This window comes from Seriola dumerili, unplaced genomic scaffold (genome assembly GCF_002260705.1).
Source record: "Seriola dumerili isolate Sdu_G_001 unplaced genomic scaffold, Sdu_1.0 BDQW01000200.1, whole genome shotgun sequence".
In the NCBI taxonomy this organism is placed as follows: Eukaryota; Metazoa; Chordata; class Actinopteri; order Carangiformes; family Carangidae; genus Seriola; species Seriola dumerili.
The window spans coordinates 2,568,951-2,640,772 of record NW_019174455.1 but is presented as its reverse complement, the minus strand read 5'-3'; the positions used below and the strand labels follow the sequence as shown (position 1 = coordinate 2,640,772).

General features: G+C 41.0%; 4 protein-coding genes across 7 annotated transcripts; all 4 read right to left on the bottom strand.

The window, feature by feature from the left end:
• Window positions 1-19,365: 19,365 nt before the first annotated feature.
• On the bottom strand, window positions 19,366-26,084 carry LOC111228116 (inhibin beta B chain-like). The gene is made up of 2 exons (XM_022753934.1): window positions 25,691-26,084; window positions 19,366-20,225 (listed from the first exon to the last, which is right to left on the bottom strand). Exons 1-2 carry the CDS (start codon window positions 26,082-26,084, stop codon window positions 19,402-19,404), a joined length of 1,218 nt encoding a protein of 405 aa, XP_022609655.1. The 3' UTR covers window positions 19,366-19,401.
• A 3,024-nt stretch (window positions 26,085-29,108) lies between these two features.
• On the bottom strand, window positions 29,109-43,771 carry LOC111228110 (ras guanine nucleotide exchange factor F-like). 3 transcript variants are annotated; one of them, XM_022753924.1, is made up of 8 exons: window positions 43,688-43,771; window positions 39,535-39,727; window positions 39,263-39,345; window positions 39,047-39,125; window positions 36,630-36,676; window positions 35,248-35,368; window positions 34,391-34,580; window positions 29,109-30,832 (listed from the first exon to the last, which is right to left on the bottom strand). In XM_022753924.1, the coding sequence occupies exons 2-8, from the start codon at window positions 39,701-39,703 to the stop codon at window positions 30,211-30,213; spliced, it is 1,311 nt and encodes a 436-aa protein (XP_022609645.1). In that variant the 5' UTR covers window positions 39,704-39,727; window positions 43,688-43,771; the 3' UTR covers window positions 29,109-30,210. The 3 variants fall into 3 exon arrangements, with proteins under 3 accessions (XP_022609645.1, XP_022609646.1, XP_022609647.1); XM_022753925.1 differs by lacking the exon at window positions 43,688-43,771 and having other exon boundaries at window positions 39,539-39,625; XM_022753926.1 differs by lacking the exon at window positions 43,688-43,771 and having other exon boundaries at window positions 39,546-39,589.
• A 2,878-nt stretch (window positions 43,772-46,649) lies between these two features.
• Window positions 46,650-51,957, bottom strand: slc10a2 (solute carrier family 10 member 2). Its single transcript, XM_022753933.1, has 6 exons — window positions 51,444-51,957; window positions 50,567-50,685; window positions 50,248-50,336; window positions 49,954-50,129; window positions 49,687-49,844; window positions 46,650-47,950 (listed from the first exon to the last, which is right to left on the bottom strand). The coding sequence occupies exons 1-6, from the start codon at window positions 51,839-51,841 to the stop codon at window positions 47,760-47,762; spliced, it is 1,131 nt and encodes a 376-aa protein (XP_022609654.1). The 5' UTR covers window positions 51,842-51,957; the 3' UTR covers window positions 46,650-47,759.
• An 8,867-nt stretch (window positions 51,958-60,824) lies between these two features.
• On the bottom strand, window positions 60,825-70,945 carry gtpbp8 (GTP binding protein 8 (putative)). Of its 2 annotated transcripts, XM_022753937.1 has the most exons (8): window positions 70,842-70,945; window positions 70,156-70,350; window positions 69,889-70,042; window positions 66,996-67,094; window positions 65,998-66,128; window positions 64,502-64,601; window positions 61,642-61,760; window positions 60,825-61,095 (listed from the first exon to the last, which is right to left on the bottom strand). In XM_022753937.1, exons 2-8 carry the CDS (start codon window positions 70,323-70,325, stop codon window positions 61,005-61,007), a joined length of 864 nt encoding a protein of 287 aa, XP_022609658.1. In that variant the 5' UTR covers window positions 70,326-70,350; window positions 70,842-70,945; the 3' UTR covers window positions 60,825-61,004. The 2 variants fall into 2 exon arrangements, with proteins under 2 accessions (XP_022609658.1, XP_022609659.1); XM_022753938.1 differs by lacking the exon at window positions 61,642-61,760.
• Window positions 70,946-71,822: the final 877 nt, after the last annotated feature.

The window sequence follows — 71,822 nt, the reverse complement described above, 5'->3', positions numbered from 1 at the left end:
ACCCCCACCTCCACCTTCTCCATATATCCCACTCTTCCCCTCTCTCTTTCACCCTTCCTCTCTCAGACCTCTGTCTCTGTCTCCCCTTCCTTTCTGCTGAGTGTCCCGCTCAGCTGGCCAGCGCCTTTTCACTCTTTGCCGAGGGAATTGTCCCCTGCATGTCAAGTGTAGCCATTAGAAGGAAGGGTTTGGATGAGAGGTGCTTTTCAGGTCCCCGTCCCCCTCACCTTTGAATGGAGACAATAGAGCTGTTGTTTAGGTCCAGATGACCACACACATATACACCCACTGCCAGGAAACTTTCTAGTGTCCTTCAGCAGTAAGGGCCTGTACGTTAAACTCACATTTCAAGGAATGGGTATACTAAGTCAAAAAGCAATGATTGCTGTTTTTGACTGTATTAACCACTGTTTTAGCCAAGGCAACAATACTTGAGTTCATTTCATGACAAGGTTTATGGAAGTTGAGTTTGAATCAGGGCTGAGGTTAGATTTTGTCAAGTCAAACCAAACTAAGGAAGAATGGGGATGCAAAAAGACCAGAGTTGGGTTTCTCTTCAAAATCCTAAAATGACAAATCAGCCAAATTACAAGACAAACTCAAGCATCAACCTCCAAGGCTGAAAAATGAAGCCAATGCTTAAGTGACAAAAACAAATCTGCAGTTCCTCTAATGACCACTAGAGTCAGGCTCCAACAGTGAGCAGCAGAAATAAACATGTTTACAGCCTGGTACAAAAACAGTTTCGGTCTCTACAGCTAACTTCCTCCTTCATGACAACTGTTTAAATAACCCACCTGTTTACATTTTATTAAGGCTTAAATTTAAGTGTAATTGAGGGTGTGGTCTCTTTTGAGTGACAGGTGGGCGAGCATATGCTTGCCACAAACCAGTATTCACCAAAGTCTCAGCTCCACACATGCCCCACCTTTGTGAGCATTTTTGGATTAGCTGGGACTTAGGGGTGGAGTCAGGCACTTCCAAGATGGCAAAGGTGGAGCAGTTCACTCTGAGCTTCAAAACCCCTCTTCAGAAACCTGTGGGTGACATCGCAGAGGCTACGTCCATCTTTATTTACAGTCTATGGACCAACTACATTGTTTCTCCGTGCATAGAAGTTTTTTTGTGATCTGACTCAGCAATCACAAGAACATTGTTTGTCTGTGCCGTCTAAAAGCACTATAAATTCACTACTGAAAATACCAGTTTTATGATGTGAGGTTTAACTAGGTTCAGACACAAAAGGAAGCTGGTCAAGTATCATGGTTTGGATGAAAATAAAAACTTTGCAAAGGTTATAGGGAAGCTTTGTCGTCATGGAAACAATAAACGGGTCGGGTCAGCAGTCAGTCGTGGTTCTACAAAAGCAGAAAGAGTGTGTCATTGTTCTAGCACTGCAAATCCTCTTGGGGAGGAAGTTGGGTTTGTGGATCAGTAACCTTTGTCACTTTGACATAGAAGCTGGTTGTTCATATGCAGTATCCTACGGACTATCTACATTGGTTCCTCTGTGTTCCACTGTGACCAAAAGAAATCTGAAATCTGAAACTATGCTAGGTAGTTCTTCTTTGAACCATGAATGCAAAGGTCTGTCAACTTTAACTAAACAATTACTTCAACCCAAACCACAATCTTTTCATGAGCTTCATCAAATAGTTTTTCTGCCTCAACCGGGCCAGACTTTAACGATAGTGGTGTCAGAAGCATCAGAAAGCAATTATATAGGTCACTTTGAAGGCACTGACCAACAATTTTGTAAATAGTTTGGAGGCACTTGGTTATTGGCTATATACATTTCTTTGATTTTTATAATAATGATACCTTTCTGTTCGTTTTTTAAGGTATATTTTTGTCCATTTTTGCCTTTATTTTTGATAGTACAGTGAGAGACAGGAAAGTCAGGCAGAGAAACTGACAGCAGCAAAGGGCAATGGTTTGGATTCGTACCCATGGTGAGCCACCAAGGCGCCCCAAAACTAAACATTTCTGAAGGGTGAACAGATTGACATCAATCCCCAGATGTTGGATTGTACAACACTTCAACATTCAATGTGTAGGAATTGATTCATCAGTGCACGGAAGTGTAAAGACCATGGCCATGACCGTCTGAGCTTATTCCAGGAGATTAACACTTTCTCAGTTGCACTTGACTGTTACAAATCAACTGAAAATCATTGGTCTCTCTGTCCAAGGACTAAATTGCCATTTTGTTTCAACACATTATTCAGTCCCTCCAGGATTTTGCGGGCTTTATTTGGGATTGCTGCGGGATACCATACCTAATTTCGCAGTAGCTTTTCTTAAACATTATGATGAAAGTTGCAATGTTTTCAGATGTTTTTTTGCAATGAAACTGTGGAAGAAAATAAAAATTGCCACTATCTTCACTAAAAATAATAATTATAATAATAATAATTCATTAAAAATCAAAGGTAACTTGTACCAGTGAGAATAAATACAGTGCAGTCACAAATGTTACAGGGAAAAAGAACAAGCAATCACGCTCCTCTGCTCTGTCTTAGTCACAGGTAGAGCTGATCTTTGTAATAACCTCATGAATTTATGAGTTTATAACATACAGGTATAAAACAATTTAAACCTGTTTTCATGCAAATTGGTTCAACTTGCGGGAAACTATAATGATTTTTGATCAAATTTGCAGAGAAGTTGTGATGATTGGACAAAAATGCAAGGTTGCGCAGAATTCACAGGGATGGGTTGAATTTGCGTTAATTATTAAGATTGCAACATCGCGACTTTGTGGAGGGACTGATTATCTCTACAACCAGCAAACATTGTGTTACCTTTGTTTTTTTTGAGAAGGACACACACAGACTTACATACAACAGGTTTCATGGAACCAGACATTATCAAAATCTACAGGAATAAAAATCGTTCAGTTTATGTAAAATAAAATAAAAAAATTAAAGTTTTTCACAGTTGAATGTGTTTCTTTACTTATTCTATTCATTTTTTGCTCTTATACCATAGCATTATATATATCACATCCAGTGTGACAGGCCAGTGTGAAAGGATAATAGGATCAGGTCTCAGACATCATGTTTGGCAATCTTAAGCCCAGAAACTATGAGAAAGCTTCTGGCTTCTGGAAACTTAAAGCACACTCTCTTTAAGGATGCAACGCAAACTTGGCATTCACCGCATTCTCCACCAGCTCCTTTTAAGCCACGGGTGTCAGGACATGTTAGTCTGTCTGCTAACTTTTTACAAGATGTGGCAGCATGCTTTTCTGAGGAGCGGACCTTAACAGCCTTATCTAAAAAGGTTTCTTAAGTGGCTGGCTTTAGAGAGTGACTTACAGGAAGTTTTCAAAACATACATTAAAACAAACTGGAGGGGGATCAGAGAATGGAGGGCGGTCATTGTAACCGTTACGACGGCATTCCCGTTCCCACCACCACGGGTTTGCATAAGCCCCTTAATGATAATGCGCCGTACAGTCTGGCTCCCATGCTTGCCTCCTTGCCTGACAAAGTCACTCATAGCAGTGGATTAGCAGGCTGCGCAGGGGCCCTCCTCCTCTAAATGGTTAACGGTAATGTGCCCGTGATGGACGTGCTGCAGCATGCAGTGGCTAACTCCAGCTCTCGCCTGCCCTCCGCCACATGTCCCCTACCATCCTTTCCTCCATCCATTCTCCACCTCCTCCCCTACCTTGCTGCTACATCTGCACTGACTAGTATGAATCAGGCCCCCCCCCCCCCGTCTAGCAATACAAATGTCAAGATTCAGGTTGCTGGTACACACACCAACTCATTCTCAGGGCTGGTTGCTGACCTCTCCGGCTAATACATGCAAGGTTAAGAAAACACAGCTCCCGAGGAAACATAATGCAACCTTAGAAAAACTCTCAGGCTTTTTAGTGGACCCCACTGTGAAGGCACAAACAAGCCCTGCTGCTTACACGCATTCCAACTGCATATAAACACAGAACTTAGGCTTTGCCCAGTTAACTCTTCTCCTTGTTTTGGAGGCAGTCTTTTATCCTTGCTGAAATGATTTTTCATTGGAGTTTGTAAAGACCAAACCAGAGCTAAGAGGTGAGTGAATATTAGACTTACATTTGAAACATGAGTCCAAGTGAATGCTGCCTGGCTGAATTGAAAATATTTTCTGGATGTAACATGTTAGTCAAAGTACCAAAGCCACAGTCATAGTTAAAGGAGCGTTTGTGAACTAACTTTCTGATTAATAATGTAAGAGTTACTTAATCCAAGGTGAACATATTTTCACCATTTTCTCACAGGTCCAAGCAATCAGTGAACTACCCAGCAGTCCCCCAGGAGATAACGGTCATTGCTGCCTTGGTCAAGGTCACTCATGGCTTCAATCCCGGTCTTTCAATGAAGGATTAGTCCCTCTAACCTTATGACCCTCCCTGCTTATCCATTCTTTATCATCTGTAAGGTAAGGATATACTGTAAGGTACGGAAAATTACATCAGACAATATACAGTCACTGCAATGGTAAATCCATTGATGAAGCTGTATCCTACAACTGTGATTAAGCCTGGTGTCTGGGTTAAACAGCCTGCTAATGCCAAACAGGGCACACCTGTGCCTTGTGTCAGGCGTGTGTCAGTCCTGTGTGTGCTTCACAGTACAACCTTATAAGGACTGCTTCCCTTGTGGCCTTGCCGGTATGAGACAGGTCCAATCGACCTCCCGCACGTATGAGTTATGAAATGACTGTCTGTGAGTTGTCAGCGTGGTTTTAATTGTTTCAAACCCCTCCTTTTCCCCTCTGGTGACTTTTTGCTAAAGTAGTAGTTTCCACATTACAGCCTCATCTGCTGTGTGTGCCTCGGTGTGTGTGTGTGTGTGTGTGTGTGTGTGTGCAGCCAGACAAATGTCTGAGGACTTGCCTCAGCCAGCTGATGAGGTGGAGCACCTGTACACTGACTCACTCATTCAAACACACAAAGACTTACACATATATACACATACTAGATTGTCTGGGTTTGGGATTACAACTGGCTGTCTTTGTCAGATCATAAGAAGCATCAGAGTCACACCGTGGGTGTTGAGCATTCATCAAAATAAATAAATCACTGTTCTTTTGTTAATTCAACTTGCCTGATTGATTGCTGCATTACTTAATTAAACCCGGAAAAATACAGGAATATTCTGGGTTAGAACCTTCTCTCTGTGCCCTGCTTGGGTCATGTCCAGGTGCTCCAGTTTCCTCCCACAGCCCAAAGGCATGAAGGGTAGGTTAACTGGCCAAATTGCCTGTAGGTATGGATGTGAGTGTGAATGGGGGTCTCTCTCTGTGTGTCAGCCCTGTGACTGACTGACTACCTCGCCTCTCACCAAATGTCAGCTGATGTCGGCTCCAGCCCTCCCACGATCTGCCAGGATAAGCAGGTACAGCTAATCCAGGAAATATTAAGACAGTGACGGACAGGCCTTGGAGATATAAATATCAGGCCTATTCATTGAAAGCGCTCAGCTTAACCTGTGTAAAAATTACTATAAACACTGCTTCGACCAGACAATCTTCAAATGTCAAGTCATTTTCATGGTCAGCATTCAGACACCTGAGTGAGATCTGTGAAAAATTACCCTTTAGGAGACATGGTATATGGAACAGACAAAGTCCTTGTTAGGAGGAGGTTGAGGCAGATCACTCTAAAAAAACGGCTGTGTTAAAAGTTTGGGTTATTTTGATAATCCAGTGCTGGGACAAAAAGGGACCGACCCAGCCATGGATTGTTTTAAACCCCGCATGGCTGGGTTATTGGTTTGACCCAGCTTGACGTTCTCTACCCAAAAATGGGTAAAAATGACTGTTGTTGAATTAAAGCTACCAAAAAGTGGGTTGAAAAAACAACCCAAATTCTGCGTTATCACCATCGCTGGGATATAAATGACTTATTTTATGTCAGTCAAATTCTGCTGTTACTGTTAAAATGAAATTTGAATTGTAGTAAAATGATGAAAGTGTTATGAAAATAACTTTTTTTAGTGTGATGGATCAGCCGACAAAACACAGGATTTCCTCATGGACGAGTGCTGTTCATTTCCCGTGAAACTTATTGTTGTCATTGCTTTTTTCATTGCATTGTCTTTTACCTATGATCATTTCACAACCTTAACCACATATTTGTATGTATTACTGTAACCATGATGATGATGGTCCTCTAATCTTTATGAAGTACTTATTTATTATTATAACAATGTTCCCCTAAACCTAACCTAGTAGCTTTTGTGCCTTTTTAAATCTCACCAACCCATGACTGTCGCTCAAACATAACCACATGTTTATTATTGTTACCATGATGATGGAAGTCCAGTACACCTGCCTGTGGGACTCTCCTACCCAAGGGTACAAACAACCTATATGGTTATTTAAATTGGAGGATTATGGGTATCTTAACTTGCTCTGAAGAGTTGACATGGAAAACTTGAAAATCAGCTTTGGTCACTTGCAAGTCAAATGACTGCAGATTAATTTGGATGACCTAAAACTTAAATGACAGCTTGACCTGTGACTCAGAAGACCTGACACTTCTCTAGGCCTGGGAAACTTGAAACTTTAATTATGGGTAATTGCCTTAGACTTGCCCTCAAAGACTTCATTGCTGACTTGAAACTTCTGATAGCTTTAGGACTTGACTTGGACTTGTCTTGAATGCCAGATTCGACTTGGAGGACTTTTAATTTCAATCACTGGACTTGAGATGATTTGGACTTGTTCCAATTACTTAAGCGTTCACATGACCTGAACTTGTTTTGAATGACTTCAGACATAACTTGGATGACTTGTGACTTACATGCTTTGAGACTTGTATCTCAAGTAACTCAAAACTTGACTTGGATTGACCTGGTTTAGGACTTGACTTTGAAGTACCTTTTAATGACTTCAGATTCTAGTTGAGACCTGATCTGACACACTTTAAACTTGGAGTTAATTAGTCTCAAAGTACTGGATGACTTACCACTCACATGACTTGGATGACATGTGACTTGATTTGTTGTGACATGAAGCTCAAATGACTTGACACTCAACTATGATGATTTGAGATTCAAATTGGTTGACACGACTTAATTTGGACAATTGAAACTCTAAACACTCAGGACTTGATTTGATTTGTTCTTGCCCTCAATGACTTCAGATGTGATTTGATGACTTGAGACTTGACTTGGCGATGCCTTAAAAGACTTTAAAACAGCTCCTCATTATGCTGCAAGCTTGTTTGAAATTGGTATCAGTCCATTTGTGATTAGCTGGACATGTTCTCGGTGGTGAAAGGAAAACCATCAGTACCAAACAGGTCCACTTTGTGATCTGGAAAGGAGAGGGTGTTCACTTACTACTGCTGCTTAATATGTTGATGATACCCCTTGTGTGGATTTTCTGTTAAATCCCTTTGGCTTTACTACCGCTTGGTTAGACTTAAACACAACCCTTCCCTGTTATTGTAAGGGATTCTCAATGAAGCCAACCCAGCTTGAGCTACAGTTACCACTGATCCCGCTGGTGTTGGGAAAGCATGCAAAGCATCTGGGTCTGTCCCAGCGGGAGCCCTATTACTCATGGTCAATAATCCTGCTGGTCCTATAAGAAACATTCGGACGAAACACACCCAGAAAACAGAAGAGGGGAAACGTGTGGAAAAGAGCAGATGGGACAGGGAAGGACACGAAAGGAAACGAGGACGGAGTGAGAAAGGGAAGGCCAGAGAGGGCAAAAGGTGAGGGAGATGACAGTCAAGAGAAGTCAGGAGTAATGAGAAAGTAAAAAGGAATGGAGGTGAGTTCTGGGAGTTTTAGTAATGCGATTTCTGAGTCAACACTCAAGAGAAAAGTGTTTAAACTTGGTCATGAACCAATTGAGAAAAGATGTAGAGTGGAGATGTGTGTTGTTAAACTGAATGATGAGAGACAGGCCCTGCAGCATAAGCAAAAGGAACACCAGAGAACTCACAAATGACAGGGCATCACTGCACTGTCCTAACCTTTCCCATCTTATATAAGGTCTTCACGATAAGGACCAAATGAGCATATTACTATTAAAATAGAATGTCGACTCTGCACATGTGATCCACTTTAGCCTCTGCGCCACCTGACTCTTGAGCCCCAATCTAATCAGGTCACTACAGCCAGCCCGCCACGCCAGGACCCAGGCCACACCATCCTTACCTCAGCTGATATGCATGTGGTCAAGAGAAGGAAGTGGCTGAGATAACTGAGGCGTTTTCAGTCAGACAGGCATGAGGTAAGGCATCAGGAATCTCTTCCAGGGCATTACCTCAGTCTGCAGGCCTACAAATGGCTGTTGTGGTGGCCGTGTAGAAAAAAAAACCTCACACACACACACACACACTCTCACACACACACACACACACACACACACACACTCTGGAGGTGGTACCTATTTTAGGCACCGGGTCCTGGTTCATCATTATTATGAATGTCTGCTCTTGTAGAAGAAAATAACTTGAGTCATAATTTCACATTATGAGTTTGGCTAGGTTTGTGTGTAATTAAAGGCCATGTCTGCTCTTGTTCAAGCACAGAGGGTGTCGGTTTGTTAAGTGATTTCATACATAGTTTTCTTAGAAGCTGAGATAGGTCACAGATTTGTTTTGGGACGTGTGTTGCAGGCTGAGGTAAATGTGATGTAGGCAGGGTTAGTTTCTTTTTGAGGCCTTGTCTCATCTTGTTATATCTTCAAGTGCAGTGATCTTGTTGTTCTTCAACAGTAACCTGTAACCTCTGCAGCTTCCTGGCACGGCCACAAGGAATGTTCAGAATGTACCTGAAAAAGTCAACAATAAAAGTATTTAGGGAGACATTAAATTGCACACAATGACTGCCGAGTACAACAGATGCCTTTGTTGTGTGTACTACACGGACAGGGATCTTATTCCACCGTTGTAATCTGAGATTAAAAAAACAGAATCGTAGGGGGGAAAAAAGACTTTACAGGGTGGGTAACTTCAGATGGTATCTCCCCCTTCTGCATAACCGAGCCATCAGAGACAATCAAAGACTGTGTGTGGCACACTCACTCACCCTGATCCTGAGCCAAGGCGCCGCAAAATTAATTCTGATCTAAGAGATATGCGCAAGCAAAGCCATGTGTCCACGCCCAGGGAGGACCCCACACCCCAAGCCATCTATATCCATTTACCTCTCATGCTTTGACTCTGTGCCCTCTGCAGTGCCTCACTCACAAGGCAGCAAAATCAACAACAATATCTCAAGCTGTCCCTCTCATGTGCTGTGAAGCTATGTGAACTTGTCCGATCTGATAACGAGCGAAAAGTAAACGTTCCTCTGTCACTGTTCATCACTCAGAGATACCACGATTTGCTGTTTTCATCTTTGTTTCCTCTGCTCGCCATGTGTTTGGAGGAGTGGAGCATTGTTTTCCTTCACACTGTCAGGGAGGCTGTTTACACCTGAAGTCTGTCAGATTTACATATGGAGGTGGTGTACACCGACTCTCTCACACATGCACACATGCAAATACATTTGTTTTGCATACTTACTTTTAAGAACTTTTGAAAACTCAGTTTCATTCCTGTCAGAGTCATGTTGTTCCCAATTAGTGCTATCAACCTTAACCCCAATAAAGAATAAACATTTCTGTGCTGGATGCTTCAAAATAAATTCATAATATTTTGATAAAAAACATTGTGTTCTTGAGATAAACCATCATTTTTCCTTATACTTTTATAATACTTTTTCATAGTATCATGACTTCATTTATTATAACATTTTTTCGTGAATAATTCCAACTTTCTTCTCAACACTTTATCATTTAATGCTCAATTCTTTCCAACTTTTCTTTTTTTTGTTTTTTCCCTCAAAATATGACTTAATTCTCTATAATAATATATTTTATAATAATGATAATATTTTTTCTCTAAAAATCCAACTGAATTTTCATATCATGATTTTTTTTTACAACTTTTTTCATAAAATACAACTTTTCCTTCAAAATAGTACAACTTATATAGTGAGACAACGTTTTTTGTCAAAATGTCACACCTTTTTTTCTCAAAATTAATTTATACAATGGAACTTTTTTTTCTCAAAGGATTATTTTTCTCTTAAAATTGGGATTTATTCTTGTAACGACTTTTTTTCGCCAAATATCAAAACTTTTGTCTCAAACTTGGAAACGTTATTCTCATACAAAACAAACTTCCTCTCAAAATAATAATAGATTTCAATTTTTTTTTTTCTTTTTTCAGTTTTGATGAAAACAGACTGGGGACTCTTATTTAGTCCCAAATTAGACAAAATGTCTATAATCCACTGGTGCATATTCCCATGTGTGCCACACACACTGTGTGTATATATCTTTTAAGATGTTGGCGAGACACAACTAAGACTCACCAACACTCACACACTGAATTGGCAGATTAAAACACAACAGCATCAGTTGTTTTTCTATTATAGAAACATCTGTCATCGGCTCCTTTGTTGTATTTATGCCAGACCAAAAGGACTTTCCCATGAGGTCATACAAAGACACACACAGTCTCTCACACACAGCAGGGGTTGTTAGTGCCTTGACAACATTGTCATTTCTTCAACCGCAACCCACTGACAACACAGGATAAAATTCATCAGTAATTACCCAGAGAGACAACAAAAACAGTCAAGTTGAGGGCAACTGGGGCACATGAACTACAGTAGTTTGTCCCAACATGTTTTCACTCACAGCAACTCTTCTTCACATCACTGTCTCTGATTTGCTCTCCTTTGTAGTGGCCACTATCACCACATCCCACTGCTCTAACCCCCAAACATCTAAACCTATTCTTATTCAGCTGTTTCTCTCTCAACAAAGGTTCCTCTCTTCTTTTGATGCCACTGAGTCTTCTTCACTTTGACTCAGGCCACCACCACCACCACTGCCCCCCTCCTCCCTCCTCCCTCCTCCCTCCTCCTCCCTGCATATTTTGGTGTTGTGTTTTTGGTATGCTCATGAAAAGGCCCGCAAAGACGGTACAATAGGGCACCTGCCAGAATAATGAGCCCTCAGAGAGAAATGCAGCTGGGGCTGAGAGTCATACAGGAACACTGATGATGGCCCCGCTTTAAAGTGGTCAGAGATGATCCTCAGCCACACCTTATATTCCAACCCCCCCCCCTGGCTGGAATTTCCCCTCTGACACACACACAAACTCACAAGGTGACAACAATACCAGCCCTGCTGTCGTGGCTGGTAATAAAACCAACTGCTGTTTGCACAAATGAACTTCAGAGAACATTTCAAGAAAATGCCTCCAACATGGTTTAGTGTGAAGAAACCATGTGGCTCTATAATCAGCACCCCCTCCCCTGCTATGCAGCCTCCATCTCCCCACGTCCTCCTCCCCTTCTCCACTTTACTCATGCCTTCAGACATTTTGCCATTGTTTGCCCCCCTGGACGAGCTAAATTTAGCTCCCTGATGGTATTTTGGACTGATAGAGGAATTTTTTTACAAGCTTTAAAAGGGAAAGGAATCCTGGTGACTAATGTCCCGTGTGCTCTTGGGTAGAACCAGTATGTAAACAGTCTGGCTTTTGTCTCTGAGGAGCATAGTTTCTGCTCACATTCAAGTGACATAGTGTATTTGATAGTCAGCCCACTGATAGGCTGGGCCAGTGGTGTGTGAATGAACCTGGTCACACACTCGGAAGGAAAGACAAACACTAATGTTCATTTGTAACAAACATGACACAAGGGGAAAATAATCCCTCTGCATTTTTATCCCCACCATTTTCTCCTTGTGCAGGGAGTGTGTGTACCTTGTGTGTGTGTGTGTGTGTGTGTGTGTGTGTGTGTGTGTGTGTGTGTGTTTGTGTGTGTGTCATCTATGTGTATGTGTGTGTGTATGAGATCATGCCAAAATGTGGTGTTGGAGACACGTACTGTAGCAGGTGTTTATGTGTCTGTGACAGTGTCAGCGATAGCGTCACAAACGTACAGTCATGAAACTGTACAGGTGTAGCTGAGATCACAGTGAGGCTGAGTTCAAGGATGGGTGTGGTCCGACCCATGAGTACTGAGTACTCGTGATATAATGCAGAAATAATTCAGTGATAACTAAAGTACTCATGGGCATAATGTCAACATGTTGACAGGTGTTGGTGTGATCCCATTACCCTCTAGTTTTAGTTATTATTTATACAGTTAGATGATATTAGTACATCAATTTCTTTACAGTGATTGAACAGAAATTTTAATATTTTTGATAACTGACTGTTTAACCCCTCACCCTAATTTACACAAACAAGAGTATTTGCTGCTTTTCTGTTTATTTTTACTCTGTAAAAATCCCCTGCTATGATGAATATTTTGTTGAACATGGTTTTCACACATAAAAGGTGAGAAAAAAAGGAAAACTGCATCTGAAACTCATCTCCTTATACTTCCTGTTTGAAAAATCTTCATCAGGCCTTGTGCCCCGCCCACCACCTGCTCCCTCCAGGTGGACAGGTGAAAGAGCAGAGAGTGTCAAGATGGTGAGAGGAGGAAACATCACAGAGACTCAGCCACATGATTGAGCCTCAGTCAGACCCAGACTCAGATGAGGAGACTGTTGAGACCAGAACCAGAGACTAGCAGACTGATCAGAATGGTTAGCACAGTTAGCATCTTTTATTTGTTTATATTGTTTGTTAGATTGTAACTGCCAGTGACTGAAACTGTCTTAGTGGATGTGCTAATGCTAACTCTGGCTCTCTGTACCGACAAGTTATCTTTGTATCGTCCTGTTGGTTGGATGAAACGAGCAACCGAAGACATCAGCTGGGCTCCATCACAGCTCCGAACGTCTCTGATTGTGTCAGCAGTTCAAACAGGTCTGGTGTTGTGCTCTGCGCCAGTCAAAAGTGTATTTTGTAGGTATGGAATGAATGAATGAATGAACGAAACCACCATCATATTTTCTAACACTTTAGAAAATTTGGACACATTCAGATTGTCCTTAGATTCCTCTTTGATCTGGCAAATTCATTTATGGATGACACAATCGTACATTTAACCTTCCTCTATAACTTTTGTTTAGTCATTGATTCCATCTGAGACATGGGCAGAGTTACAGAACTTTGGAACTATTTCTCAGAGCCAGAGCTGATGTCTTCAGTTGCTTGTTTTGTCCAACCAACAGGGCTATACAAAGATATTCAATCTTAAAGGTCATAATCAGAGAAAAGCAGCAAATACTCCTCTATAATTTTTGTTAAATTATAGAGGAAGGAACTTTTTTTTGACAACCTTTTGGGACTTTGTGTAGAATGCTAAAGAGCAACCTTTACATTATAGTTCAGAGCAAAGAAAACAAACTGTAGATAAGATGAATCTGCACCATTACTCACTTCCTCCATCCATTCCCGGTGTCTGGCTCTCACACAGCCGGGACCCTGTTGCTTTACCTCAGTACTAAAGCTGAGTGGAGGCGATTCTTAGACTAGCACTAGCCACCAGAGACAACACAAAATGAGGGCTTTGTGGCCCCTGAGTGTGCCTTCTGTACTCTGGGAGTCGGGAGGTCAGGATGGTGGAAGGTGGAGGTGAGGAGGTGAGAAGGTTTACAGGCTGACGGGGAGATATAGGTTTGGGGGGGGGGGGGGTTGGGGGTGGGGGCGGGGGAGGCTGATTTTGGTGACAAGGCTTCAGTTGTTTTTCTAAACTGGGGAGGAACAACCCTGACATTATGACATTGTGGACTCACAAAAACACACACGTATAACACACGCGCTGTGCTGCTTTGACCCTGTCACCTCCCTCACTGAGGCATTCAGGAGAGAGAAAATATAATTACTGATCTGGTAACGAGCCTCAGCGGCAGCGTTAATGCTGTTAGAAAACCAAAAGTCAGTGTCATTCAACTTGAATCTATCATCTCTGCCAGCTCCCAGCACACTGCCTCCCAGTTCCTTTGACTCAATCTGAATGAAGGATTATTCCCATGTTGAGAAGTCAATAACAAAGCCACTGGTTCACTGTGATGTTGGTAAACTGATTAGGGAAGCTGCAGAGTGAAATCCAGCTCTCTCTGTTTCACTTGTCTTTATTTATAACCTGACAGAGTGAGGAAAAAGGAGAAAACATTAAGGCAGCGATACAGAGTGTAGCTATAAAGAATGTTTGGATTAATGAAGTTTTCTGCTCATTAGTGTTCAAAAATATGCTTTCAAGTTGTAAAGCCCTTTTTTTCTCCTCCAGTAATCCGCCTGAGAGAGAGGGCTTGCAGGGACCGCAGTCCATGTTGCTCCAAAGGTCAAAATGTCACTTTGGCTTGTAGGAAGGAGTAAACAGGGGTGGAATAAGCCTCCTGTCTTAGGGGGCCCACATCATAAATCCTCAGAATAAAGAGTGCCTTTACATGATCTCTAGAAGCTAAAACAAAGGGTCAGGCTTTAATCGCCGGTAATAGAAATCATGTTGTGTTAGCTCAGTGAACAGCTGTCAGTATTGTGTACAGGGCAAGTATTAAAAACAACTTTAAAGGTCTCATGTTGTATAAAGTGAGATTTCCATGTCTTTTTGGATTTAAAGCACCTCTAAGTTCTATATCACAGCTCCATCTTTTCCTCGTCTCCTGTGTTTTATTTGAAGTGTTGATCCATAAGAAGAAAGACTCGTGGTTTTAAGAACCAAAAATCATCTCAGTGTAGTTTTACATCTCTCTCAGGCTTCTCTCTTGAGTTCTAGTAACAAGGAGGAGGCTCTGAGCCTCTCCTCTGATTGGCTGACTGTATTATGAGTGATCCAATAAAATATAGCAGATTTCAGGTAAACATTCAGAGAAACCAAATCCTGCAAAGTTGGATGGCGCGTCCAGGTGGGCGGGGCTTGGGACATGGCTGAGGGCAGTGACTGCTTTGTTGTGACGTCACAAAGTTCAAGAAGTCCTGACGGCTGGTTTTAAGGCTCAGTTTCTGGATACAGACTGTGTGCATTTGCCTCTGTAACTTTCTGATGTCACAACAGTCACCACTCTCAGCCACGCCACAAGGCCTGCCCAACTGGACCCACCATCCAACCTTGCAGGATTTGGTTTCTTTGCATGAAATCTGCCACATCTTTATTTGATAACTCAGAAAACAGTCAGCCAATCAGGAGAGGCTCAGAGCCACCTCTCTTCTGATTGGCTCGCCAACCTGTTGTTACTTGAGTCTGAGAAATGTAAAACTACACTGAGGTGGTTTCTGGCTCTATATCTTCTTATGGATCAACACTTCAAATTAAAAACTGGAAATGTGTAAAATACGGAGCTTTAAATGAGACGGATACTACTGAGAAATTGAAAATATCTGTAGAACACTAGTGGTGGAGTGATCAGAAAATCCATTATCAACACCTCCAGGCCACAGAGCCCAAACACAAGCTGCGTGCAGCAGAGGAATGCCTGGCCCCGGGCGATGAATAGTCATAAATTAATTACAGAGTGCCGTCCAGGCTGATTTGGAAGAATGAACGCTATTGCGGCGATAAACCAGTTGACCCCGTCAACTTGGCAGCTGCCATGACCTCAACCTGTGGCGGTATTAGATGTGGAAGGGCAGAGGGACAATATTTGTTTAAGCTGATAACGAGGGGTTGCAGAGGTTGCGTGTGTGTGCGTGTGTGTGCGTGTGTGTGTGTGTGTGTGTGTGTGTGCATACATATTTGTGTTTAGTGTCTTGTTTATAGTGCATGTGTGCGAGCGTGACTTTCTGGGGAAAGAGCACATGTGTGGTTATGTATACAAGTCAGCACGAGAGCGCGCTAAGCAACAGATTTGTACCTACGCCTGAGTGATTATTGACACAAAGAGTGTGGATGCACGAGCAAACACACACACACACACACACACACACACACACACACACACACCTATGATGTGATTCTGTATGAGTGAGTGAGTGTGTGGCCCTGGCTAGCAGCAAGCTTAATGGCCTACAGCTCTCGCTCTGCGCCATTAACATTCCAGCTGTGGAGATTCTGGCATGCATTGGGAAGCATGACAAGACAGCTACACATCTCTCTCCCTGCTGTCAGCACAGAGCGTGGTTTGTCTGCAGAGGTTCAGGCTCCACTGAGAGGGGATTAAAAACAGCCTCAGATCAATTGTGACAGATCATTTCTCTTCCCATTCGCCTGCTTGTCTGTCACACGCACCGTAATATTGATTTGTTTTCACCCTTTTTCTTCCTCCTGCTTCTGCTGCTGACTCATCCATCCAGCAACAGGTAAAGGAGTTATTTATACTGAGCCCTCCCTAACATGCTATTTGCCCAGCAGGCAAACAAATCTCATTGCGCTCCTTGGCAGATCCTATTAGATACATTTAAAGCAATTATCTAGCCAATATTTTACAGGGAGGCGTCATGTGTTTTGATGGAGAAACACTACATGAGATGTAGCTGTTGGTAGGTGTTGGCACAGGCAGACAGTCAGTCGGTCTGGCGAGCCTTGTGCAGTTTCACAGTGTTGACATGCTGGCATTATGGCAACTGAGGTGTTGCAGGGGGGGAAAACCGCTCTGATGTAACAGATAAAACGCCTCAGGAACACTATTAGCTTCCTTGAAAGATACAAACTAATACACAATTATCTGCGTGCACATGCAAACATACATCAACAGCTCTAAAAAGGAATCAGGCAGGTATGTGAAGCTCTGTGTGCTGGCAGACTATCGATGCCAGTGAAGCTGTTAATCATGGTTGTAATTACTGCTCTACAGCTGCAGCTTATGAGATACACTCGGTCGTGGCAGACAACAGGAGAGAGGAGGTGTATGTTTCAACCAGTATTAGACGGAGACTCAAGTGTATGTGTGTTTTTTCTTTACGTCAGCCCCACTTTTTTTGTTTAGGGACACATCAGGTCAGAACAGCTTCTCATCAGAAGGAAAAGGCTGAAAGGAGAATCACAAGTTTCTCTCCCCGTGCTGCAGAGGAGCCGTAGCTTTGAGCAGGAAAACTGTATCTCCCTTAAGTCTCAAGTATGACTCCTGTTGCTAATTGTTAATCTCCCCTATTTCTCCTGGTGAATTTTAGGAGAAACATATGAGAAACATTTCAGACAAAATAGAAACTAAAATGAAGCTGAAATGAGAATCACAATTTTGTCTCCTGAGCTGTAGAAGAGCTTTGAGTGGTAAAGATTTTCCTCTGGGAACACACAAAAGCTGTGTCCCAACTCAGGAGCCGGGTACTTTCGGAACACTGCATTTGAAGACTGATTGTGTCACAGTGAAGCAACTAGACTGTCCCATTTCGAAGGCTCCTTCTTTTCCTGGGCTCGTGGCCCAAACTATCCCAAGATGCATTGCGCGTTGGTAATGAAAAATAATATGGCAGCAAACAACACTGACAGAGCGCCCGGGGATTACCCTGTCAAATGTAAGCATTGGGTTTCAGCTCAGGTCAACAGCTAACGATACAACTGATAAAAAAAAAAAGTGACATATTGTCACGGTTGCTAGGTGACAGGAGCCGTGCGACACAACCGGGGGGGGGCGGGCACAGCTGGTGACGCAAAGCACAAATACTCTGTCTCATACCGGTTGGGCCCTCGCGGTCTATGACGGCCACAAAGGGCCACGCCTTCTTCTTAGACCACGTCCTCTGGAAGGATGCAGCTCCCGAATCATGACGCCGCTAAAGTCTCAACAACATGACGCTTGGAAAAGAATTTAAAGTTGCAAAAATATTTAAGAAAACATTTTATTTCACATAAACTGTACAGATGAAATTTATTTGACTAAATGATTCTTATACAGGAACTAAAAATAACTTTCTTATTAAATAGAAAACTGAAACAAAAATAGAATTAAAGATGAAAAATGAAAAGTGTTGCTTATTGTACAAAACAGAGAATGAAAATAGAGCTAAGAAAATGAAAATCATATATCGTACCCTGATACAGTGGTAGGCCTTTCGCAAATCATCAGAAAAAAGACAGTATTGTACACAGTAACTCGACAGCCTTTGCCATCTTAGTACAACAGCTCAAATCTTGGCCTCTTTGGTTCCATTAATTAAAATACATTTGAAACAAAATTCAATTTACTTCTATAAAAATAACATTTCAATGGCAGTTTTTGTTTCACTAATCCTGCAACTTTTCAGTGCAAACGTCACAATAATCATTCGCTTTGGAAAGGAAGCGAAAGATCACATTTCAAGTATTGATAAAGAGTTGAGGACTGAAGAGAGAGAGAGGAGGAGGAGGAGAGAGAGAAAGAGAAAGAATTCAGTCTAATAGACAATGTTGAGTATGGGTATAGATTACTATACATTGCATAGCTCATGTGGCACTTATTTAGCGATAGGACAGGACACTCAGTACCCCTTAGAAGGCATTTCTTTATACAAGTGCTATTCAGGGTGTGCATTTCAGTTTCTGCAAGTGCTGCACTGCACTGTGGCGACGCACTGGGCCCAGGCTAAAGAGTCTCCGTGTCCGTGGGCCCCCCCACTTCCACTGAGCCCCAGGGCCCGGGGACGAAGCAGTTCTCTCTCTCTCTGACGCTCCCAGCGCACAAGTGAAGTGCACTTATGAGATCTATCTTCACCTGGTTGTCATGGTAGCAGGGTCTGCAGCACTCTCGACAGGCAGGAAGTCGTGGGTTGAGGGCCGTAGTCAACAGCAAGGATGACGATGATGACAACAGTGGCGGCGGCGGCGGCCTCTGTTGAGGACTTTTCTTTTGCAATTGTGCTGCTGCCGAGTGTTTAATCCTGCAAGGCATTAAGCGCTGCTGGTCTAATTCCACCAGAGAGGACAGTCAGACTGAGTCTGTCGGCATAGTAGCGAAGTGCTGGTGTTCTGAATTGTATAAGCTGATGAATTGTCAGTGCTTTATAAAAACAAAAGTCTGTCATGTGCTTAAAGTACTTAACAGGGTTGGAGGAGCAGGGTGGGGAGTGTGTGTGTGTGTGTGTGTGTGGGGGGGGGGGGGGGGGGGTGAAGCCAATCATGTCGCTGGCTGATCCTGTCACTTAAGCGCTTTTTTATCTTCATTCAAGAGGAGATGATAGGCCATTATTTTTTGACTAGAAATGGCAAAACTAGAGCAAAGTATCATTTGGTGATAATCATTCCCTTCTCATCCCACTGCTGACCGGACACCACTCCAGCAGCGAGCGCGTCACTCAGTCTGATAAATACACACACTCGCACAAGCACGTGCAAACACAGCATGCACACCTAGACACGACACGACACTGACACTTGCGTTTGCTAGATTGCACCAGTGTGTGTGTGTGTGTGTGTGTGTGTGTGTGTGTGTGTGTGTGTGTGGGTGTGTGTGTTTGTTGCTTGCACATACAGTAGGTATAGATATATTGTATATGTGTTCCGTACAATTACGTCCTGTTTGTACAAAAGGCCTTTCTGACTGTTCTGAGTTCAGATAATGAAGCGAGTCAGCGAGGACTCAAGCACAGCCGCACTCCTCCACGATCATGTTGGGCACGTCCCTCTTGACGATGTTGTACTCATCGTCAAAGTAGAGCATGGACATAGTACTGAGCTTGGTGGGGATGCAGCAGGAGTTGACTGAGCCCGGGCTCATCCCTCTCATGCGGTACTGGTTTACTACTGCGGTGTGGAAGGACGACGCCGACCCCGGCACTCCTGCCATGTAGGCGGGGCAGCTGCCCTCGCAGTAGTTACCGTAATAACCAGCTGGTGCGATGATCCAGTCGTTCCAGCCGATAAGACGGAAGTCTATGTAAAACTGCTGCCGACAACACAAGCCCCCGCTGGTGCCGTCACACTCCAGCCCCCGCTTGCGAATGCGGTGCTTCCCGTCCACCTGCCGCGCACGCACCACCAGGAAGGGCCGGTGGGACGGATCGCCCGGGTCCACCAGCACCGGAACAACGCCGGACGCCTCACAGCCCTCACAGTGGACCTCCAGGTCCTGCCTCCGGCTGCCTTTCCCAAACACGGCCCGCACCGCCTCCGAGAGGGGGAAGGTGTGCCAGCCGCTGCGTTTCAGATCCACCCGCTTCTCCACCAACGCCCAGCGGCCCGTTCCCCCTCCACCGCCGCCTCCCGGGCCTCCCTCTGCGCTGCTCGCAGTCCCGGCCTCCTGGTAGTGGATCTTCACCGTCACCTTCCTCCGGAGGCCCTTCTCGGGACCGGCCGGCAGCACGCGGAAGTACAGCCACAGGTTGGCCTGGGACACGTACAGGTTCTGGTTGCCCTCGTTGGAGATGAGGAAGTACAGACCAGACTTGGGGGACATGTGCCCATCTGTTGGAGACAGGAAAAACTGTTTATTCTCCATCTGCCGTTTATACAACATAACTTCAGATGTTATCACATGCCAAAATGAAATCTCAGTATCGTGATATCACATCAGATGCCAGAGACATAAGAGTTTATCACAGGTCATGTGACAATTTTAACTACATCCACGACATCAGCTGCTGGAGACCATGAAATACGACTCAAAGCACGGGGAAATGTCCAGTAAGTGGACCTTGTGTTTAATATCAAACACATTTCTGTTATTTTAAGAGAAGGGGTGTGCCTTTTTCACACACACACACGCACATGCACACACACACGCACACACACACACACACACACACACACACACACAGCATATGCTCAAATAGAAAGCAGAAAGCCCCCCCTCACCACCACCACCCACCCGCCCACCCCCCTCCAAGAAGGGCACAGCTTTGTCTTTAAAGATCTGTTTTCCCCCTTGTTTTCTCTGTTCTCCCTCAATCAATGTGTCAGGTGACCTCTGTGGGAGCTCCTGATAGGCCAGCTGTGACAGGCCAGTTCTGGGATCAGGCCCAGTTGGCCTAAGATCCAGCTTTGTAAGTGACAGGGCCAAAAAGGGGGAGAGAGAGCGAGAGAGGGAGGAGAACAGAGAGGAGGAAGACTAAGAAGCAAAGGAGGAAGGATGCAAGTGGAAAAGGTGGGGAGGGTGGCGGACACGGCCAAGGCTCCCAGGGGGTTCACCGAGTTCGCTGCTAGTGCCCAACCTGAACCCCACCCCCACCCTATCCCACCCCTCCTCCTTCCAGTGTAAGCACCCTGAGAGTGACAGCACAAAGCCCCCTGTGAGGCACTGGGAGACAGCCGCGCTGCAGCCCGGCATTGAAACACGTGGCTTTGTAGCAAAAAGCATGATGAGGCAAAAATAAAAGCCATTTACATGACACTGGCCACTTTCCACAGCACCACAATGAAGAGATCCCGGGTGTCTAAAGGTGGCAATGGGCTCTCCCTAGCACTATTTTTTTCCCCCTAAGCTTAATGATGTCTTCCAAATTACCCTGAGGTAACTTGAAAGGTTTCTATTTCTGGAGATTTGGTACAATGTGCTCAAGCAGAGCAGCGCCTTTGAAAGCAGCCAAATTACTTTGTTTGCCGACTGATTAGTGTGTGTCAGTGTCAACAGGTGGCCACCAAAGACGGGCCCCCCCCACCACCACCACCACCACCTCTTTAAGGCACCTCACGCCTCTTCCTCCTGTAAACCACGGCTTTACATTCACACCGGGACCTGTTCAGACCAGCTCTCCACTCTGTAGCATGTCAAACACACACACACACACACACCCACACAAACACACACATCCATCTATGCATCGATGCACAGACACACACACACACACCCAAGCCCACGGTGAGCATTACATCAAATATCAGCCTTCGCATGCACTGAAGCCTGTGGGTGAAGCATCAAGTGCACAGTGTGTACTCACTGAAATCCACCTGAAGTGAATGACATAAAAAAAACAGCAGCTCTTACCTGCGACTGTTGTAAAGGCCCCTCAGGGCTACAAGTAACTAACCTCACCTTCATTCAGCGCTGTGTGTTCCTACTTGCCTCGACAGCTCCGAGCTTAGAAAAAGAGGCACAGCACCGAGCTGACGGTGACAGCGTGATAAACACACAGGGGGAAGTCAGGGAATAAAACTGACCATGAATCTAAGAGCTCAGCTGTTTGTTTGTGAGGTTGTTTCTCAGTGTTCCCCTCCAGGACACACTAACCACGTGCAGTTAAAACCTTTAGTGTGTGTGTGTGTGTGTGTGTGTGTGTGTGTGGGGGGGGGGCGGTTTTGCTATTTTGACACACTGGTTAATGTGAGTGATATTATTATGGAGTAGCTGCACCTCATTTTAAAAGCAGTCAATTTCAGTATTGATTAATCTGCCTTTTAATTAGTCTTTTAAATCTCTGAAAGGAGTGAAGAAATGCTCAGGATGATTTGATCAAACAGCTGGTTTTGTCCAATCAGCATTTCAAAACCTAAAGATTTTCAACTCACGTAAGAGAGAAACACGAGAAATCCTCACAACTGAGGAGCTGGAGCTGAGCGATGTCTGGCACATATCCTCAAAAAATTGTAATCAATTACCTGCTTGATTGAATTAATTGAATGATTCATTGACTAATCGTTTCAGCTCTGATTCACAGCCACACTTGACAGACATTTACGAACCAGAGACCAGAACAGATTGTGAAAGAATTGCAGCTAGGAGACAATCATTTTGAAATTTAAAAATTATATACATGTATATTTCAACTACGTAAACTGTGTAATCTGCAGCTGAAACTCATCTTACCTCAAGGCCACTCCAGAGCTTTCAGTCATATCATATGATCCTCATCAGGAGAGTTTGCCAGTTGTCACAGAATTGCAGTTTTCAGCTTTCTTCCTTTCTTCTTCTTTTCTAACATCTGCAATTCAATGACAACTCCATCTGCTGATGAAGATCATGGCGTATGATTGAGAGCAAAAGCGGACCTTTATCAGCTGCAGTTTACAAAGTCAAAATGAACTCCCAACCTACATCTACAGCTCTTAAGAACAGTGTTGTGAGCGGTGAAATAAATATAAAACTACATCATATCCAGGTGCTACTTGGAGATATGAGGCGTATGGATGACTGCAGGTTTGATCATACAGCGTCCTCAGTACTGAGGCCGTACATCAACTACTTATTTCAAATTCCTTCTAAAGAAGGAATTGTTGTCTCCATCCAGTGTTAGCTGGCCCCGACACGCCTCGGCTGACCCCGCAGTGGAAAGGTTGCTGGTGAGTATCGGCAGGCGAGACACCTGGGTGGGCTCGGGAGGATAAAGAGCTGCTTCAGCGTGTCTCCACCTGCGCCACCAAGTCAGGGAAGAGGCCGTGGAAGCAGGCAGGCAGGCAGCTCCTCCTCAGAGCTCATTACTCAAAGCCGCTGTCGACAAAGACCACACGGCGTGGAAGGACAAGGGCTCGGCGCGGAGCATTTGTGGCTCTGACATGAGCGCAGGGGTGTGCACATGTAACAGCCGACCCCTCAGCCCCGAGTCTCAGCTCCTCAAGAATTTCCACAAAAGGGTGAGGAGGTGGAGAGGACGGAGGGGTGGAGCTGAGATGCTGGAGTTTTTGGGGAAGAGGTTAAAGCCACTGCAGCGTTGGGGCTGTTGTTGTGAGGGTTTGCTATGGGGACACTTTTAATGATGCTGCGTAAATCACTTATAGCATCATAAGCTTCACAGAGGCAGCCGGGCTTTATTGGCTGAAACACACACTTCTGAGTGAATGTGGAATATGTCTGGTCCAGGTCCAGGAGCACCATGACTGACAGCTCCTCATGAAACAGTCGTGTCCTGAGGTAAACCTGCCAACTGATCCTCTGGAGGAACCGGGCCGGAGTTAATGACCTCCCATAATGAAGTCTTAATTCCGTGTCTTGGACCACTCGCCACGGGTTCACCGGGTCCACGCGGCCACGGCGAGCAAATCAAGAAGCACCGATCTAAACTTCTCCACCGACCCCTCACTCTCGCTCTCTCTCTTTCTCCCACCCTCCTTCCCTGCCTGTGTTCCCCGCTCCGCTCCCGTGGATACGGGACACCAAATCCCTCAGCGAGTACCCATGGGACCATGTCAGGGGAGAAGGGAGATTGGCATCGTCTCCCTCACCTGCCTGGGGCCGCTTGGCAGACCTCGTACCTCTGCGCTACCGCAACCGGAGATAAGAAGCCGCGGTTAACCCTGTGCTGAGAGGAGGCAGGGGACATACGCTGACCTCCCCGGTTCACATGCGCACAAAAACACCTATCCACATCCATTCGTTGGCCCGCTGTTGGCTAAACATATGCCAACCTCACCCCCAACCCAGCCTTGTCCTAAACTGACAACAACAATTCAGGCTCCCCCATGGTTGGGGGACAAGCTCCCCTGGCTTCAGAGCTTTCTGGAGACCTTGCCTCTGAGCCATGCCCCGGCTGGCAGCATCTGATCTGGGGGGCGTGAGCCAGCTGGCCAGGAGGCAGACGGGGTCTAGGGAGCAGGGACCCGAGCCAGCTCCATGGTACAATGCCACACAAATGCTCAAAGGTGTGAGGAAGAATGGAAGTAGAAAAAAACAAAAAAAAAAAACACACAGAAGTAGAAGAAGAAGAAGAAGAAGCAAAGGAGCCCAGCGAACCTTTAGAGCGACAAAAGCATTCTTTACAACACTGCAATATGGGCACACACACACACACACACACACACACACACACACACAATATCCCCCCCCCCTCCTCCCCTCTGCCATCGCCAATGCCATACCCCCCTCCACCCACACTCCCCCGATCCAACCCTGCACAGACTCAAATGTCTCATGCATTATTCTGAGCAATATCTTTTGTTTTCTCTGCATTTCTTTTTTTTTCTTCTTAACGTTGACATGTTGTGTTCAGCAGGAACACATAGTGCTCTTATAATAATTGCCTGGCTTTTGTTCCCTTTTCATGAGGGTGCTCAGATCATTCCCATTGGAAGGCAGGACCCAGCAGTCCATTCAGGCTAATTGTACCGGCAGGGCCAATGGGAAAAGACAGGATGGTGTGCGTGCGTGTGTGTGTGTGTGTGTGTGCATGCGTGTACGTGTGTGTGTGTGTGTGTGTGTGTGTGTGTGTGTGTGCGTGTGTGTGTTTAAGACTATTTTGGTTTCTTTAATTGTATGTTTTCTTTTTGTTAAACTAACAGTTTGTGTCAGAGACGTTGTTCTCACAGCTCTAACTGACAATTATTGGATTCTGTCAAGCACAGATGATTTTAGCTGTGAGTGCGAGTGTGTGTGTGTGTGTGTGTGCACGCGTGTGTGTGTGTGTGTGTGTGTGTGTAAGTCTGAGTGTATGTAGGGAGGGTGTGTGTGTGTGTGAGTGTGTGTGTGTGAGGGAAAGAGAGAGGAAAGGGTGTTCTCTTTGGACTTCTGAGAATTAGTTAGATACACATTCTTAGAGGAAGGGATAAATGGCCAATTGAGGGACTTTGTCCGTATTTAAAAGAGGTGCTTTATACATTGGAGTATTGAGTGTGAGCACAGCTTTAGTGATGAAATTGGATTCAGAGGTTCTTTTTATCTCCTAGACAACACATGGGGGTAATTTAAGGACTCTTTCTTTAGTTTCATTTCTTTTTGATTTTCAGGAGGTTTTAACACTGGCGACCACTGGCTGCAGGCAGGAGGGAGCTGTGATGCAATAAGAGGATGAAAATGATGACTATGGATGTAATAAGTTTATGGCTTTTTCTTTTTTTTTAAATTGCTATTATCTATTCTTCACAGGATTAAGCCTAAACATAAAAAAAGAGAGAATCCTGTGAATGAATGAGATTGATGCTGGGTCCCTGCTCTGCCAGTCAAAGGGTGAATGGGTTCACGCAGGGGTCGGTTTAGATGTGTGCATTGCATTATTGATCAATACCTGATTCGGCGAAGCTGATAATCTCCGAGGTCTCCGCCTGAACCTCGTTGTTGAAGGCGGCCTGTCCGTCAAAGCTGGGGATCTCCACCCGGCCGTCCTCTCGCACTTTGCCGGCGTGCAGCCTCCTCAGCGCCGTCACCATCGCCGCCTTCGGGATGGGATGGGTGATGTTGGGTCTGTCTCTCATCTGCAGCCTGTTCAGTATGTGCCTCTTCACCGCCTCCAGAAAGTCTATGTTCAACCGCTCCGTCTGATCCGGCGCCCTGAGGCCGCAGGACGCGCACGACTCCTGCGGCGAGCTCTGAGTCTCCGTCCCGGTTACCGAGCTGCAGCGCACGGAAGAGGAGAGGAGGCACGCAACTAAACAGGACAATGCCAGACTGTACAAGCTCATTTTTGTACAGTTAACGTTACAGCCCAGATGCTATTCAAGACAGGGATGAAAAGACTAAAAACACACTCTGAGGTTAAAGCTACTTTTAATTTAAAACATGTGAAAAGTTCCGGCAGGACATCCACTTGTGCTCCAGAAGTCAGACGCCTCCAGATATCCACAGGGGCCAATGAAAGCTTTGTATTCCCAGTTATACACGAGTGGAACTGCGAGGCTAATTATCTCTTGTCATTATGCGTTCAGTTATCCAGCGATGCGTCTTTTCTCTGCGCAAAACAAAAGTTCTTGTCTCTGATTGTGAGGCGCACTCAGGAGTTTGGATCGTTGACGCGAGTCTGTCACACCACGTTTAGCTCAGACGTGTAATCGACCAAAACAAACGAGGACGTGGAGGCGACACGGTCTCACCGATGAGTCGAAATAAAACCTGTCGGTGTCCAGAGGCGTCCAGTCCCCATTCAAACACCACGCAGAGAGTCCACCTCTACAGCTGCGGTCCCAGGGAGAGGAAGTCCCGTGGATTTATTTAGTGTGTTCAGCCCGGTTACCGTGTCCTGTCCCCCCCGTGCGCGCCGTTGTGGATGGCCAGGTCCGTGCGTCCTTGCAAGATGCTGCTCGCTGACTGAGACCCTCTTCTCCCTGTGCAATCACGACAACAGGGGCTCCGCTCACCCAAAGTTTTTATACAGGAGTCGAAACCACGTGGGGATTTCCACCAACTGGACGCATCGGATTATTAGACTACTACGTCTCCAGAGCCACGACTCCACTGATGGAACAAGGTTTTATTATGGTAACGCGCCTGCCCCGGAGAGGTTGCATAATTTCTTTTTTTTTTCGGTTTTTTTGAGTTAAAGGCCACAGTGTGAAACAACATTTGATCATCTCACTTTATCATCATGAGAGTGGAAAGCGCAGGTTTAGTGTGGATCCCGGGTTCAGTCCGGACTCTGAGGAGAGACTCGGGTCACAGTTTAAAGATCACACTTATATTAGTGTGTAAAACATGATCTAGATAAATATAGAACACATGACCCTCTCAGTCACCTTCAACAAGTCAGTTAATTATCAGTTAATTATCAGTTAATAATCAATTGTCATTATTTAATTATTTAAAATGAAACATATGGCTAGAACTTTTTTGTTTTGTTTTGTTTTTGTAAAAAAAAAAAAAAAAAAGAATCTGCATGAAGTAATGAATAAAAAACTGGAACTTCAGTCAAGTGAATCCATGGCGGTTATCAACCAGATTAGCAACGTAACAGCGCCATCTACCGACTGAAACCTGCCATTACATATTAACGAGAACATAGATAGATAGATAGATAGATAGATAGATAGACACTAGGCACTATGAGCAAAACACACACTTACTGTTCTTGTTCTTTTTACTTATTTATTTATATTTGTTTATTTTACTTGGTAGATTATAGAAGTTCATATATGTGTATATATAAATATCTGTACATTTTTCTTCTTTTTTTGATGTCATTATTATATTGGCTGTAATGCTTTGGCAATATTGTCCACCTGAAATTTAGGCCAAGAAAGCAGCCTGAATTAAATTGAATTGAACTAGATAGATAGATAGATAGATAGATTATTAATTTTACTGTGTCACAGACAGGAAATGGTTCCTTACAACAAACAGAACAAAATAAAAACCGAGAGAACAACCTTTACTTCTAATATGTTTTTCATAGACACAATGATTATGTTCAGTAATCATAAAAAAATCATAGGCAAGTCAGTCAAGCTACACTGTTCAGAAAGGTGTAAGATTGTTCTTGGATATTGGAGTGAACTACGTGTAGACAGGTGTAGAGCGATGTTACGTAATTTTGAAGAGTTTATAGGATATTAGATACAAAGGACATTGTAATAACTAACATTTTTTGCATCTTTATGCACAATGCTTAATGGAGCTAATGCTAAACTAGCATTAGCTCATCCTCTGGACAGAGGAAAAATATGTCACACAGTTATGTCATTTCTTTCAGATATTTCTCCACTTTTTTTTTCATGTGAAATCCTTAAAAGTTTTACCTCTTAAAAACCCTTCAGATCAAACAGTACAAGAAGAAACTATTAATAATGATTTGGTTAAACTTCTCATAACTCGTGTCAGCACCAATGCCTGTTTCATGTGTGGGAGCAGTAATGTAGGTCAATGGGCCAAATGAAATGAGGCGCGGCAGCAGTGATGGATTAGAGCAGCAGGACTGCTGATAGCTGATTAATTTACTTTTCTGCAGGTACACACACACACACACACACACACAAACACACATACACGCATGCGCTCTTAGAACAGGTTTACATTATTTGATGTCAACAGAGAGAAAATAAAAGTGAAATAAAAAATAAAAGTGCACCAGAAGTTATTAGGAAGGTATTTAGAAATGACACATTAACTCAGTTAATTATAATTAATTATTATTTTATCCAGAGATACCAAATATGTTCTGTTTAACTTTGGAGAAATGTGTATAAAGATGTCCAGAGTAGCTTCATCTGATCAAACGCTGCACCCATGAAAAAAGTGGCAACAGTAGATGATGAATAAGATGAATTCAACAACCTTAAAGAATACACTTTGGGTTATCTTATATGTTTTCTTTTTGTTAACAAATTCCATGAAACGTTTACATCACTCAATCCTCTCTGACTTCTGTTCTCTGTCTGCAACACTCAGCCCCAGCCCACTAATTCCTACTAAAGATGTAAATCTTAAAAATATATACTTTAATTAAAAAAAGGCTCAGTAATTTCCTAAAGCAGTGGGGTATTGTCACTTTTAGCAAACTGTATTCATACAGGAGGTAATGATGCACTTTTAGTGCTCTGAGTCAGTGGTTCCCAAACTTTTCCAACTCATGGCCCACTTGATAATCTCAACAGAGGCCAAACAAAATATTCTCCGACCACTTTTTATTGACTTGGTAATGACTGGACAGGACAGGACTGAAGTGAAAGCAGAGAAACTCAATTTTCACTATATTTATTTATTTATTGATCAGTTTTTATACTCCATGGATGTGATCTTTTAGTGTGCAATCAGACTTGAGATAGAAACAAGTATATAATGTGCTTCAGCTGGTGACAACATAAAAGTTCCTATCGTGTGTGTGTGTACATATATTTATGTATATGTGTGTGTGTGTGTGCGTGTGTGTGTATATAAATAAATATATATATGGTCAGGAACCACTCCTCTAGTGAATACTGTATATCTGGCAGTGGGACATGTATGTGACTGAATCCAAGACAAGAAACAAAAACACTACATTGGTCACCAGACTTGTCCATCACATAACAGGAAATAAATGGTACATTAAGGGTTAAGTCAGAATTCTTTTTGAATGTTTTATTTTAATGAAAAAGTGTGAGGCTGAAACTGACTCTGTGCTCAAATGAATTCCTCCCAGTCCAACGAAATCACATCTCTGTTCAGAGGGATGTCTGAAAGACTGATTCTTCATGTGCTGACTGGTTGCGTGTGATGAGCTACAACTGTACTTTTCACTTGGTCGACTCAAAAGCCTGTGAGTCACTGTGCCTGATTTATAACAGAGCAGTTACTGGTAGACAGAGAGGCAACACAAGGTTGAGCTCTGGCACCATCATGTGTTATTCAGTTTGTATTACAGGCAGTGTTCTTCATCTCCCATGTGAAGGCGACTGTGTCACAGACCTTCAGTAGAAATTAACAGCAGACTGTCACAGCAGCACCGTGTGCAGTGGTGATTCCTGGTTTTTGTGTGTGTATTGGTTTCATAATTAGACTACTGCTTACTTAATTATTAATGTGACTTCACAGCTTTTCTCAATGCCATTTTCCAATCATTTATTTGTGTACTGCAAAAAATGTGTGACAAATGCAAAAAATTCACATCACAAAAATAACTATTATAGAAATATTTCTATGTTTTTTTCTTGTTACAGAAAGTCAGTAAACCCAGTAAACCCTTTAAACACAATCGATTTTATAGTGGTGTGTATATGTGTGTATATACATATATACACATATATATATATATATATTTGTAATATAATACTGTTTTTTTCATTTTTTCATTCTTCTCACATGAAGAAAAAGTCTGTCCAGTTTGTTTCTCCGAGGCTGTTATGAGTCGCCCAGGGTCATTTGCCATATGGACATGGGGCTGTGACTGGAGCAGGGTCTTCCTCCGAGGACCAGCAGCAGATCGGGCAGGTGCTGGACTATGTCACCATCCTCCTCATCCAGCAGGTCTTCCTCTGTGCAGCCCCACTGTTTGCTGAAAGCTTTGTTCTCAAAGGTCAAACAGTTTCCCACCTGCTGTGCATCTTTCCCCATTCTGCCCTCATTGCTATTGTTCAGTTCTGAGGGTTTTGTCAGTTTGCTGCTGTAGCACTTGTCCAGGCTGAAGGTCTCCAGCTCTATAGCTCCCTCTGAGCCCAGAAAGGTGAGGGGCGCAGGAAAACACTTATTCTTGAAGGGCCTGAGTTTGTCATCCAGTAGCCTGGGTTGGAGTCCGGAGCTGGTGTTGGACTTGTAGCTGGGACCCAGTCCAGCGCAGCAGTGGTGAATCTTGTCTGGGGGGCTGGAGCCTTGGAGAGTGGCCACCTGCCCCCAGGTCTGAGTGGTGAAGCTAAACCTCCAAAGGCAGTTCTCTGGAGAGTTCAGGCTCTCGCCCCCTCCAAAAAGAAGCATACTGTCTTTGTAGGCCACAGCTGAGTGACCCATCAGTCTGGAGGGGCCGGACCTGAGGGAAACATCAGAGGAGGAACACACAAAACAGTGTTTATTGTTTCCATTGGCCTATTTCTTTTTATGTATGTAATCCCCAACTGTGAGGGAGAAAAGCTGGAAATCCCCAAATTATATAAACAAAACAAACACTACAGAAGAAGAGAAAGATTATATCAGGCGAATTCATATGATTTCCTGAAAATGTTGTTTAACCCTGAACACGACCCAGATGTTTAAAAAGTAATTCCACTTTATTACAACATGATTCTCACACGATTCCCATTCTGTAATAATAATTGTATTCATCAAGTTTACTGTGAACTGGAGAAATCGAGATGCTGCAACATCACTGCCATGAGATCATGTGACTGATAGAGGCTCCACAGATATGGGATTTCTGTTTTACTTTTCTGTTTTATAATCTGTGTTGTCTAATATTCAGGTTCTTCTATATGTGGAACTGAGTTTATGTGGGACTAAATTTGTGAAATCACGACAATCAAAATCCCTAATGAACACAATTAATACTCAAAATGTCCATCACTGTTTGCAGATACCATCCTATCATACATGTTGAGTCTTCCTGTGCAGAGAGAGTTATTGTATTATTGTTAACAATATTTTGTTGATGCCTATTTTCAGTTTTACTTCCAAATAAAGAGGTCTGATTAAACTGTTTATGATCCTGTCAATAACTGTGTTCCCAGATCTCAGCAGAGAACACCATTCATTTCCATTGGTTATGATAACCAATGTGGCTGAAGCGAGACAAATAAGACCAAAATCACAATTACAATTACGAGTACCTGATCTTTATATTTCTTTTCATAATATAGTTATATAATATAGTAAAAATGTTCATTTAATCTAATCTAAGATCACATCAGCCCGATAACACCCAATGAAAACCACCATGTCGACTGTCTGGGAAAAATTACTCACTGTTATACTACAATTGTGATAAGAATATGTTTCTCAGTACGCAATGAGGAAAGTAGTCACATTACTGTATGTTTGCTTTATTGTCTATATACATAGTACAGTAGGCATCTTCTCCTCTGTGCAGCCTGACACAGTCTCCTCATGTCACCACGTTACAGATGATCTCAGCCTGTTCAGCAGGCGTTGAGGAACTCTCATTACTGTCCTTTCTGATGTGCACGTTTTGATCAAATGCTTTGACAGACTGCTTGCGAGCACCGATAGCTGATTCTCACCTAGACGCAACTTTCATTTATTATAGTGGTGGTAAATCTTAATTAGAGAAAAATTTACCATATTATGATATTTATGGTATAATAATGTCTTTTTATGTATTATTTATTTATTTATGTTATTTATGTCATGACTATGTATAGCAGCAATGCACACACCTGCAAGTGAATATAACATTGTGGTGAAGTGAATATAACACTGGTTCTGCAAGGTCAACTTGAGTCATGTGGAGAAGCTGATTTTACTGACCACATCTCATTCAGCACAGGTGACAATGACGGACTGACCATGACCCTGCAGGTGTGCACTGCAGAAGGTCATCACAGCAGCAGGTCACAATGTTATGAAAAGAAAAAACTGTTTTTACAAGGAGGGGTCATTTTTCTTTGGAGGGCAATGTAAGGAGGGCGCTCATTTTACTTCTGGGTGCGTTTCTCACGGGTGGTCACACACTCATGTCATTCTATTGTTTAGTAATAGATAATGACACAAATAAATGTAATAAGTCATCGCACAACTATGTTGAAATTTCATGTTACACTCCAATGACACTTTCCATGTCTGTGTCACAAAGGTCTGCCTGTGTGGACAGCCCAGAATGTGTGAGAGTGAGGACTTAATGCGCTGAACACACAGTATGAACCATCTGCACTTGTCAACGTCCAGTGGAGTACAAACAGAAACTGCCTGTCTGCCCTGCTGTAAGTATCTGTGTCACTTTAAGGAATATATGAGGGTCTTAAAACAGTAATGCAGTTTTTATCCAGCCAGTAACTGTGATGTAATTACTTATAGTCTTTGATAAAACTAAAACTAAACTATTGCATCACACATTTAAATAATGTAATTACAGAAAAGTGTTAAAGCAGTGGCATCATGTAGAGTTGTGTCAGCTGTAGGGCGACTCGTAATCGACGTAATCGATTATGTAAATACGTCAATTTACATAACGTGTGTCGACGTGTCGCAAGGAGGAAGTAAGATGGCTGCGCCCTGTCAGAGCATGGACTCCACCGAAGAGCAAGGTGCAGCAAAAAAACCTCACCCATTCTAAGCAGGGACCGAACAACATGGTGCTCACAGCAGTACCACCGCCATGCTCGAGCACAGCTTTATTTTGGAGAGACTTTATTTCGGACTGTAAAACACAGATTACCAGTTAAGATTGGACTATTATTTGTTGGAGAATAATGCCCTGCAGTGCACACTTTGTTTATCATATTTGTTTGTTTTAACTCTCAAAAGCCCGTGGGAGCGCATACGCTTCTATATTTCACGTTGTCTGTAGAGTGTCATTGCTCCATGACCGTTTGCGCTCGAGACATGCGGTTTTTTTCACCTTAAACTAGACGATCGGCGCTTTCAGCCAAGCCCCTGATCGTCCGTGTGTCATCACTGACTTAGATCGAGACACTTACATTGAAAGTTTCTAAATATTTGGAGTAGTTTTACCATTTTTCTGGCACATTGCTGCTTTCTGTCTGTTTATTGATCGATTCTGAGCTGCATTCTTTGCCAGTAACGTATAGGTGCAGCCCTGGTCAGCTGTGACACACACTGCACATGGCATACAGAGAGAAGATGTAGTCGAGGTACAGAAGCCCAGGAGTGTCAATCTTCAAAGTAAATGTGACAAACATCAGTTTCACATGTGGTGACGCTGATGACTTGACACATGTGGACTAGAGCTGCATGATATGCAAAAAAATGATATTGCAATTATTTTGGCAGATATTGTGTTTTCAGTTGGAATGGTCGTTTTTTTATTTCCACTGATTTTTTTTTTTTTAATGTTGATATGATTTTTATTGGTTCTTGTCCCAAACAAACATGTTCCTTTACGTCTGGAGAATATGATTTGTTGGCCGGGGCGTCTCTGTAGCACCACAACGCTTATGGTGCCAAAAATACACAGCAATGTGACACATTTTACCTTTATCAAAAAAATTGCAGCTCCTTTTAATTAATTGTGCAGCCCTAACATGGACCCACAATGACGTGTCAAGATGCTGCAGCTGCACGGACTTACATAAAAAACAAAGGCTGCAGTTGTTTTGATGGTTTTGCCGCACCTCAGTATGACAAGCTGTATCACAGATTGGAAATAACTTCAGTATAGTAAATCACATCAGTATAATTAACCATCCAGATCCATTAATATTCTCATAGTGAAAGAGGACTTCACAAAACACCTTACTTCTTACCAAACAAATTACTCTGACTTCCTGTTTAGAGAAGTGTGTAGGAGTTCTCTGGAATGAGCATCTCTCTAGCATTACAGTAGCAGCATTTTTGGCTTCTGCTGCAATTTCAGTTCTGTATCTAGTTGTGGACATGTGGTGAAATCACTACTCACTTGCTCCTGAGGAGAGTCCACATGTGGCTACTGGAATTCCACTTCCAGAAGTCTCTCTGCTCCCGCAAGCCTTTCAAACCCCCGAACAGGTACATGCAGTCCAGGTAGGCCATGGCTGAGTGACTGTGTCTGGGGCCGGGGCCAAACGAGCCCTGCTGAGAACCATCCAGCAGGGACCAAGCCATGGTATCTGTCATACACACAAACACACACAACTAGCAACGATTAATGCACACACTGGAGCTTTCTCTATGTGGCCATCATGCCAGAGTTCAGAGGCAATAAAACACTGCCTCACAACAGCTTACAATCACTAACAGTGATGTTATTAATAGGCTTCTGTATTTCAAACATGCTGTGTCTTTTTGGCAAAATGTCTTACTTCCGCTCTGATTTTGAAACTTTGAAAGTGAAAATGAATCCTTTAGGCAGCACTGTTATTTATTTATGAGGTGCTATATGTAAGCATTTCAATCTCAAACCCAACCAGTCAAGGCAGACGGCCACCCACCGTGTTGGAGGTTTCTTCCTGTTAAAAAGGAGGTTTCCCTCCCCACTGTCACCAAGTGCTGCTCTTTGTGGGAACTGTTAGTTTCGCTCTATAATAAAGTAAGGTCTCGACCTTATCCTGTAAAGTGCAGTGAGATAATGTATATTATGATTTGGCACTATACAAATAAAATTGAATTGAATTGAATGAATTAGAAAGTTCAGTCGCTGCCCCGGCTTGTCCTGCTTCGTGTTTCCCTGCCTGCTGGTAACTACGCTGTCTTGGGCTGCAGCTGGTGACGGTGGTTCTTGTTTTGCTCAGGTAGAGAACTGGTTCATGTGCTGCTACACCAACTTTTTAAACTCACCAAAATCCAAACTCCAGAAGTCCTGTGATGATCCTTTTATGTCGACTAAACCTCCATACAGCAGCATGGCAGAGCCAACCACCACAGCACTGTGTCCTTTTCTGTTGGTTGGCATTTGAGTCTACACATGGACAGAAATATAAACACACATCTGTAAGATGATCCAAAGACCTTATCACTTACAACTTATAATTAACTTCACCTTTCATATTTGATTCACTTTGACTGTATTTCTCTTGTTTAGGTTGCACGGATGCTGCAGGATTCCACACCTGATATCAACCTTGATTGGGGGGTGTACATCTGTGCTGCTTCTGCTGTGTTCAAGACACCTGGGAGTGGAGACATTTCTGACCTGCATATTGAAAACAGTCTCCTGGAATGGCCTCCAAAAGTGAAATTGCTTTTAAGAAATTCTAGACTTTCAGAGAGCTTAAACTTCTCTTTGTGTCTAACAACAAGACATTCAACACCTGCTTATAAATTTAGCATCTAGCAGTTTAGATACACCTGTAAAATCTTTTTAATCCAGTACATTTCCTTTGTAAAAAGAATATCTTTGTGAAATACAGTATATCCTAGTGACATTTCTGACATTTGGTTTTTTTTGTCATACAAACTAGGGATGGATAGGACTACTCGTACTCGTTCTTGACGTCATTATTCGAGCAGCGTTTCACTGCATTATTACATTAGTTCAACTCAGGTAGCGTTACGTGCACCATGGCAGCTGTGACTAGGGTAAGTGATGTCAGGAAATACTTTGATTAAAAAAAAAAAATACGACAATAACGTGCAGTGCAAGATATGTGGCATTAAACCTGCATATTACGTTGTCCGACAGCCAAACTGTAGGCTCGGTTGGGGAGGTGTTTCCAGTCGGACACGGACCTCCCGTATTTCTTTTTTTGCAGTAAACATAATTTGCGAGTAACACTGTACTCGTTCATAAGGCAACGGGAGTACTCAAATATTGAAAATGCCCATCCCCAATACAAACATGAGCCAGCCTGTGACACTTGTGAACATTAAAACACAAATCAGTGACGTTAATGTTTCTTCATTTCTGCCCAACACTGTCTTGTCTTTCTTTCAGTTAATAAGGCTTCTTAGCTATTTTACTACTGATGCTGATACTGATCCAGACTGACTTGATTCTGTACTCAATAGCAGCCGTGTAGTTTTCCCTTACCAGCTAACTACAGTACAGTACAGCGCTACATTCACTTATTTGCTATAAAGTTTAAAGCTTGGTGTGTTATTTTAAAACAGGCTAGATGGATGTTTGAAATGAAATTTGGCAAGAGAGTAGATCAGAGTGTTTTTCATAACATCTGTTACTGTGTCAGATACTGTCATTGTTTATGAAAGGTGCTCTGTACCTGACGGGAGCTTGTCTTTCCCTGCCACTGCACCCACTTCTGCTTTGCTGAAACACACGAAGGAAAGTGAAGAAGAGTTTAGCTCAAAAATAAAGCAAGATATAAGAAATATATGAAATAATACTCATATATCTTGTTTTACAAAACAGTGTTTTACAACAAGGGGAAATACTAACCACATAAACCGATGTACAAGACACAGAATATGCTGACAGATGGGAGACAGTAAGAACGGCAGAAGGGTAGTGAGAAACTAATGGAATCAACTGAAAATCAAACATACCTAAATGTTTGTTGGTGCAAACTTGTTCTATTCTTCACTACTACTGAGGAATTATTTACAGGTATTGCTTATTGATTTCAAAGGTTGAGAGAGGTAAACCAAAAGTTTATGAACAATAATTGTAATGAAGACATTTTATCTAATAACAGCTATTAATAATTAATTCTGGCATTTTATCTAATAGATAAAATCTAGAAACTTCTTCCTTGACAAAGATTTTTTACATAACTAATATCTGTCTGTTACTTTTTGTTCAATGGTTGACTTCAAATTGTTAATTCAGAAAATAAATATATATACACTACCAGTCAAAAGTTTTAGAACACCCTAATTTTTCCAGTTATTTATTGCAATTCAAGTCATGCAAGTCCAATGAATAGCTTGAAATGGTACAAAGGTAAGTACTGAACAGCCAGAGGTTAAAAATAAAGGTTTGGTTACCCAAAACTGAAAAATAATGTACATTTCAGAATTATACAAAAAGGCCTTTTTCAGGGAACACGAAGTGGGTTAACAATTTAAAGCTGTTCTGCAGCAATGAAGGTTGAATCAGCCTTGAAAGCTGGTGCTACTAATTCCTACAGGTGTTCCAACTTTTCTTGATAACATACAACCCCCTCTGTCTGCATAAAAGCAGTGTTGGAACACACTGTGGTACCAGACCCTCATGAGCATCAGGTGAACAGTATTGTACTGCAGAAAGTAGTGTGTTGCTACAAAAATGGCGAGAAAAAGGCAATTAACAATGGAAGAGAGACAGACCATCATAACACTTAAAAATGTAGGTCTTTCCTACATGGAAATTGCAAAGAAAGTCAAGGTGTCAGTGAGTACAGTTTTCTTCACCATCAAAAGGCACTCAGAAACTGGGGGAAACTCTGACAGGAAGTGGTCTGGCAGACCCAAAGCCACAACTGAATCAGAGAACAAGTTTCTGAGAGTTAACAGCTTGCGTGAAGGCGGCTCACAGGACAACAGCTTCAAGCACAGCTTAATAGTGGTTGTAGTAAGCAAGTCTCAGTTTCAACTGTGAAGAGAAGACTTCGAGCTGCAGGTTTGACAGGACGAGTTGCAGCAAGAAAGCCATTGCTAAGATGTCAGAATAAGACAAAGAGGCTCTCCTGGGCCACGAAACGCTGCCATTGGACTACTGAAGACTTTATTATGGACTGATGAATCAAAATCTTCGGTTCATCACGCAGGATCTTTGTACGCCGTCGAGTAGGCGAGAGGATGGTTCCACAGTGTGTGACATCAACTGTCAAACATGGAGGAGGATGTGTGATGGTCTGGGGCTGTTTTGCTGGATCCAGGGTCGGTGACTTGTACAGAGTGAGCGGCACCCTGAACTAATACGGCTACCACAGCATTCTGCAGCGCCATGCAATACCCTCTGGTATGCGCCTAGTTGGTCAGAGGTTCATCGTACAGCAAGATAATGACCCCAAACACAAGTCCAAGCTATGCCAAAACTACCTCAGGAAAAAAGAACAAGATGGTAAGCTTGAAAACATGTGGCCAGCACAGTCTCCAGACTTAAACCCCATCGAGCTGGTTTGGGATGAACTGGACAGAAGAGTGAAAGCCAAGCAGCCTACAAGTGCCACACATTTATGGGAACTTCTGCAACAGACTTGGGAAGAACTTTCTGAAGAATATTTGCTTTCTATTGTAGAAAGAATGCCACGAGTGTGTTCAGCTGTTATATCTGCCAAAGGTGGCTACTTTGATGAGTCAAAAGTTTAAAATACATTTTGGTCTATAAATTGATTCCATGATTTCTTTTTCAACTCAAATTGCTTACTTGTTCTATGCTTTCATTTCAGAGTGCAATGACACAATAAACTGAATAATTTTCAGTAAAAAACTGGAAAAAGTGTGGTGTTCTAAAACTTTTGACCGGTAGTGTATATGCATATAAATATAACAAATAAGTGAAGTCTGGACGTTTTTTAACATATATGAAAGCTTACACAGGTTTCACAGTTGTTTCACACACAACTGTGCAGGAGTGAGTCTGGAGTCAACGTGCAACGACACGCTCTGTCTGTCAAGCCTGAGAATTTGCTGACGATCTGAAGATTGGCTGCCAACCTAAGCTGTACCATTCATGCACTTCTGTAATCAAACTCACCAACGTCAAATACCCAAAGGGCACAGCTGGCCTTTGTGTACGCAGAATCCAACATGCCTCCAAACACATACAGGAAGCCCTGGAAAGGTCAAAGCTCGTAAACATATTATTCACACACTGATGCAACAAAGAGGGTGAGATCAGTAGACATAAGATCATTTAGAAATACGAAAGTGGATTTAACAAATGCATCAACAAATCTTGATGGGTTTGTACCTCATGAGCCACCATAGTATGTTCCTCTAGCTCTTCTGGTGCAGCTTCACTGGTGCAGCTCAACTCTGTCCACTCGTTACAGACTAAGACATTGGGCACAAGTATTTTACCTGATTACAATACATCCTTTATTCAAGTGCATTATATCACACTGGGCTGTATCCTTTCTATATATTATGCATCATATATGTCATTCATGTTGTTGCTTTGAACATCACAAATCTATGTTGCACTGGAATGAATTGAATACCAGACGTGTATCTGACTCTTACCCACACTGTACCTCCAGAAGTCCCTCAGACAGCTGCTGCCTCTGCCTCCCAGGATGTAGACACTTCCATCATAGCTGCAGCAGGCGTGCTTGTAGCGGTCACATGGGGACCAGCTGTTCTGGGGGAGCTTAGTCCAAAGACAGGAACTACTTTGACTCATAGCTTGCATCCTCCGCTCCTACTGGACCATTTTCTAAAAGAAGCAACATTAAATGGTAAGAAATGTTTCCGATATAGTACACAACATACCCATCGCCCTCTCACAACCCGGGGCCCTGGTGTCTTGGTGACTAAAAAAGAAAAAGAAAACTAGAGCTGATATTACAGTCAGGGTTTAGCACAGGCTATTACACCATAGATGCCTTGACTCACTATGACATTACTATACTTTTATTTCACAAGGAGTAAAAGACAAGCAGTAATACACCAGACTGCAAATGCCTCGTATTGTTTGAGTGGGTCACTCATTAAAGGAGTATTCCACTCATTTTAAATATGAATATCAGTTAACTCATCATGGTTTGTACAACTCAGCCTGAACACATGATTTAACCCAGTATCATCTGCTTTAAGTTGAAGTTATAATACAGTTATGTTATGAACAACTGGATTTCCTCAAACACACCAACACTGAAAGAATGGTTCACTGAGGCCACTGAAATGATTAAACTGGAAAAGATCATTTTCAGACTACAAAGATTTTCCCCAAATCCAGGCCTAATTACCCAGAAAGCTTCTGTGATGACAACATTTGTTTCTAACTTTAGAAAAAGTCTCTTTAACTTCAAGCTTTTATTCCACCAGCAATCTTAAGAAAACAACTACAGTATCATTTTCTCCCTAATTAAAGTTCACCTTAAATCATTCATATAGATTTTAATAGATACTGAATTCTTCTATTTAAAACAATATATTATATATTATATAGGCTAATATATTTATCTATTAGCTATTTGAATTAACTGACAAGTCTTCTAGTTTATTAAAATACAGATGGTAGCTGGAGTAATAGTTTTTTCTTTGTGGGAGGGGTGGGTGGGGGTTGATAATCAACTATCAGCTTTTTCTTGCTCCAAACTATCATTATTATATTGGCCTTGAATCCACTCTCAGTCAAGCTCTAGTTCATATCATTGACTCTGAACAGTGTCATTTAAATGAATGCACGCCACCACTCAACTCAAGAGGAAGACTCTGCTTCAGTACACTACAAACCCACCACCTCTGATGATACCTGATATCCTCCGCCTCTCGCCTCTCGCCTCCAACACTGACACCACAGGTATAAGGCATGATGAGTCACTGTGTGTTAGCAGGATAGTGTTAGTTGTTATGGTTGTAGTCGTGTTCAGCTGGGACTCTCTGACTCACAGACACCTGACTGCTGCTATAGGCCCCTGCGTCAGGGGAGAGACACACTGCTATAAGACTGTGAAGTTTGGCACTGGGGAGAAACTCTCCTGATAAGAAATATTCTTAGTTGGAAAACCCTTCGATACAGGTCACGATATTAACTTTTTTTGTTTATAATTGATCAGTTGGGTAACAAAATGATGACACAATGACTAGAGGAAACAATACATTTACATGGTTGGAAAATTGAAATATCAAAAATTAAAGACTGTGACTGTAATTTGATCCAGGGCAGTGCATATGCATGGATGCATATCACCAATATGCTCCAAAGGCTGGAACTAAAGATTATTTTCATTATCAGTGAATCTGCTAATTATTTTTTCTGTTAATTGATTAAACATTTGATCCATAAAATGTCAAAAACTAGACGAAAAACAAAGATATTTAGATTAGTAATATCGCTGAGACAAGAACATGCAGCATTTGAGAAGCTGGAACCAAACTTGCCAGTTAATTTTCAATCGACTGATTGATTGATCCAGAAATTGTTGCTGCTCTAAACTACATTACTAGCCAACACTAACTAAAACACAGTGATTAAATGTCTTACAGGCAGTTGCTCTGTGTAGCTGTATTTGAGCTTTAAAAAGAAAAAGCCATACAAACAGATTTGTTTGGGTTGACTTAGCTGCCAGGAAAAGAAATTTAAACATTCACAGAGAAAAGTGATGACTCACTTAAACAACCTTCTACAATCTTCATAAAGACACAGCACATGTCAGGTGAAGTTGAATATTTTGTTCTTAATCAGCTCAGTAATTTTCCAGGCCGCAGTATCAATGACCAAGAAGGTACTTTCAACTTTTCCACAGCGACACACTGCTCATAAGCTGTTAACAATAAGTTCTCCTCTCTCTTCACCTTCACAACCACGTGGCCTATCCACTACATCTTCTTATCACACTGTCACGAGAGCAAACAGCTCAGAGGTCAGGACACAGCTAGGTCTGGCTTGTCCACACACCTGATTGTTACTTGTGTAAACAGCAATAGAAGGAATAATATACAAACACTTGAATGGATAGCAGAAAACTCACATCTCCCACTGAAAATAAACACAGCCAATATAAAGGATGGACAGTTAATTAAACACTAGAATATCAAAAGTACAATAATCTGTCATTGTAGAGGAACCAACATTAAAGTTCATTAATATCAAATTGTAATTGTGTATTGTGTGTCTTAGAAGTCTGAGACCACTTTCCCATTCACTTGAATGGAGTATTTTGTAGTGCTGTTTTCTTAGAATGCATTATGTAGTGAGGCAATTTGAAATTCTAAAGGAAGTGGGTAAACTGTCCACGAAATCTTAAATCTTAAGTATTTATTTTGATGAAGCTATAGTTTTATAAGAAGTTTCTTTTTCTTTGTAAAAACCTGAATCAACTACACTAAATTCAATAAACATGATTGTGCAACAGAACTAATGTGGGAGAGGCACTGAGCACAATGCTTAAGTGTGTGAAGAGGTTATATACATGTTTTTCCTCCTGATATATCACAGATAAGTTCACATAACTTCTAGTGAGTCTGAACTTAAAACTTCTTAACTTCATTAATGAATTTACTTATTAACACTGAAAACCCGAAATGGGTCAGATCATGCAGATATCAGCGCTGCCTACACAAAAGTGGTGAAGAAAAGCTATAGTCACCTGTAAATCAGTCCAGGCCAAACCTCAACCCACTTTAACCCTCCGATTTTTATCAGCTCATCCTCCATGTGTACACTCTTCAGCGGATCTCCACTACTTTGTCAGCTCAGGTACCTTTCATGAGACTGTGGTACTCACTTAAACTTCTACTTGTAAGGTTATTGTTTTTGAATATATATCCATGCCTTTGTAAAGCACCTTGAATTGCCTTGTGTCTGAATGGTGCTATATAAATGAACTTGCCTTGCTTTAGAAGGTTTCTCTTGTATTGTTAACTGCTTATTCAGAGTTGCCCAAGACTGAGACAAAGTGCCTTTTCTATTTATTCTAAGTTCTAAATGTTGTTACTCCTATTATTAAATATACAAAGTAATAACTGTGATGTTATAACACTTTTAAAAACATATGACCAATAAACCAGCTGTGGGAACAATACAGCTGAGCTTCTGATCGACAGATGCTGAGACAGAAATTGACCCAGTAACACCTATCATTATCTAAAGTCAGTTCCACCGGTTATCTCAAAAACACATGAGACCTTGTCGCTCTAGGGTACTTTTATAAATTACTTACGTTACTTACGTTAACCGCTTGCTTTTCATCATCTTGTAATAGTGTGAATAACATGCGACTTTCTCCTACTAAGATACCGCAGTTAACGTCTCTACATCAACAGTAGCTGTTGCTGACGTTAGTAAACTACTCGTGGCTGTCATGACTACCACTGAGGAGGAATGCGGCCCGTTACTTCACACTACCGTACGCTATATTTTCGGTCTCTACGTGGTAAACATTAACATAGTAAAGTAAGTTATAGCTTTATCGAGACTTGTATTAGTGTGTCATTCAAAAAAAAAATTGCTAACCTACAGCTCAAATCAATTCAAAGCGGGTAACGCAACGCTTTAGCTGAAGAAGAGGAAATGAAGATACCAACTTTTTCAGAGCTTCTTTATCGATCGTAAATAAGATAAAGACAACTACTGTTTCACTGCTGGTTTTGTTTTTATACTCAAATAAGATGTGGCAGGCATTGCATATACGAAAATAAACTTAATGTAAAATAATGAGTTTTTACTTACGAGATTCACGCTGCTCCTCTTCGGGTGATAGTTGACTCCGTATATCGTAAACGGGTTTCTGTTGCATTCAGGGACACCTCGTAAACAGCTCCTCCTAAGTTTGGGAGTCGTGAAAATACTGTAACTTGTGTTCTGAGGTAAGTTTTTGTCCGATATAACATTACTGTAGTGGGAAAATATCCCCACTGAAACATATTTATGTTTATACTGATATTTATATGAGATAGGCTTTAAAACGGATGATTCTTTAAAAACAATAACAGGATTTTTTACATTGTCTCTCATACGAAGCTGAAAGACTGAAAGAAACTGTTTTAGATTTGTGAAACCTTCATTCTATTTGGAAAAAAAAAAAGCAATTTAACAGCTTGCCCCCATCCAGACCACATTGAACCAGGTTTAGATCAAAAACAACTAGCCTACTGTAAGACTTGTATCTGCACTAGGTTATCCCAGAGAAGCTAAGGTCTCTTTTAAACACAGTTACAGAATTATTTGTGAAAGCACACATTTACTGTTTTACAGAAGGCTACTGTCACAACATCATATAGGCTAGTTTTGTGGGAACAAATTAATTAAAGTCCACACCTTTTGTTTCTGATTCCCATGAAAATTATAGAAAGTTATGTTTACCTTTTGAAATGCAATCACAACATTTTTATAGATTTGATTTGGCTTGATTTGACTCTGCCAAGGTTCATTTCCTTACTTTTACCAATACCTTTATTGTGGCGTGTGTTAGAAGCACCATAATTTAACCAACAGTTTGCTTGTTCTTCATTTAATCTGCAGTATATATGAAGGTGATGATATTTTATGTTTTTTTTATTAATAGCTTTCTGTCAATATTTCATCCTCACAATTTTCAACATTTGATTGAGAAATCATTGAATTCATCTCGTGTATCCACTAACCTCTGCTATCATTTCATACCCTGCTCTTCTTGTCGGGCCCACCAGTCGTTCTCACCGTCAACAGTTGTTCCTGCCTCAGCCAGTCACCTGACCTCCCACTGTCCTGGAAACATGCCCCTCATTACCTCATCATCCAGAGAGTTTACACTGTAGACCTGCTGTAGCCGAGTCATTCACTACATTGTGTTTTGTGTCTCCTGGTCATAGTGTTGCAGCTGTTTTGTTTCCCAGTTCTCTGTGCTGTTCCTGTTTACTTATCTTTTGTTGTTGTTTCCCCCTTCCTTTCCTTCACTCTTTATGTCCTTCCTTCCTACCCAATTTTTTTCTTCTGCTCCTCCTTTCCTTCGACCCCTCACGATTTGTCCTCTTATTAAGCCCTTTCTGCTCCCTCTAGAAAACACACTGGCAGTATAGATTTAGTGCACCAAATCTTTTTGTGTCATCATAAATGGAATAAAGGTGTTTTAACTGTGGCTTGAGTCATTTCTGGGATAATCTAGTCCACATTTGACAAATCTAAGTGCAGTAGTGTTTTACATCATTAGCAAGAAAGAAGGCTGAAGTCAAGTAGTTGTTACTAACTTGTAATACTCATAAATATTTTTTCACAATATTGACTTCTTGGACCCTTTGTGAGGAATATGCACTAGCTTATCAGCAATAAATACAATATTGTGTAACCACCTAGAGTGTGATAACTTGCTAGTCATGTCCACAAAGAATGAATGTTTTGTAATTCACAATTATCTGCGACCCTGTTGCATGATTGTCAGCTATTTCAACTTTTATTCAGCACGGTAATTCGATTTTTTTGTCATTGCAAAAGGAAATTATAAAACTTTTATCATTTTTAAACTTTCATTAAACTTTTATTCAGTAAGATAATTCTTTTTTTTTTCCTTTCATCACTTTGAAAGGAAATCATATGAAAGGAAATTGATTTATAATAGTCTAGCAGTAATACAAAGCAGTCAACATGGCACCAGATACTGGGGAGCACACAGTAATTGTTGGACCTGCATCCACACAGGTGATCTAATTCTGATTGATTAGACCTCTCTTCAGGAGGAGAGTGGGTGGAGCTAAACTGGAATTGCATGAGGTCATCAATTTTAACCAGCCAGTAAAAATGATAATGGTGCAACTTGTCCCACCGAAAGAGATGCTACAAAACTAACTGGAAGGCTCAGAGAATATCAATCAAACAGTGTTACAGCACACAGTCTTGAGGAGGAGTCCAATTAGGCACATAAGTAAAAAACACCTGTGTTGGTGAACATTATTTTTTTCTTTATAATGAGACTAATATTGTATCTGTTTTCAAATGATGGTTTTCTTATATCTGTAAAATGTATTCGTATGTTCTGTCGTTTGAAAAGCAAAGAAATGGGAAACTAATCCAGAAATGTCCTAGATTTTCTAACTGGTATGACACAGGGGAGACTTTATTTATTTATATGGCAATCCTCGTCATGTGAAACTGTTAATTCCCACATTCTCCAGCAGTAAGTGAAGGCAGCTTCAGTGCATTCACCAGGAGGAGGGGCATGTGGAAGGAAGGGTGTTGGGTGGGATCATAGCTCAGCACTCTCAATTGTATGTTATTTCAGGGACGTGAGTCACATGATGGCACTTACATTGTATATGTAACTTTGTGACTGTGGACGCGCTTTTCCTGTCACAGTTTGGACATTGAACAATTGTAACTGTACTCTATTAAAATTATTTTATGATTGAAAAGCAGTATGTTGAACCGACAACGTGATCTGTAAAATTTTACTATATTACTTCAGAAGACAATGATCTACATGTGCCAAATTTTTCATAAGGGCACAGGGGTCATCATTTGAATAATTCAAATATTCTCATATATTCTAAAATTATTATATTTTCTTAATTGTCATTTTTTATATCGAATAAAGGCATAGCAAATAAAGGCGTTATTTACAAATAATATGTTTATTGAGTTGATACTAGAACTCACATTTATATCAAAACAGTAATTATTACGTATACATAGTAGACAAAAGAAATGTAAAAGTGTTCAGATAAAAATACATTCTTTCAGCCGGCACATTTCTAAAATAGGAACATACGGAAGTTTTGTAAAATATTTTATATCCATGAAAAGACAAGAAAAGTGTTAAATAGACTGAAAGTAAATTAGTAATCACTTATTATGAAATATGCCTTTAGTAGCACACTGAATTCAGTTTGTCACATTTGTACAGCACAGTGGATAAATAAATTATCTAAAGAGTGAATATGTATTATAAATAAACCCAGTATATTGGCTGTGTCTTCCAGTCGGACTGATATGTAAAACCACTGACATACAGTATTTCAGAACCGTAATGAGCCCTGTCCTCCTGTCCTTATCTATCAACCTTACTTCTATGTATCTATTGGTATGAGGTATAGAGTCAATAACTGAAAGGAGCTGAAAGTTTTCATCAGGTCCCAAATGCCAAAGTTCATCTGTAATAGCCACGATTTCATCTGCTACATGAGAAATAGAGAATAAGGATAAAAAAACCCAGAACTTTTTAAACATAAAAAACATTAAAATGGCTTTGACAACTCAATGCCTGTGAAACACTGACTGTCAGAAAAGCCCACAATTGTCCACATATGATACAACTCTGCGTCCTGTCACCTTAGTCATGAATGTCACATAAACATGCTGTATTTGTACGTGGCTGTATATTCCACCATTCAGTGCAAAATACAGTAGATATACAGTACTGTATGTATACAGACATTCAGTTAATCCACCTAAACAACATTAAACATTCAGTTTGAATCACTGATAAGACACAAAAATGTGGGAACAACATTCCTGACAGACCGTGCAGTGTATGGTTGTCTTAAATAATTATATACGTATATATGAATAAATTAATGAATAAATTAAGAGGGGTCTCATATCGTATATGGAACAATTCAACATAAAACAATGCAGTGTGATAGTCATCACCCCTCCTTGTAGTTAACAGTTGGTCATACTAGGGAAGACACGTGGGCAACCCTGTTCTTACAAAACCGCTCTGCAGTGCACACCTGCAGCCTGCAGAGGGCAGTGTGTGCTCACAGTTAAATGTGGCCCTCTGTCTTCATTAGTGCCACTGACAGTCCAAAGTCTTTACTGGGTTGAAATGTCACAGCTGGGTGTTCTTATCAATGTCCTTCCCCTTCTCTCCACTGTTCCCATTCTCATCCAACTCAAAGGCACTGTTCTCCACAGCGTAGCGCTTCTCTTTGGCTGGTTCAGCGTCACCGGCCTCCAGTGATGGAGCCTCACTGTCTTCATCAGCTGAACCACGGACACACTTTTTATATGCCTGGTAGGCTGTAAAGGAAAAGACATGGAGTCAGAAACACTGATCAGTTGTCTACACAGTATCTGTATATGTATATATATATATATATATATCCCTCCATGTGGACATTCTTTGTTTGTGTTCTCTTCTGCTCTATAACGTAAATAAACTATTGAATTTTTGGATAACGAGAAATTAGCAATGCAACAACTGAAGGCGGTGCTCCACGCTGAAGAGGTGGATTTTCATTCAAGATGTCTGCCACCCTCTCTCCAGTCTCCAGACTCATTGTTACTGTGTTAAGGCTAAAATGTCTTCCCATTAGTTTCAGCAGGGAGGGGGATTTGGTTGTAAATGGATCCATCCTCAGGACCAGGGGTGTAGTGCTATTTGTTTAAGTACTGGAGCGCACCTGTGACACGTTCCCATGGTGACAAGTTTACATACATTAGTCAGCTATGACTGATCACGTGATCAAATGAGCGACTTTGCTGCCATTATGTCCATATCTTGTTAAGTGACTATTATATGGCAGACTCCATTTTAGTGTATAAGTGAGCTGCAACACAACACTGATGAACTCTGGTGAATAAGATATAAACATATTATTTTATCAGTGTTATACAGTAGTAGAAGTAGTTTTAATGAATGTTGATGTATGTGATACTTTATATAATGAATCAATAATAAAATTAAATTCAGCAAATTCAACTTATAAAACTATGATAAAAAACTATATGAATAAAAAAACTGTGATGAAAATATGTCTCTTGATATAGTGAAATAGTCAGGACTTCTCAGTTATTCAAAAAAAGAAAAATCTTTACCTGCGACTACTTGCAACTTTTAAAATGAAATGCACAACTCAAATATCAGTGTGACAATTTGACCATTCAGTTTGTTTATATTGGCTCTCTTGCATGACATACGCTTTAGTGTTTTAAAAAATATAGTAAAATGGTGTATAAATATGTATATATATATGGAGAAAAAAAAAGGTGGGGGAACGTTGATCCGGTTGGGACTGGGTTTGCGAGCATACGCTAGCAGCTAGGGGCTAACACCAGCATTACACAAAGTATAAATTATAGCCTCATATCAGAGCGTCTTATCACACACTTCACTGTCATTAACCTTGGTCACTGTCCTTGAACTCACTGCAGTGAAGTAGCATCCCTCCTTCTCTGCTGCTCATCACATTTTTGCTTTCAGTTATGTAAACAGAGAGGTGAATCACACTCTGTCTCTCTTGCTCTAATTGGCCGGACACTGCGTTGCAGGTTTGTGTGTCAAGGGTCGATCACATTCAGAGAGGAACAACCTGCAGCCATGGGCTGAATCATCTCACCTCATTTCTTGCACCCTTTGGAATGATGCACACGTTGTCACTATTGTTAAATGTGTGGGTGTTCTGCAGCAGTGACACATACAGACCAACGGATCATAATAAAAAAGGAACCACAGAACAGGAACATGCTTGAGTTCTGTCACTTGTGAAAGTTGCGTAATGAATTTACTTTATTTGCTCAATTGGGTGACTTAACACAGAAGGAAATCTGATAACGCTGGGAAACAGCAGGTCTTAGTGAAAAGACAAGGAAGCAGTGTTGTCACAGCAGGATTAAGCCTCACGTCTGATGTTCGAAATAATGAATCACCTCTGTGTATGATAATGTCTTATAAATGTGCCATGCCTTGCCTGATACTATTTTAAAACCTGCAGAAAATTTAGACAAAACGGTGTGTCTGCCTGTTCAACTCTTACCTCCCACAGATATGACTGCCACCACCAGCTGGAAGATGCTGTAGATGAGGGGGAATGCAAACATGACTTCCAGTTCAGCAGGGCTGAAGGACAGCTGCACAATGGTGCTGCACAACTGGGAGTTCTGGAAACCAGTCTCCAGTGCAATGGTCCGACATCTGAAAAAGGCAAGGAAGTCAGTTAAATGTCTTGGTGTATGTGTTTAATGATGATCTAGTGGTTTTGTGATTCATAAAATCTTTTGGCAGCATCAGAAAGTCACCCCACCTGTGCCAGGGTTGACCCACGAAGCGGGCCAGGATGAACCCCAGGCCGAAACCGATGAAGGGGTAGATGGTGCCAATAATCCATAGGGAGGGAGCAATGGTCCAGGAGGACTGGTAGAGAATCCCTCCAACCACAGCTATGATGATGATGAGACCAAAGCCTGCAATGGACCCCACCTGTGCACAACAGACACATTATTAAAACTCAGTTCGTGTAAAATGTAAATGTCATAACAAACTTCACCAAACCCTTTTCAGATTCACAGTTTTTCTTTAAAAAAAAGAGGATTCTTACCTTCAGGATCTTTTTAGCCAAATGAGGCCACCTGCGTTTCACATAGATTCCCAGGGTGATTGGGATAAGAAGGGCCACGAGGGTGATACCTGAAGATACACACGGTCCATATCATCACAGTCCATTTTTATGGTTATAGGATCATATTATACTTGTATACAAAGTGATTATACGATACAATAAAACAATAAGCCAGTAATATAAGCTGTTCTTAAGATAGGCAGAATTTTAAAATAGGTTTATCATCGCACCATACTTCTAGTCACATTATATGGATGTCTTTGAAAGTCTTGTAATCAATCATGAGTTGTCTACTTACCAATACTGTCATATGGGATCTGGATGGTGTTGGTGGAAGTCCAGATGGAGGTGTAAATGAGCAGACAGAGAGGCATCATCCCCAGGGCCAGGATAGAGGAGCAGGCTGTCATACTGATACTGAGGGGAAAGTAAAACGGACAGAGTGTAGGTCGAACGAGCCTTTTTTATTTTTTCATAAAGCCATAAAGAGAACAGGGATATCGTGATGCAATAGTTGAGAAATACAACAAATCAACTGATGTACAACTTGAGGTTCTGCCCTCGTGAATCCCACTTTGGCCCAGTCATTAAAGTACATATACAGTAGAGGACGTTAAGAGGACATAAGGAGGGGCCCTTGTGGGTCCTGAGAATGACTCCTCACATGGCCCCCACTTGTATTCCATGTTATCCCCATCAGCAGATGGGCACACACAGATTTGTAATTTAACATATATTTCATCTTGGTTGTGCAAATGGGACCTAACTGTTATCACAGCAGTTATGTTTTTTTTTTCTAATTATCAAATGTATAAATTAGTTTTTATATTGCATAAAGTTAGATATTTATTAATGAATTCACTGATATTTGTCCTTTATGCTGGTGGCTATTTAAAGAGAGAAATACCACCCAGCTCTCTGGAAATGTGTTTATATATATAACTTATATTCCTAACTGTGTTGTGCTGAGACACAGACATGTTCCTTTTAAATTCACATCATGAATCAGTTTCTGTCGTGCCAGACATTTAGTCCATTAACAAGGAAAACCATGCAGTGTGTCAGCTGGACAGGTTTTTCAAACTGCTTCACAGTGTTCAATCATCCAACAACACATCATTAACTCACATCATATTATCCAAAGAGCCTGCCAAACAGCCAGTCTGGTTTCATACCTGAGGTCCATGTCCCCGTCCAGCCAGTAGCAGATGATGTTGGAGCCGGAGCCTCCTGGACAGCAGCCCATAATGATGATGACGATGGCCTGCACAGGCAGCACGCCGAAAGCCAGCGACAAGGCGAAGGCCGTGAAGGGCATGATGCCAAACTGGCAGAGGAAGCCGATGACGATGCCCCAGGGTCTCTTGATGTGGCCCCACAGCTTTTTGGCATCTACAGTGCAGCCCATGGAGAACATGACCATAGCGAGCATTATGGTCAGCACTGTGCTCAACACCAGGCTCAGTATTTCATTGAAGTTACTGGGAGGTACAAGGCAGTTCGAGCCTGAACAGACTGTGGCAAGGGAGTGGCAGGCAGGAGGGACCATGGTTGTTGGCTGCGGTATGGACATTGCGGACGATGTGATGGGAGAAGAGGCAGATAATCAGTGGCTCCAAAGTTGAGAGAAGAGGTGGTGTTGTAATTCTTAGATTCCAGGAGACCTCTTCAGTTTGTCCTCCTCCGGTATCCAAGAGGATGATTGCCACAGTGAGAACTGTCCGGCTCACTCCTCTTTATGTCCCAGACAAATACGATTGGGAGGGAAAATCAGGTGGAAAAAAAAGATCAAAAATTAACCAATACTTAATGTTTTATGGGGTCAGTGTTCAGAAGCACATGCATATAAAAAGAGAATCATTCTGACATGTGAAATGTGATTGCACCATTGCTCCATCTTTTATTGCCCTTTGGCCTCTTAAAACTTTATTGGACAGCTATGCTATACAGCAGCATCACCCTACAATGTAGGTAAGGAGGGAGGGTGCATGCATTTCTCAAAGTCAGGACACACCCTGTATGGATAATGTATTCGTGCCTGTAAAATAACCGATCGTTATTACCAAGACACCGAATATCCATCAGAGTACAGAAAGGTCATTCAGGGCAAAGCTTTAATATGCAGAAACTGCATTGCTGCAACTGTTGCCCAGGTGATTCACCATTCCCTGCTTATGTGTGTCTTTCTTTTTTTTTCTTTCTTTCTTTTTTGCTTAATTAAAGAAATTAAACAATGTTTTGGTGAAAATTGGTATGAAAAATGATTATTCTAACTGCAAAACTGGGTGATTGGGTGAGTCCACACTTCAATTCAGTCCAGCATCCGTGTTAAAAAATTACAGCGTCCAAATATGCAAAACTGATAGAGGCTTGGTCAATCCACATTTCTGTTAAAGGTACTTTGGCTAAATGTTGACTAGAATAGAGAGAACAGTTATGTAATCAGTTCCTTTGTGTTTTTTATTTGCATTTATTTGTAGAGATTTGTTGTGGTGAGTTATATTGTGACATGACAATGAAATTAAAGGTCCCTCCAGGTGAATATTTTTTGTAGGCACTTTGCATCAACATGTCAAGTGTGCAAACAATAAAAAAGTTAAAGATAAAAATGCATCATAATGTTGAGTGCAAAAGGAGTAAAAACTACATTACCCATTCATGTCATATATGACCCTATATCAAGAGTTATATGGATATATGAAGATATAAGTTTATAACATATATGAAATACCCATGTTAAAATTTGTACATATATTAAAAAAAATGCATACGATGAATTGTTATATGGTACAACATGTAGTGACCGTATATGTCAATGATATATCTAATTTATATATATATATGTTTTTTTTAAAACAACATACATATAAAAATTCTATATGTATGTTTTTCTTATTAATTTTAAACATGTCTATCTAATATCAACACATATTGACAGGCTTTGAGATTGGTATATCTTTATGTAACATATGTCTACAATATAAGCACACATACATAAACATGCATATTTGTATGGTTTAGACATATATTACGTCAATATATGAAGTAGTTCCAATAGGTTTCATATGTAATTTTTTATATTTTTTATATTAAATGTACATATATTACAATTTAAAAAAAATTATTGTACAATTAATTTCACATAATGGGCTTGTTCTTACCTTCTCAGGGTTCTACTGAAGATTTAACAACACATGCAGAACTAGTCTACTTTTTTGTGTGTCTCCATCTGGAAGGAGTAATGTTTAACCTTAAAGTTAAAGGACAACCGGCCGACACCAACTTCAGAATATTTCATATTTTATTCAAAAATAAAAGCTGCTCCAGCCACTATATGTAGCTGCAAATACTGTATGAAATAATGGTGTAAGCGGTCAGAACAATGAAGAGTATTCGGAGGTTCCTCATCCATTAGTAGATACATTTATGAGCAATAAACTGAAGGGGGCACAATAAAAGCAGCAATGTAATCCGTACAATTTAATGCCATTGACTATTATAACCTACAATAAGCACAACTTTAATGACTCATAAAATGTTCTGCTGGGACGGTGCAACAGAAGATTTGCTTCCATTTTTAAACCCCTAGTAATGATTTAACTTGGATTTAATTTGTCACTAATTAGGTCAAGGTGAACTACCGACTATTCTGTATAGAGACAGTGGTGGTCAACTTTAAGAAGTGTCAACAGGTGCACTGAAACCCTTTGACTGAAAAAACATACAGTTACATGATGCATGTGCTGCAACAAAAAGTAGGAAAAAAAAATATTTCATGGATCAAATGAAATAAACACTGCAAGTGGGAATGAAACATGAAAATAGACCTTTTCACAGCAGACAGTATGACTGGTCAAACATTGTTAAACCATTAACTAATAACTAAAGGCGTCATTATTAATGTCGTTTGTCCCTCCTGTGCCTTTGCAACCAAACAAGTTGTGACAAATCAAAATGTCTGCTGTGTAGAAGTGTAAAAGGATCAGATTGATATAAGAAAGATAAATAAGAGTGATCTGATGCTACCAGAGAGTGTCATAGTGTACTGTTTTGCACTGTACTGTACTGTACTGATGTATTACCAGTCAACAAGGTGGTGAGGAAGGTCAGGTCTGTGTTCTGGAGGCTGGCATACAGACAGGAGGAGCCAGGGATCGAACCACCGACCCTGCGATCAGTGGACAAATATGTTTCCAGCCCTGTAATGAATTTGATGTCTCAGTTCTATAAAACTCATTCAGGTGCCTTCCTCATTGCACAATAACCACATATTAGCCAATACCTACTTTACTCTCAGTATGTAGACTTTGATTCATGAAACAAAATGGCAGAGTTTAAAAATGCAGAAAAGATAAACTGCAAATGCTTATTGAGACCACACATTACTGCAATCTAAAAATAAAGAAGCTTGTGTCTAAAAACACTTACATCATACTCAAAGTTCAACTTACATTTTTCATTTGAATAACAGAAGCTTAAGACTTTTTTTTTTATTTGTGGCCTCAAAAATGGGACACGGCAGAAAAAGTTCGGGGACCAGTGATGTGTGTAATTGATTTTGTTGACTAACTAATTCAGTGTGTGGTTTGGTGTAAGATTTAAAAATACTATGTCTGGAATAATAATTAGTGCCCGGTATGTTTTTATAAATAATAATAATCAATCATTTTTATAAAATATATAAATTATGTTAATATATATATTATCATCTTAATATATAAATGATCTATATTGATCCAACTGGCTTCAAAACTTCTAGATGCCACAAAAACCATCTTGTATGAACATGTGTTAAACTTTAAAGTAGCAGTCTCACAGATCTTCAATTTGCTCTCAGGTTGGTTTTTCAACCACACCTTTGTGCACATTCAAATTCAAAGTCAAAGGTGATTTGTCAACCCTGACAGTTTGAAAAAAAAAAAAAAACAATATTGCCACATTTTAGGAGGAGGAGCATTTCTGCCTCTGTCTCACCCGTCGGGCAGTGACCACATTGCCATGATTTTTTTTGTGTCGTCGTTGTTTGATTGCCAGTCTGTGGTCACTGTACCTGCACTGGGTCAGGATCTACCTCTGCTCTCTATCTCTGACAGCTCAGAGAGATACATATGTCCTTCACTTTGTGTTAGTGTCTCGTGTTTCTTGTGTTTTTGCACGTGAGTCAAACCAGACACCCAGTTCATAAAACTGTAAAATGAAAGGACTTCTGTATAATTCCATCACTCGGTCATAAGCTCAATCACCATTATGTTACGTCAGTAACAGTTCAGTACGTTCAGTGATAGCTAGTGATTTAGAAGACAGTTATTTAAATGAAAGTCATTGAGATTGACACTTTGAGGAGAGCACAGAGAAAGTTCGCTCCTTCAGCGGACGAATGTGAAAACAGCCGTCTGGTGTTCACATTTGAAGTGCAGCAACAGTGCACAAGTCCAAGCTTATTTTGTCACTTAAAGCTATAATATTTTCCACTTTAAAATGTCTAAAAATGACTAGTTTTGTGTTCATACATTTTCCCAAATGTTTCCATCAATTCTCAAACCAGAGAAATCTGTGATTTTAACACTGCGTTTCGTTTGGTCGCCTGTGAATGACATCATATCCTCTATGATCATCTGTCAGTGTTGTGGTTGCCTACCAGAAGCTCAAAATGTACTTTTATCCAGTTTTGAGTCACATTTTTAAGATACACTTTTGACACCTTGGTGGTTTTCAGCTCTATATTTGAACCAGATGAAGGATTTTAGTCGTCGGACGTCTGGATCTGAAGTTATCAGAGAAACAAGCTGAGGAAATGTTAGACAGCTCAGCTCCCAGCTGCTGGAGACGTCCTGTCCTGTGTCACTGAAGAGCGTCGGTGAATCTCCGATTTTTAAAGGTAAATTGCTTTCTGGGTGTCTCTGCTGGTTTTAATCCCCTGGTGTGTTTGTTATGGAGAGGAGGACACCTCTGTGGATAATTCAGCTGCTGGTAAAAACCTGCTGAACGTCTGCTTCATAAGTTATCAGAGAAACAATCAGAACAAAGGTTAGCATCAATCTCAGCTCCAGCTCTTCCCTGATTCTCTGTCCTCTGTACAGCGTCGCTCAAACACTGACTTTATTCAGTGTTTTTAACGGTTCGAATCCCCTGGTCTGTTTCTTATGGAGGGGAGGAGACCTCTGTGGATAATTTGGCACCTGTTAACAACCTCCTGGACGTCAGGACCAGAAGTTATTAGAGAAAGAAGCTCAGCAAATGTTAGCGACAGCTTGGCTCGAGGCTCCTCCAAGACAATTTATAATGTGAAACTACTTTATTAATTCATTTATTAATTCCAGTAGCACCAAAACCTCCTAAACAATTTACACTGAAGGAATCCAAACCGGGAGAAGTTGACTGTAATGACGACAATGGTGGTGAAGACAACAACTTATTTTATATTTTTTATTGCCAATAAAAAAAAAAGAAAAGAAAAAAAAAGAAAAGGGGTTTCATGATTGAGGAAATCATGAACAAAAAGCAATAGATTTCTTTGGCTCCTTTGGCAGCGTTATACTGTTGTAATATTCCCAAATGAAAGTTGCATTAATATTTTAAGTTGTCATGCAGTGACGTTTCTGTTGACTTTATGCGTAAAGCAGGACTGTGGTATGAGGAAGGGGATCATGAAACACTTGTGGTGGATCTTTAGAGGAAGGCTTATCAGTCTTTATCTGTCCCTGCAGCTTTTATCTGTCCGTCACCATCTGAATTGTCCTTCATTCGGGATGCAGTAAATTTTAAGTATCTTTCTGCAACTCGTGTGAATCAGTGTGTGAAGGCTTGTGTCATGTCATGGCCATTATCTTAGGTGATCTGATTCCAGATAACAATCTAATCTGATAGGCCCACATGTTACTGTGTTCCCGCTCCACTGTAAAATAAGGAAATGATGATGAGACACTTTCAGCTTCTTTTATGTAACAAGAGAACTAAAAGGAAAAAAAAAAAAAGTAAAAGGATATGATGTGATTTTCAGAGTGTGACCTTGACCCCTTCCTGACAGCTTCTATAAAACTGTTTATGACTACATCTGCTGATTTTAACCTTCAACCATCGTCCTTTGCAGGTTAGATGTTTCCCATCATATTCCCCTGTGTGTGTTATCAATCTTACCCATACCCACATTTTAACTACAAATCTGGTTACCACATGTAACTGTCCCACGCCAAATGTCCTCTGTTGTTATTATTGTCAGTCGCTGAATTGTACATCTCAATTAGTGGAGACTGGGGACGGTTGTAACACTTTGCATTTCTCTCAGTTACTCAGAGACTGTTCGGACTAGACCAATCAAACTTCTATATATTAAACTTATATCTGTTTGCTAATGACTCGTACCATTTAAAGGTGATTACATATGAAATATTATTCACAACATTTATTTGAATGGAAGAATTCAGATCAGGGACGGTTAAAAAAAAACCCATAAAATACATTAAATTTCACTATTCAACTTTCAATAAGGATGGTATTCTCAAAATATACATTGTTTTACAATAATATGATAGTATTATCATATGATATTATCAAAGCACAGTTATTGAGTTAGTAGAACATCGGTCTACCTTGAGTCAAAACAGGCAACATTTATCTATTTTACTGCAGTAAGTTTAAGTTAATTGTCCTAACCACAACATCAGGACAGTTTGACAAAAATTACTTTCATACTTCCAAAACATTTTTTTTTTCAATAAAGGAAACATCAGTGAATGTGTCCTCTGTCTTCCTGGTGGGGGCGAGGGTCTAACTGACAATATGCAGTAACATGTTTCTGATTGGAGAAACTATGTGTTGCAACCATCTGCAACAAATGGCAGCAAATTATCAGTATGAGACTTGTCTGAACAAAGTAATAATTTTGATGAGTCATAGTAATGTAGCCCAGGAAGTTAGTTGCCACACAGGACACAGTTACTGGGGTTGTTGCAGCGCTGCGTTCAGAAACTGTGATTTCAAACGAGTGGTCAGGAAAGACACATTCCAACCCTGAATGTGGCCTTTGCTCTGTCTCATGTCAGCGGTCGGAGACTCTCCTTCACGTGCCATCAATCACACATGTATTCAACTCAAACAGTGAGTCCCACGCTCTATCTACGTCAAAACTCTCATTTCTTATTTTTCACACCATCTACTTCCGTAACTTTTTCTGCACATTCAGTGCAACGCTGTAAATACCTACAAGGAAAGATTTAATCGATCCAAAAGTGTGTGTCCTCAACCCCATCTGAATGATTATTGTGTGTAGTCCCTCTCAGACATGGTCAGATGACATGTTCTACAAACTACTTTTGTTTGAACATACTCTGGCCTTAAGGACCTCAGTACACTTCAGAAGAGATGCAGATTTTTCTAATAGTGTCTTAAAGCTATAGTATGTCACTTCTCCTCATTAAAATGTCTAAAAATGACCAGACCTGCTCTCTTTTTTGAGTTGTGTTCTTACATTTTCCCAAATGTTTCCATCAATTCTCAAACCAGAGAAATCTGTGATTTTAATCATGGTAACGCTTCTGTTTCATTTGGTCGCCTGTCAGTGACGTCCTGTCCTTTATACACGTGCCAGTGTTGTGGTTGTCAAAACTGACTTTGTTTCCAGTCTCAAGCCAAATTTTTATGTTACACTTATGAGCTCTTGGTCCTTTTTAACTATATATTTTTATTGGATAAGGGATTTTAGGACATCTGGGTCTTAAGTCACCAGAGAAATAAGCTCAGGTAACATTTGCAGCAGCTCGAACTGTGTCGTAAAATCACTGATTTTTTACTACAAAACTAGCTTTATTCAGTGTTTTTACCAGATTTAATCACCTGGTCTGTTTGTTTGATTGTCTGGACTGTAAGTTATCAGAAAAACAAGCTGGGCAAACGTAAGCAGCAGCTCAGATCACAGCCCCTCTGAGATGAAACGCTTTATTCTGTGTTTTTATAGGTTTTAATCACCTATCTGTTTTTTCTGGAGAAGAGTGAGACTTCCTAAACAATTTACACTGAAGAAATCCTAACCAGCAGAAGCTGACTGCAATGATGTGTGGAAGAAAACAACTCCTATGATTGCATGCTACTTCACGACATCCCCGAACGCCAAATGTTCTTATTGCTTTGATCGGGAGATCTCTAGCAGAAGTTACATACTGTGCATTTAAACACCATCTGCCAACACATTTCTGATGGTGAAATCTGGGCTGTGTCAGCTAATTCTTATAAAATTATGAAACTGAGAAGCACATCCGTCTTAAGCAGCAACTGACCAAGTTTGCACAGGAGAAAGTACTCTAGATTGAATTTCAGCTTTTCTCTCAAGCTCTTGAATTTATTCCTCATAAACTACTTCTATCATCCAAATGTAACACACTGAATGCACAACACGAAGAGACCCAAAGCCCCAAAGTCTGTGTTCTTTCCCCCACTTGCGCAATTCACCAGGTCTCGCTCGTCTTTATAACGGCAGGCTTCTCTCCGTCTCCGAGTGTGGCCATTTGGAACAGGCGTAAAGACCTTTGCCTTGAGACGTGGTTTGTTTGAAGTATACTGACTGTTTCAGGGTTAATTGTCTGTAGAGGTAGTCACATGTTCAGCGCTAAATGCTGTCCCAATAAAAATAATGTGTAACAGGACTCAGTCACACCCAAGTTTAATTATGACATAAAAACCTGCTTTGCTTGTTGTCCATCAGGGCTGCACGATATGCACAAAGAAATCACATTCCCATTGTTGTGGCAGATTTTGCGATTTCAGTTGGAAAAAAATTTAAAAAAATCAAAATGATGATGTGATTTTTGTTGGTTCTTGTCCCAAACAAACATGTTCCTTTACATCTGGAGAATATGATTTGTAGGCCGGGGCGTCTCTGTAGCACCACAACAGTTATGGTGCTAACAATGCACAACGATGTGATACATTTTACCTTTTGATTTGGATATTGCACTTGGCCATATTGCGATTTCGATTGCGATTTTCGAATTTGTGCAGCCCTGTTTCCCATTAACATTCAGCATGTAAGGTATGCCTTTTATTGTGAAAATGACATTGGAAGACAATGAAATTGGAAAGTAAGAGCGGGATCAACACCAGTAGACTACATAGATGTAGTTCTGCTCACTGCTAATGTTAAAAAAAAAAAAAGAAAAAAAGTATAAGACATACCACACGGGTTGAAGAGTGACACCACTTTGAGTTTTAGTGTAACACATTATTCCAGGTCCATCTTTTATTCATTATCATTTGGCCTCTTAAAACTAGACTACATTACTATTATTACATTAAGAGGGTGACAACTCTCCACCCAAGCAAGAGTGCACTGAGTACCAACTAGCAGCTCCAACATTATTAGTTGAAATATTTAAGAAATATAAAAGAGTTCTTCCTCAAGTCCTACCTCTAAGTTACACTATATGGCCTTAACGGTAGTGGTGTAATGTCCACAAACCACTGCAGTCGCCAAATAGTGCACATGCACATCTGTTTGCACTGTAGAAGGCGCAATGTAATGTATAACCATAAAGTTAAAGGACAACCAGTCAGACCAACAACAGTGGATTTTACACTTTATTTGAAAATAAATCTTCAGATATTATCTACAGTAGCTCTACATGGACAAGTAAAGGAGGTCCCATTATAAGGCAACACATATCATCACTTAGGGATAAAATACAAATCTTGAGAATCTTCCAGATTCGAGAGAAGGTGTCCAGACCTCGCTCACTGGCCTCTCATCAGCTTTGAGAGGTGTTTGATAACCTGATGCTGCCTGTTAGATGAGTAATGAAGCATCTCAGGAGGTAGATGCCCAAAAAATGGAGGGAGCTGTCACAGAGAAAAAAAATGCAATAAAGAAGGAAATGAGTCTATTTAAACCACAAAGCAGGTTAACATTGGACAAAAAACTGTAATATAGACTAAAACTAGAATTAATTAGTTAAGAAAAACAAAGTATGAGTATGAGACTATATTGTTAAAATGAAAATTATGCTGTGAAAATGTACAAGTTGCTAAATTTAACATGAACAGGTCAAAACATGGGAAGATGTCACTAAAGGACCTTTCAACGATACGGCTGTTATTTATTTTTTGCAATCTCAACAAATCCCATGAAAGGAGGAAAACCAACAATCCAACTTAATTCTCATTTGGTGCTGTAGTATATACACAGCAGTGGAACAAGCAGTGAAACAAAGTAGCACAGAGGAATAAGACATGAGGCCTTGGACACACACGCAATACTTAGTGGGATCAGCTGATTGTTGGTTTGGGTCTTTTCATGCAATTTATTGACAGTAAGACAAAAAAAAAAAAAAAACTATCACCAGTCTTTTCTTGTAAGTGATTGGTTAGAGGAAGTGTGAGTCTCACCTGACCAGAAATGGCTGAGGAAAGCAGCTCGTCGTCTGCGTTTTAACCACATCATGAAGATTCAATAAGTTTGTCAGCAGAGCTCCGCTACCGCATTTGTCAATCTTAGTCACCACCATCTGCACAACAACACGTTTCACACTGAGATTTACACAGTCTTGAAAAATGTAACAACACAGAGCCATCAGTAAACATCAGCAGGTCATATACATTTACAATAAGGAGTATGTCATCCTCATCTTGTTCTAATTCATCAATCAACTAAATCACTGCACTAACTCACTGAGCCTTCTCTGCTGGTGCGCTGTGTTGAGTCAGCACAAACAGACTCATTGTGACACCTACTGGCCACTTAACAATACTACACTACACTGTTGATATTTCTTTAAATTGTGGACATAAAGATTTTGGCTTTTTGTATGATTGGTTTTCTACTACTGAGTAATAATACTATAAGAATATTATGTGTTTACAATTTTCAAAATGAAGTCTGGAAATTCCTCACTGAAAAGGAAAATCTTTAAATGGTTGGATGAATTATGGGCGTCGAGTGGCGCAGTGGGTTGAGCAGGCGCCCCATATGTAGAGGCTACAGTCCTCGCTGCAGTCGGCCCCGGTTCGAATCCCGCATCGGACGGCCCTTCACTGCGTGTCATTCCCCCTCTCTCTGCCTCCCCATTTTCCTGTCTCTCTCTACTGTGCTATCCAATAAAGGCATAAAAAGCCCCAAAAAATATACTTTAAATGGTTGACTAAATTTAAAACCCATCATTCACTACACTCATGTACTGAGCTACTGGCGATCTGTCCTGTATCTTCTTCCAGGAAAAGCAACAACTTTTTAAAATTTGAACGTCACCATTTCAGCTCATGGTTCATGCTACCTCCTTTTTCCAGCAGTGGGAGTTAATCTTAATCTTTGTTAAAAGCCGTTCTGTCACAGTTTTAATAATGGTCAAAGTGTTTAATAACGTGCGGGCATGAATAATTGACGACAGAGAGCGGGGAGAGTGGGGGTGCTTCATTATAATGCCATGGCGGTGGCATTTCAGAGGGGACAGCAGTTTTTAAATAGCTGAGTGGGAGCGTTCAGCATTAATTCAGTGTGGACATAATGTTGAGGACTTAGAGAAGAAGAATGAGTTAAATGTAAAAAGGAGGGGTGAAGTCTGGTTAGTCTCAGTGCTCACAGATGAAACTGTGTCTGCTAGGGCTGAATGATTTGCAAAAACAAAAAAACAAAACTCACATTGCTATCATTTTGACAGATATTGTAATTGTAACACGCCATGATTTCAGAAGATGATTTGTAGGCCAGGGCTTCCTGTAGCACCACAATGTTTTTATATTACATTTATAAAAAGGTCTGTTGTGACACATTTTACCTTTTATCAAAAAATTGCAGTTCCTGCCATTTGGATATTCAACTTGGCCACATTGCGATTTCATTAATATTCTGATTAACTGTTCAGCCCTGGTGTCTGCTAACCTTTTTCCATTGTTTGTTTTCCCCACACTTCTCATACTTGGTTGGGGTGCGTGTGGTTGGTTACAGGCAGGCATGGGCAGGTACTGTGTGCTGTCGCAATGTGATGTGGGCTGTAAAGCCTTTCATTTCTGTGTTGCAACATGACGCATACTCACACTTCAAATTGCTATTTGGCAAGAGTTGGTAAAGAGTAGCTCATGTCTGTGTCACACTGAAACAGCATTTAACATTTCAAAGCTGCAACCAACAATTATTTTCATGATCTGTTCATGATCTGCAGATGTCTTCAAATGTCTGTTTCTATACAGCCATCAATCATATTATTAGAATATATTAGAATATCTGGTGTGAGCGGCTCTGTTCAGCTCAGTCCACATCATCTCTGCTGGATTTAGGTCTGACTGGACCACTCCAACAGGTGGATTTTCTTTGTTTAGCTTAATTGTCCTGCTGCATCAGCAGTTTCTCTTGAGCTTTAGCAGTCAGTGATGTGCTGTCCAGGTCCAGAGGCAGCAAACACCCAAATCATGACGCTCCCTCCACCCTGCTTCACCTTTGGGATGATGTTTTAATGTTGGTGTTCAGAGCCTTTTTACTCCACACATGGAGCTGCAAGTTCTTCCCGAACAACTCAACCTTAGTCTCATCAGTCCACAAAATGTTTTCCCAGTAGTGCTGTGGAGCGTACAGCTCCTCTTTGGCCTGAACTTGTCTGGTTGATTCTTGAACAGAGATATTAACCAGATCATTCTGTGTTTGTGCCATTGGAGTCATCTTAGCTGGACCTCCACTTCTATGGAGAGTTTCCATAGAACCATTTACAGTTTGTCTGACTGTGGCTGATGAGGATCTAAACTCTTTGAGATGACTCTGTGACCCTTTCAGCTTCATGCTAGTCAACTGTCTTGGATTGAAGTCTTCTGAGAGCTCTTTTTCGAGGCATGGTTCATATCAGTAGATGTTTTTTTGTGAATAACAAACTAAAAATGTGAAGTAAAGTGTTTTTTTATAAGTCAAAGTGTCTCTAACCCAAACCTCCAGTTTGGTTTCATTGACTGGACTCCAGGTTTGCTAACTCATGTCTAGCTTGTTGACTCCGTTAGCCAGCAGGGTTCTCATACTTTTTTCCTGATAAACATTGAGTGATGTTTTCAATATGGACGAGGACATGTGTTATAGAGTGTTATAAGTAAAAATAGATAACTGTAACTCAGATGAAGATTTTACCATATTTTAAGACATTTTTGGAAAACATAAAGGGTTCACTCACTTTCTCTTGCCACAGTTTTCTGTTTTTACTTATTTAGAAAATCTTTTCCCACCAAACAGACCGGATGTAACTACTAATGAAGAACATGTGTGTAATCTTACCACATATGGACGTCTGAACTCTTCACACATTTCCAGGGCAATCAGGTCGGCCTTCTGAAGACCAACGCTGCCATCAACCAACAGGAATGTCCTCACAAGACTGAAAGACAAGAAGGACGCATTAGACAACTTCATATGGAACAAAAACCAGACAGGTGGATGCGACTATTTCCAGGTCGTCCACTCATAAACATAAGAGCACAAACTTTTACTGACACAGATCCTCAGTTGTAGAAGACAGGGTCAGTAAAGTAAAGGCAATTTCTCAGGTCAGTTTGGCTAAAAGATCATTGATTTTCCTTCCATATAGACTCTTAAGAGTAAAACACAAATAAATTCTGATGGCTTATCTTAACATACAAGTGCAATGACTAGTGTTTCTACTGTGTCTGTTTAAAGGGTTTAAAACTCCAGCAACACTCGCAGTCAACAGAAGAACTTCACTGGACCGTAATTTACAGATCAATGCAAACTGATACGCCAGTGTTCTGTTACTGATAAAATCATCAAAGTGGCGGCAGATTTATGTTGTGTCAGAAACAGATGTGGCTCTGTACGGTGGCCACTAAGGACATAACGCATGCAAGACTGAAAGCACAAACACAGAAACACTCACTGAATACCAAAACGCCCTGAATACGAAAACACACACACAAAGACAGAAAACACACACAGCGAGATGATGAGCTTCATCTGGAGAACCAGCAACATCATGCAAACTTTTCAGATTCATGTATCTATCCTAACTTCAACCTTATTAAATCTGCAGTGTGGAACTTTTGTCTCCCCCCTCTGGCAGTGAGAGTTATTACACAATCCCTGTTGAGAAATTTCCACAGTTCCAAGGCAATGAGATAATAGGATAATAATTCCTACCCACGCATTTCCCCGTGGAACCTTCAACATATTGTACGCTGTCGCAAGGGGGACACACAATAAACATAAATAATACAGCTGTCTGTCCAGCGCTTGTATTGAGACTCCAGATATGTTTACACTGTACATGTAGACAACAGGACAGCCTCTTCAGCTCTGGCAAACTCACTGGTTGACGCGTCTCTACCGATGTACAGCGTGGGAAAGTCACCTGATTTAAATATCTGTTATACTGCTGAGTACAGAGACATTTACTTGGCACTGATTGGCTTAAACGGCATCGAGTGAACAGCTTGAATGCAACAGATATCAACACTAGACTCACGATGCAACACTATCCAAGAACTTTCAAAAGACTGTGGAAACTGTCGTCAGTCGTATGTTAACAAGTTGATCAATTGAGAACAGTTTTTAAGCGAGTTCTGTTATTGGTGTTCAAGAAAAATCATGTGATAGGAAGGTTATTTATGGTCAGTCAGAGTGTTACTTTGGTCCTCCAGACATTAGTCACATGTATGAAAGCTAGTAATTCTCTCTGTGCTGAGACGACGCAGTGTGACTCCACTGTAGATACATGTTACTGTTAAATGTTGCTTTCTCAGCCACAGTGAATATCTCACTTTTTCCTTGTGTAAAGATACGGCTCCACCATTTCCACAAAGTCTTTGGGCGCTCTGTGTCCATAGCCGGGCATGTCCACGACGGTGAAAGCTTTGCCCACTCTGAAGAAGTTCATCTTCTTTGTGTGACCCTGAGAGGGAAACACCAAGAGAGACACAGAGGTCACAACAGAGAAATACAAGAGGCGCTAAACTGCAAACAAGGGTGAAGATTGTTGTGATGTGACGACGTGAAAAATGAGAACACACTCTGTACACTGCATATACCAAGAGGTGCCGGTAACAGCAACACGAGCATCAATAGAAAGAGAAAAAGAGAAAAGGAAACATTTCAATACCTGAGATGAAACCTGAGTTTCAATACAGATAGCAAAACAAAAACTCTTGACTCAATATGAGGGTATACCCTGCGCAACGGTAGAAATGTGTCCACCAGTAGATATTTGGCAATACTGCTTCCGCTGCTGCACCTATCCCTCAGTGTCTGTGCTATATATTCAGTGATCTCATCGTTCCAGCTGTTTCGCAAGGTAACGTGATTTGTGCCGCAGGACTGCTCATTTTGTTCATGTGACGTGAGAGCGACAGTCAGTGGCGGTTTGCCAACCCCAAACACTTACTGTATCCTGATATATACTTTTGCCGAGATATAAAATTACATTTACTGTGATAAAAACCCACCTCAGCCACCTGTAATCAATCATTATAATTCTTCATCCTGTAATTTTTCCACAAATATAATAAACAAGAATTTTGTGTACATAATATAGAATAAAATTGGCAACTGGGATTTTGATTTGAAAAAAAAAAAAAAAATTGAAAAAAACATGTTTTCATATTAAAGCAGAAATTTATACAAATATTGTATATGGTACAACAGAAAACAACAACTTCATTCAAGCTTGATCAGATATGTAGTTACTGCTCTTTGGCTCCGTAGGACAGTATAAACCCTAGAACTGAGACAGACAGACTGGGTGTTGTTTGAAGCTACTCACTGGAGTTTTGGAGATTCTGACTTCCACCTCAGGAGACAGGGAGAACAGAGCTTTGACCAGAGACGACTTTCCCACGTTGCTTCTGCCGATGAAGCACACCTGGGAACACACACACACACACACACACACACACACACACACACTTTGCAATATTGTGCTGAATTACGATGATTGAACCTCCTGATATTAATTCAGTGATCTGTGCTGTAAGATTTTGTGCTGGAATATTTTTCTCCTCATTCAGTGAATCACTCAGCTGCTCCGTCTGTTACGGGCTGCTGCGACCGGCTGCCACGCTCTCGCCGCTGCAGTACCACGATCGCAGAGTCCCGCAGAACGCGGCTCGGGCTCATCCATCTCTCTGACACAGGACAGATGGATGGAGGTTGGCGCTGCCAGTGAGCTACGAATACATCATCCTCTGACAGGGCAGAGGGGCAGAATGGTAACTAACTCGGCATGCCAAAGAGACCCTGTTGTCCTATCAACACAATGTTCCACTCTGATCCCTCCAGTGAACACTACTGTCTATAAGGTTATAAATCTGCTCATTTATTATCAAGTGTCAGCTCCTGCTTAATTATGTATTTGGCTCCAGGAGGGTAAAGAGACATTACACTACATTTTTCACTGGCTTTGTGTTCATATTTTGGGACAAAGAAGGGCAACATGAACAACCTCTACATGTTACACTATGGCTCTTTCCTTTAGTTGCTCTGTGTTCATCCTTTCAACTTTAGCTCTGGTCAATAATTATACAAGTTTTAAGCCTAATAACACCATCCTGTTGTCACCAATATGACAGTGACACAACATCCAGAGGAGGTTCTGCTCACAGCTGAACAATAAAGAACAGGAAGTCACTATGAAAAAAAAATGCAATACAAAGTGGTTCACAGAGGTCCACAGGTGTGGAATGAGCTTGATAACACTATAAAAAATGTCACTATCTCTTGTCTGTTTTTAAAAGCAACTTAAAGCAGCAGTGATAATCAAAATAAATATAATAATTCACAACTAGTTACTGTTTATCTTGCCTTTTGGATTAATGTTTGGACTGATGGGATAGATGTTTTGGAACTATCTCTTTTTAGGGTTGTAGGTATCTCGTGTAATTGTATTAGTACATCCAGTGACTGGGCCCCTGCTCACGAGCTTCTGGAGCTCATTGGTGTCCCATTTTCACCCATTTTCACCCATTATTATCATGTTTTGTGAGCTTCTACTTGTGTTTTATTCTGATTTGTGTGAAATGAAATGAAGCGGGAAAATGCTCAGACTTGAACAATAAACAACATAACAAAAACAAATTTTCTCCCTCAAAATTAAAATGACACTTCAAAATCTATCATGTCATGTAAATGGGATCTGAATCTTATTTTGGACATGTATTTACAGTACACTGCATCAGATGAACAGGAAGATGTTTGGTGGCACTTTCTTCCTGGATAAAACGTTCCCTCTACAAAGAAGCAGCTGTCGCAGACCACCACAGTGCTACCATGCTACTCGCTATATGATAAGAAAGAAAGAAATCATTTAAATTGCAGCTTACACCAATTGGTGTTCTCTCTACCTACCAGTTCATGAGGTTCCTTTAGCAGGCTAGCCATTAGCATAGAGACCTAAAACCGCCATGCACCAGAACAACGCAAGAGACTACAGTGATGGGATACTGGTAAGACATGAAATACAATCCAGGAAGTCCAATGGAATAACAGATCCATGAGTTTGAAGGCTCTGCAGCAGTTCATAATACACTAAGACAAGATTTTACGACTCTACAACAACTAATGTATCCTTTATTGCAACGACTGCCAGGTAAACATCACTAATACTCTGTTCAGTCACAAAGTAATCTAGTGTCTGCTTGCTTGTATGTATGTTATTGGCCGACGCAGCACCTCACCAGATGACGTCATACTGCGGTAAAAGTTTAGCCTGATTCAACTTTTTGGTCAAAGACCGCTGCTGAGTAACGAGCACTGAATTTACTTAAGGAGAGCAATGCTCCTCGTTAGTGACTCTCGTGGTTTGGGACGGTGTTTTATTAAGAATAAAAATACATGTGGTCACATTCCTCAGCCTGTTAGTCTGCACGTCAGATCAGTCAGTACACTGGTGCTGAAGGCAGTCTGCACAACTCAGACCTGTGGCTCACATTATGACAGTCTGCTCAGTTCCTAAAAGCTTTTGTTTGTCTGCATATGCACACGGCTTCAAAACAGAAAAGTGTGGGGTTGAAAAGAAATCATTCCCATGCAAGTTCTTTTTGCTTAAACCCTTGAAAATAATCAGACCTTAAAAAAAAATCATACAAAAGAAATGTGTAAATATTTAGACATGTGTAAGTGTCTGTTTGGAGCGGACCTTTCATTGGTGAACTGACAATCAGATATTACAAGAGGGGAAATTGCACCTGTGCACCAACATCACCCTAATATTTATTCTTCTATTTTTCTTTGTATAATTTATCATTACTTAAATCTTAGTTTTATCTAGTTACTGTTCATGTATAGTAAGAATTATATGTATTAATTACAAAGAGCAAAAAAAAAAAAGATAAAGAAAATCACATTCTACCACTACAGATGACTGTCATATCTCAGTGAAACACCAAGTGTTTCGAGTACATAATAAGAAACTGACAAGAGGTGCATGCAATTTGAGATGGTGTTTTATATATATAAATAAATCATTTTATGAACTATTTTCTCCCAGCGGTGCACAACAGCCATTTAAACTTTCAATTAAAAAAAAATAAAAAATACATACATAACTTTACATAACTCATAAAATTAATTCAGTGGCACAGTAGGACCAGCACACACACACGTTTTGGGAGCACTGACCATGACAAAGCTGTTAACAGTCTGACTATGGCTGCACTCACCTCTGGCTGTCGCAGTGCAGGTACATGGTCCATCCTCTCTGCAGAGCTGTAGTAATCGATCTTATGAGACTGTGAAGAGCAGAAGAGCTTTTCTGCTTTAACCATGTCCTCCACACTGGGATGAAAGAGCTGGAATGGTGTCCTGTCCACAGACCTGAAAGTTTAGTTCCATATAATAAGAAAGAAATCGGCTGAGGGTATAAAAGAGCCTATATTTCATGGCAGTACAAAATCTTGTACCCACTATCTCTACAAAAACTGCAGTACCTGTCCAGGTATCCCTCCAGCTCACTAAAGGGGTACAGTAAGCTTTGGACTTTCTTTGGGGGAAGGTTTGTGGCCTGCTGGAGAGAAGACAGTTTGTGGACGCTGTGCCGGGAAACAACACAAACCTGAGTCCCAGGCTGAAGCCACAGTCCCAACCGGAGACAAAACATGTTTCCCTGCTGAAGTCAGACCCGCCTGCAGCACAGACACAGACAACCAGTGTTACCGTTAGAGTCATACAAGTGCAGTCACATCTAATCAATTTAGCAGCTTCAATTTGAGGTGAGGCTCTGCTGGAAACCCTGCTCAAGTATACACTACACGAACCAAAATTATGGAAACTACCAGAAGATAAATGATTAAACTGACGTGTAAATTAATGTTCCAGTCTACCCACTGACCAGTCTGTTTGCTGTCAACACAAGGGTGAGACAAATGTAAAAGGACAATAGCACAAAGTGAAGAGCCAGTTCATGTTAAATTCCCTCTTTTAACAACACCACACCAGCTTCTAGCTGTTTCATAAAAACATCACACATGTATAAACACAGTATTAGGTCTCTGAACAGATAACGTCAGGGTCACGTAGACACACCGGTATGCTAGCAAAACATTAGCATTACATGCACAATATGTATGTAATGCACGACATGTATTTCGAAACGCTGGTTCATTTCATGACTTACCTCTACTCCAACATTTCCATCACTCAGTCATCAATTATTCTGCGTAGTTTAGCTACAACTGCACTGTGCACTGTCAACTGTTTTCGTCTTCCATGTTGAGTGCAGCGCTGAAATGAGTCCGACTGAAAACACATCATTTTACCGATATTTCCGCTTCAAATGAAAACAGTATCTAACAATCTAGCTATCGATTTTCATATGATTATTATTATATGAGTAGTTGCAATGTTTGTATGTAGAAATATTACTGTAATGTATTTTTAGTGGTTATTCTGTGTCAGACAAGTAGGTTTGCACAATAACTCCAGCTAATGGTGATATAAGGCTATAGATTTAAAGTAAAAGGGACACCAGTGCACCCCTCAAACCCTTATGTATTTTTTTAGACTGCTTTGTTACATCCCACCATTCTGCAGTGCATTCAGACCCCATCATTTTTTTTCACATTTTGTTATGTTGCAGTCTTATGCTAAAGTCTATCATTTTCCCTCATTAATTTACACTCAATATCCCATAACAACAAAGTGAAAACAGAATTTTAAAAATATATAAGAAAAAACTGAAATATCACACTGACATAAGTATTCAGATAGGGCCTACATCATGTTAGTATGCAGTGCACACTTTTGGTCTGAAAGATGCACAACACCAAAAACTGGAAAACTTGAAATAATCAATATATTTAGAGGTCTGTACCCAGAGGGAGAAACTGTTGTTTGGGTTAAAGCCCTGGTCACAGAGGAGCTAAAACTGAAAAAAACACTACCTTGAATTGCAGATTTTAACCATTGACAACAGCAAACCGTTTTGACGTTTTAAAGGGAAGGAGAGCCAGAGAGTCCAAAACAGAGGAAGCCATTGTGGCTTAGATGTGTTGCACTCTCCACAGCCTGTTCTATTATTCTAAAAACTGCTCCACAAAACAACAATGGTTAACACCCCCACGATTTAGGCTTGTTAACAAAAAAAAACCTTGATTGA

Excerpts from the sequence above, each read along its gene's own strand:
- LOC111228116 (XM_022753934.1), bottom strand. The coding sequence starts at position 26,084 with ATGAGCTTGTACAGTCTGGCATTGTCCTGTTTAGTTGCGTGCCTCCTC. Across the intron at positions 20,226-25,690 it reads TATCAGCTTCGCCGAATCAG|ATGGGCACATGTCCCCCAAG; the intron begins GTATTGATCAAT and ends TGTCTCCAACAG.
- LOC111228110 (XM_022753924.1), bottom strand. The coding sequence starts at position 39,703 with ATGCAAGCTATGAGTCAAAGTAGTTCCTGTCTTTGGACTAAGCTCCCC. Across the intron at positions 39,346-39,534 it reads CTTCTGGAGGTACAGTGTGG|TCTGTAACGAGTGGACAGAG; the intron begins GTAAGAGTCAGA and ends CCAATGTCTTAG. Across the intron at positions 35,369-36,629 it reads GAAAGACAAGCTCCCGTCAG|ACTCAAATGCCAACCAACAG; the intron begins GTACAGAGCACC and ends GTCCATGTGTAG.
- slc10a2 (XM_022753933.1), bottom strand. The coding sequence starts at position 51,841 with ATGTCCATACCGCAGCCAACAACCATGGTCCCTCCTGCCTGCCACTCC. Across the intron at positions 49,845-49,953 it reads GTGGGTCAACCCTGGCACAG|ATGTCGGACCATTGCACTGG; the intron begins GTGGGGTGACTT and ends TGCCTTTTTCAG. Across the intron at positions 47,951-49,686 it reads GGCAGTCATATCTGTGGGAG|CCTACCAGGCATATAAAAAG; the intron begins GTAAGAGTTGAA and ends TTTCCTTTACAG.
- gtpbp8 (XM_022753937.1), bottom strand. The coding sequence starts at position 70,325 with ATGTTTTGTCTCCGGTTGGGACTGTGGCTTCAGCCTGGGACTCAGGTT. Across the intron at positions 64,602-65,997 it reads TATCTTTACACAAGGAAAAA|TCTTGTGAGGACATTCCTGT; the intron begins GTGAGATATTCA and ends CTTGTCTTTCAG. Across the intron at positions 61,096-61,641 it reads CCTCAGCCATTTCTGGTCAG|CTCCCTCCATTTTTTGGGCA; the intron begins GTGAGACTCACA and ends TCTCTGTGACAG.